This window comes from Camelus bactrianus, chromosome 15 (assembly GCF_048773025.1).
Source record: "Camelus bactrianus isolate YW-2024 breed Bactrian camel chromosome 15, ASM4877302v1, whole genome shotgun sequence".
Classification (NCBI taxonomy): domain Eukaryota; kingdom Metazoa; phylum Chordata; class Mammalia; order Artiodactyla; family Camelidae; genus Camelus; species Camelus bactrianus.
This window is the reverse complement of record NC_133553.1, coordinates 3,902,183-3,973,706: the sequence shown is the minus strand read 5'-3', so window position 1 is coordinate 3,973,706 and position 71,524 is coordinate 3,902,183. Positions and strand designations below refer to the sequence as shown.

General features: G+C 50.8%; 1 pseudogene; it reads right to left on the bottom strand.

The window, feature by feature from the left end:
• Nucleotides 1-25,083: 25,083 nt before the first annotated feature.
• On the bottom strand, nucleotides 25,084-55,502 carry LOC141573427 (otoferlin-like; annotated as a pseudogene).
• Between the last annotated feature and the right edge of the window lie 16,022 nt (nucleotides 55,503-71,524).

Genomic DNA, 71,524 nt, shown 5'->3' with positions numbered 1-71,524 from the left:
TAGGGGTAGTTGTGGGTACTGGCTGAGAAGGGACAGGATTCCAAAAAGGTTGAAGAGAAGCAACTGCCCATCAGAACAAACCAAGACTTTCTGGAAGAGATTGGCAGGCTGGCAGTGGAAGAGGACCAGCTGAAGAAGGAAATACAAGATGCAAAGGGTCAGAACGAGCTGCTAGGATGCCCGGTGCTAGAACTTGAAGGAAGAGGCCTTGTCTGCTATAAACTCTCAAATGGAGCACTGTCTTCAGCCCCAAACCGAAATTCAGGGAAAGTCTCAGATGCTTTCAAGCATGTGTAAGGGAACGTATAACACTTGCTTTCCTTTCTTTATAAAATTTGTATGTTCAGAATCATTTCACTGCCTTAATATCTTCTGGAGAGAATGCTCACCAAAGTCTTTGGACATGTACCAGGGCTAATATATTTATTTTCTATGGTTTGTTTTGCAGTTAACAAAATACTTTGTTTCTGGAAAAAAAAAGTTACACTTTTTAAGCATATCACCCTGAGATTTCATTGAAATCTTAGTACATACTTTATTTCTGTCCTGTGTGAAGATACTGGAAAAAGGAACATCTCCAGAGAACTTGAAAGGTGCTGTTTCAATGAACACTTCAGGAATTTGAGGTAAATGCCTCCAGTTGCAGCAGGATTTCCACTGTACACATTATCTTTCACAAGGAACAACAATCTCATGTCTTAGAAGATTAAATGTTGACATCTACTCAAATTATTTTTCTTGGGAATTTAGTCACCAATGAGAATGTTTTAAGTTGAAATTGCTCTTAATAAATCTCATGTCTGTGAAGCCACAGTGAAATCTGAAGAAATGCATGTGCAGGAGGACGTTCAGCTCAGCAGCAAGAAGAGAGTAAGGATTGTTACTCACCCCCAGAGATGCTTAACTCAGAGAACCGAGCATCACTGTGTCAGTGTTTAATTGTGCTGTAACGCACGGAAAGCAGATGGCCCATCTTAGCTGATTCCAAGCGTATGATTCCTCTCATGTTAAGTATGTTCACATTGCTGTGGATCAGTACTTCTTGAATGTCTTCTCATATCTATCTTACAGCCAGGTGTTTCGAAGACCAGATCTGAGGATTCAATGCAGCGAGCTGTGACAACTGGGGACTGCAGCCTGGAAGGTATGTTGCTTGTTGGGAATAAAACCTTATATACAGGATTCCTGGGAGATGTTGTGGCTTCAGTTCTAGACCCCTAGAATAAAATAAATATAATAAAGAGAGTCAAATAACATATTTTTGGGGGTTTTTTTTTTTTTTTTGGTTTTCCAGTGCAAATAACAGTTAAGTTTACACTATACTGTAGTATATTAAGTGAGCAATACCACTGTGTCTAAAAACCCCAATGTTCATAACTTAATGAAAATACTCTTTATTACTAAAAACTGCTAGCCATCATTGGAGCCTTTAGTGAGGTGTAATCTTTTTGTTGGTGGATGGTCTTTTTTTTTTAACTTTTTTTTTATTGAGTTACAGTCATTTTGGTGGATGGTCTTGAATTAATGTTGGTGGCTGCTGACTGGTCATTGTGGAAGTTGCTGAAGATCGGTGTGGCTTTTGCAATTTCTTAACATAAGACCACAATGAAGTTTGTGACAGGATTCTCTCTTCCTTTCAGGAACAAATCCTCTGTCGCAGGCAATTTGACACATTTTACACACAGTAGAAATTCTTTCCAAATTGGAGTCAGTCCTCTCAAACCCTGCGGTAATTTATCAGCTAAGTTCATACTCTCTTCTAAGTCCTTTGTTATTTCAACCTTCTTCACAGCTTCTTCACCAGTAGATTCCATCTCAAGAAACCAATTTCTTTGCTTGTCCATAAGAAGCAGCTCCTCATTCATGCACATTTTATCATGAGGTTGCAGCCAATCAGTCATATCTTCAGGGTCCACTTGTAACTCTAGTTCTCCTGCTATTTTCAGCACATCTGCAGCTCCTTCCTGCACTGAAGTCTTGAGCCCCTCAAAGTCACACATCAGGATTGGAACCAATTCCTTCCAAACCCCAGTTCATGTTGATATTTTGACTTCTTCCCATGAATCACGAATGTTCTTAATGGCATGTAAAATGGTGAATCCTTTCCAGAAAATTTTCCATCCATTTGCCCAGACCCATCATTGGTGTCACTGTCTATGGCAGCTAAAGCCTTCCAAAATGTATTTCTTAAATAATAAGACTTGAAAGTCATAATTACTCCTGATCCATGGGCTGCAGAATAGATGTCGTGTTAAACATGGAAACAGCATTCATCTCATGCATCTCCATCAGAGTTCCTGGATGACTTGTGCATTGTCCATGAGCAGTAATATTTTGAAAGAAAATTTTTTTTGTGTTTTGTTTTGTTTTCTGAGCAGTAGGTCTCAACAATGGGCTAAAATATTCATGCTGTAAATAGATGTGCTGTCATTCAGGCTTTGTTCTATTTATAGAGCACAGAGTAGATTTCACTTGATTCTCATGGGACATAGGATTTTCATAATGTTAAATGAATATTGGCTTCATTAGCCGCTAACGGGAAAATCAGCCTGTCCATTGAAGCCTTGATGCCAGGCGCTGACTTCTCTCCAGCTGTGATGGTGCTGGGTGGCCTCCCCTTGCAGTTCTCCTCATTGAAAGCCTGTTGTTTAGTGAAGCCACCTTCATTAGCTGCCTTAGCTTCATCTCCTGGAGCACTTGCAGCAGCCTCTGGGTCAGCTCTTCCTGCCTTACCTTGCACAAGTACACAGTGGAGATGGAATCTTGCCTTAAACTTCATGGGCCAACCCCTGCTGGCTTCACACTTTTCTTCTGAAGCCTCTTCACCTCTCTCCGGGTTTATAGAATTGCTGAGAACTAGGGACTTCCCCTGGATTAGGCTTTGCCTTAAAGGAATGTCATGCCTGTTTTAATTAAAATGATAAAGAACCAAATATTTCAGGAACTACCAAAATGTGACACAGAGATAAGAAATGAGCAAATGCTGCCAGAAAAAAATGTCACCAATGGAATTGCTGTATTCAGGGTTGTTACAAATCTTCAATTGTTTAAAAATATGCATTACCAGGGAGGGCAATAAAATGAAACATGCCTGTAATAGCAATGCATTTGCACTGGGAAGGTAAAAAGGGGATTCCTGCCTTCAGAATTCTCTCCTTTCTCCACTCCCCAGCACAGCCAAGCTCTTGAGTGCACACGTGCACACACAAAGCCAGTTGTTTTATGTTTATAGAGGGTAAGAAGAAAATGCAAGACCACCATGCTGCATCGGGATCTCTGAAAGAACGTGAGGAAGACGGTTTCCAAAGGCAGGTGAAGAAAGTACGCATCCTTGATGAAATCAGTGGACAGAGAACTATGGACACTGAAGGGTAAGACGTTCCCGTGTTAATTATGACAATGTGTGAATGAATGTGTGGAGTTATGTGGATATTGTAATATGTTTCAGAATACTTACCACCATATATTCTTTACCATATTCAATCAGTACAGATGTGCATTTATTTTTCGACCTTGATTTCAGTAATCTGTTGCTTCTGTTCATTCTAACTGGTTACTAGAGTCTTGTTTGTATTTAGTTTGAGATTTTAGCGGGTTCTTGGACCAGATTTAGTCACTTCATTATCTGGATCCCCCTAGGTCCATTTTTATTGTCCTTAGGTTTCAACCACATCAAAGTGTCATGACCTGCCATGTGTCTATCATTTTTAATAAACTCTAGACATTGGGTAGAAAATAGAGAAAATTTGAGGCCTCGTGTGAGGTTAACTTGCTGCAGAGAAGGTGGGCATTACAGCTGGCAGGTGGTCAGGGAGCCAGCAGCGCTACATCCTGTTAACCCGGTTAGCAGCTGAGATCAGTCAGTGCAGCCAGCTTTCGTTAGGCCCGTGTGTCTCCTGTCCACCTTTGTTTCTGGCATGTAGCTCTCGTGGATCCCAGCTAAGTCCTGTGGGTCTCTCTAGGGATCACCTTCGCTGATGGACCGTGAGCTCCAGCTGCCTGACTGCGGTGCCCGTGCATAGGGGGCACCGGCTGCCGGGCTGCTCTGCATCTCAGTGGTTTCCTCTGCAGTTACCGGGTGACCCCCGGGGAAGGTGGGCCCAGTCCTGGGCTTTCTTCTTCTCCATCTTGGCCTCATGTCCCTTTCTGGCTTGTTAGCAATTTGGTACATTCGATCATGGATTTCATAATTTGTCCAGAGTTTCCTGTCATTCTCAGGGAGAGGTCATGGACATCACACCCATTAACCCGCTTTCAAAAACAAACATTTCCTTATATTTCCTAAAGGATCAGGTTTTGCTCCAGGTTTTGACTGAAATCTGGGCTCTCTGTGGGAGAAATCAAACAAGTCATGAACGCTTGCTTTACCCTAATGTGTTTGGTTGTGATGACTTGGTCAGACCCTGATTCCCACGTTGAAACACAGTGAGCTCGCGCTGTCCCAGGCACAGGAGCCTGAGCCTGGAGGGGGGGGCGCAGAGCACACCTCACGTGGGCTTTTCCTGTGTGTTTATTTTATGCATAAATTATTAGGGGTGGGGACGCTGAAGGGAAGCCCAGATACCAAACACTTGCCAGAGGCCTGGGTGTAGTTTTTTCATATTTATTAGTGGGGGTACTTTAATTCTTTCCTGTGTATTTATCAGCCTGAGCATTTATGGGGAAGGGCGAAAGGAACATGGAATTCATCCCTTCCAGTTTCTGGGAGGGAAACTGGCAGAATTTCAGAGTTTCTTTCCCCTCTCAGGAAGGTGGACATGAACGGATGTGAGCTGGTGGGAAAGCAGCAGCTGTTGGCAGCAAAGGAGGAGGCAAAATTTGGCTGAAGAGGAGACAAGATGGTACAAGTGAGTTCAGCTCCTCTGCGCCTGCGGCTCTGAAAACACCTGTTGGATTTTTTGAAAACTTTTCTAAAATGTTTAGACACAATATCATAAACCGACCCAAACAAAAGACATTTGTATACATGGCTTCACACAGGAGGAAAAGTGTTAAGTTTTACACATGTTAAGTTAAACCTGGTCCTAGTGCTGGCCAGACTGAGAGGAGAGACGGTTCACAGAGATGTTTCTGAAGGTGCTGTAAACCGTTGTCACCCTGAGGATAGCAGTTTAGTGTAGCGTCGGTAGGACCAATACACATTCCCGTGCTGCTGGGGAGACCCTGGTGTAAGAAATAGGGTCAGGATGTAAGGAAAGGAAGAATCAAGCTTTGTGATGAAAGATGCTCAGCACAGGACACGTGAGGGAAATGCTGAGAACGGGAGGGGGAATTGTGTCAGCGCAGAACTGGGCAGGCGTTCAGTAACAGTGACGGAAGGAGTGGCTGCAGCGACAGCTTTGTGCTTCTGCAGCCGTGTGCAGTGTGTCTTCAGCGGTGAGATGATGTGTGTGAGTATGCAGTGCAGATAACGTGGACTGGGGCAGGGTATTTAACAGCATACCCAGCATTGTGTCTTCTCTGATGGAACAATTTGTAACTCATAGGATAAGACTTGAAGAATGTCACGAGCAAATGCGGGAAGCAGAGATCACTTGGAGACACCAGGTAACCTGCCTTCCTCCTGACACACCGAGTCCTCAGCACCTGATGCAGACAGTTATTGTGGCCCTGAGAACCCCTAGCCATGGGGTGTTTCTTGATGTGTTGACTTTTTCAGGTCACTCTTGCCGAGAAGAAGGCCCAAGACAGCTCGGTAAGAATTTGTTTCCTTCCTTCCCTTTGTGCACAGTCAGTCACAACTGAACGTGGATGTGTTTTTCTCCCACAGCTCAGGGCTCAGGAGCTGGAGAGGGAAATCTCTGAATTGAGAAGGGAAAACTCTGACCTGAGAAGGGAAAACTCTGACCTGAGAAGGGAAAACTCCTCTGAGCTGAGAAGGGAAGTTGCCCACCTGAAACAGAGGTACAGAATTTTGACACAATTTTACGGGTGTTTTGAGATTTTTAAGGACTGGTTGTTTTGTGCCTAGTAGAGGAATTGGTGGTGTAATTTGTATTGAAGCCATTCTTTATCTTTAAGATTGGATGCAATCTGCAGACGGAGGCAGGCAGAGGAATACATGAGGCAGGAGCCCACCCCAGGAGGACCGTACAGGCTGCACCCTCCCCTGAGAGGTAAGGAGCGCACTGTGAAGTGAGGCAGCTCCATTTCTGCAGCAGGAGCCACCCAGTGGGTTGCTTGTCCCCATGGGTAGTTGTCGGTTTCCTGGACACCACACCACACACTCAATGTGGGGAACAGGTTCACAGCTGGGTGACAAGATGCTGTTTTCTTTACATACCACCAGCCAGCAGGGCTCTGTCCCCTGTGAGAGGTGGAGCTCACGCCCCTCCAGGTACTGCGGGCCGCCCCCCAGTCTCTTGGTTGGCTGGCGTGGCTGGCATGGCTGGTTTCTGTGCGCTAGAAGACGTGAGCGTCAGCCCTCTCTTCCCGCCTGGACACGGTTTTGAAGGCTGAATTTTCTTCTCATTTCAGGAAAATAACATGGATGACGTTTTAGAATGAAGGCAGTATGTCATAACGAGAAAAACATTTTTCTTCATTTGCCTTGGTGGATAAATATTCTATTCAAGATCTGCTTTAAGGCAGCAGGCATTTCTTCACTAATTTTGCAGGTCCCTTCGTTCTTATAAAAAAGCTTGCACAGTGACTAAGAGTAGACAGTTAGTAAGTGACATGACTACGTAGCCTCCCTCTCCCAGAGTTAACGTGTAACTCTAAAGTCTCCCACCAGCTACTCCATGTAACTCACCATTCTTTTGCCGATTATTACAACATGAGTCATTGAGGCCACTTCTTTCATAAATGTTTACGTGACATCTGGTCACTTATACAAGACATGCGCTGTCAGAGAGAAGGCTTTTAACCGTCTACCAACAGGCTGAGGAGGAAGAGGTGGAGCTCACAGTCAGGGGTTGTTGATACTCTTCCTACGAAAGACCCTTCTTACTTTAATGTATAATCTGTATACAGACTGATTTGCCCTGAAGTGTGCTGTGAGTCCCCTGTGTCAGTGTTGGTTGCCAGGGATCTGAGTTCTGAGACCCCATCCAGGGTGATTAGCTACGAAAACACCTGAATCAAGGCCCTGTGGTGTCCTCGTCATGGGACAGGGGTCCAGTGTCCCCTCGTCCTGGGGGTCACCTGAGGTGTGAGGGAGACCTGCGGCCTCTGTGAAGAGACCGGGGCGCGGAAGGGAGTGAGAGCTCTTGGAGGAGGGAACGGAGGGCTCGGCTCGTGCTTCCCCCACACGGCATCTGTCAGATAGAATCCGCCTTCAGCTCTGCTCTCCCTTTACAGCTTCAGGGCCAGGTGGCACCCCTGTTAGGAATGGCATCGCCTTTCCGGCTCAGGAGGCACAGGAAACCAAAGTAAGTAATTTTTTTCAGTTGTATTCCAGTGGTCATTTTGTATTGAATAATCTCTGGAACTAGCATTTTCCTTTTGAACAAACCTTTCCTGGCTTTGCCTATGGATTGGGAATTAGGGGATAAGTATGCCCTGCCATCACAGTGAAGTTTGGTGAGACTGTTTTATCCCCAAAGCCTCCTGTGCAGCCCAGACTGCAGGAAGGCCCAGGGCTGATGGAGGGCATGCAGCGTAGATGCCAACTGGGCACCCAGTGCAGGGGAGGGTGCCCGGTGCCGACGAATGCTACTTTGGGTTTCGGAACTTGCCGGTGATGGCGCTTTTGTCTGTCACACAACCAAAATCTCCCTTCTGTCCCGCAGGACACCCCGTGGGACGGAGGGCCCCAAACTTTCCGAGGACCAGCCCGCGTGGCCTGCCCAGTGAGCGCCCCGTCGTCGGCCCGCTGGGCTCCGGCACCTGGTCCCCCTTGGTGCCCTGTGCAGCCTTGCCCCCCACCGCCAGCTGCTCCGCTCGGTAAGAGGAAAGCATAGTCCTCTGTTTCTTCCTTGAGTCACTGCAGAAGAAGGGCAGATGGCTCTCCGGGGCTTCCCCGTGCACGGGCGGCCGTGACTGGGCTCACGGCCGTGTCCCTCTGGTCCCTTAGCAGACGCACCTGATGGACCGCGTCTTCCCCGTCCTGCCCTGGGGAGGGACGTGTCTGTTGTAGAGGGAAAGAGGGTCCTCTGACGGAAGGCAGACGTGTCGGTTCTGCACACGGGCCTTCAACAGACACCACGTTCCGGGCTCCCTGGAGGACAAGCCCGCCCCTGTCACTGTCTGCAGCGAGTGGAGCCCTGACCTTCCACAGCCGATGATCGGTTATGGAAGAAACACCCGAACCCGGGGCCTGTGGTCTCTTCAGTCATGGGTCCTGAGACCTGTCTCCCACTCGGTCTGATGTGAGACTTAGTGTGATACGGGGAAGAAGGCCTCTAAGATCTTTTGTGCTTCAGCAAACTAACATGTTTTGTAAGGGAGTGAACGGTGAAAGGGTGTTTTGTGTTTTATTTTATCTATGCCGAGAAGCTAGTTGACTCGGGGAAGGATATAGGTTAGTGGTAAATAGAATGCTTGCTTAGCATGCCGAATTCCGTGTGCTCATTCCCGGTACCTCCATTTAAAAACAGAAGAAAAGAAAAAACAAAAACAAGAGCAAACTGCAAATGTTAGAAATACATAGTGCGCAAACCCAACTTCCATATCCATTCTTTTTACGTGTTTTCCTCTTACTACTTGGTTTGAAATATATCCCAACCGTGACTTAAGCATTTTTTTGCAGAAAATGCTCTAACTCTTTGAAAGTCTTCTCTGCCACTTTTGTTTTGACACATCCACGAACGGAGATAGACGCACATGGTGGTTTTAATTTACATTCGTGAATATTCTCATTAATGTACCTGTAACTACATTTTACAGATGGTGTGTCAGTGCGCCACTTTACAGAAGAGAGAGGAAGAGAATCTTCCTGGGATGAGGTACAGTCTCTTGTTGTTAATGTCCTTGTGTGACTATATAAGTACCAGGGGATTCTGAGACATAAACCGGGGGTTGATGTGAGTGTGCATTTTCACGTTTGCATCTGCTGATGAGAATTTTTGACATATTTTTAACTTACAATTTAGGATGTGATTCTGTGCTTAATGCCGTAGGACTGGATAATGCACTTGTGTTCATTTTCCAGACTCACCTAGTGAAACCAGTGTCTGTATGGGCATTCCTTTTTTCAGGGTCTTTCCCTTACAGTTTATTAGAGGATATTGAAAAGAAATTCATCCCTGGGAAAGTCAGGTGTATCTTGGAGTTGGTTCTTGTTTTAGCCGTCCTCACTTGAAATTAATCAAGTGATGTTTCATTTTCAAGGCAGCATGTTTTGTCTTCCCATTCCACCGCCAGTAACAGTGGTCTAGTTTCCTTAATTCCTTACGCTGTTTCCCACCTGCTCCTTTTACTCAGGCTGCCCTTCCCCAAAGCCCCTCCACATCCCCCTTCTGGGCTGGATCTCTCTTTTATGAAACAGTGCGGTCTTCCCAGCATTCCCTGAGCTATCCACGTGCAGCGGACTCTCCTGTACTTTGTGGCGTTACTGTACCCGTTCACCTCAGTTGTAGAGCTGTTGAAACTTTTCTGTGCTGATTTGTTTTCATGGATCCTGTGCCTCTGGCAGAACAGAGAGGAGAATCTGCCTTTTATTTGTACCGCCAGCTTCTCCCAGGATAGGGCTTATGTTCTGATAGCTTTGGTAAATAACTGTTGTCTACCTGACTGACTAAGCGTATGCACATGATCTGAAGTTCGGTTCCTGATTTATCTTGTTCTGTGTTCCTAGGAAGGGGCGACTAAGCCCGAAATTACAAAACCGGAATACGCTACTGGGACTGTAGAAATGGCTCCGCAGGAGCTGACGGATCATAAAACACTGACCTCTGTTGGTGGAGCACACGGAGCTTATTATACACTGGGTAAGTTAGTGAACGTGGCTGGCATTTCTTGTTCTCTGTGCCTAGAAAATAGTGTGCTCTGGGGGGAAGGGTATATATAGCTCAGCAGTAGAGAGAATGCGGGCTTAGCATGCAGGAGTTCCTGGGGTCAGTATCCAGTTCCTCCAAGAAACGAGTGTGATACAGGGAAGGAAGGAAGGAAGGCGCAAAGGTTTTGTTTCGCTTCAGCAGTGTCTTCGCAGGAAAGCCTAATCCTCCATCCTTTTCTGTGGTTTTTAGCCGACGCGGGACCTGGCGCGGCTCCGGTGTGGCCCGGCAGCGCCCGCCCACCTGCGGCGGCCCCGGAGGCCCAGGTAAGTGGGGTGGTCATGCTCTGTTGGACCTCGTCCTGGGAAAGGTGATCTTCCCGTTCTCCCGGCAGCCGTTCCTGGCCTCGTCTGCAGACTGTGTGTCCTGTGACGGGTCTGGCGTGGCGTGTCGCTGCCTTTTTCAGACTCAAAACTCTTGCCCAGGAGCCAGTGGGCTGCTTCTCCCGGGAGCCCCTCGCCTTGGCTGGTGCCTGCAGGAGCCATGAGGGAGTGCTTAGGAGCCGGGGCCCGCAGACTTTGACTGTGGGTTTCTAGAAACAGCGTGAGGAGGGTGAGCCCTCGCTCCACACTGACTTCTCCTGGCTCGGCTGACTCCTTCCTGACCTCCTGCACCTGGGGTTGCTCCTTGGTCACTGAGACGGGTTTCTGTGTCGTCGTTCTTTTGACTGGTTTCCCGGCTCAGGCCAGGTGATTCTCCTGTTTAGAATGTCCATTCAGATCCTGGTAACTGGAAAAGGGGCAAAGCCCTCCCTCCAGCTTTGTACGGTGTGCTTTGTGCAACTTTGAGTCTTCCTGGGTGTGGTAAACGTCACAGCCCGTCACTGTCTTTTCTCGGGAGGTAAGTGTGTCTTGGCCGCTGCCTCCAGTTGTATTCTGGGCAGAAAAGCCTGGCTCTCGGAGATTGTGCGTTTGTAGTAGGGAATAGAGGCTGGAAGGGAAAGAGCCCGCCGTGAAAATGCCTCCTTCCCTGCGGGGGAATTCCGATGCGCACCAGAGTGCGTACGTTGTGTTTTTCCCCCACACTGTGCCGGGTCGGGCCTGCCCTGGAAGCTGTCAGAGCTGCTCGTCGGTCTCATGGCACACCGTGGGGTTTTGCACACGAGCTGGTACAGTCCCTTTGGTGTCAAGTGTGGGGTTGAGACTCCCCACGTCACTCTCCCGTAGCACGCAGGTAGGGTGCGTTCCGTAGTGAACGTAAAATCCAGACGTCCCTGAGGATAGGGATGATTGTAGCGGAGCCTGACTCCCTTCTGAGGACAGCCTTGTCCCCTCAGGAGCCCTTGGCCAGCTCCGCCACAGGACTCCGGGATGCCCAGCTCCCAAGGGCTCTTTGCACCCAGGGGCAGCCCCTGCGGATCGGAGGAGGTCCCTTTGTGAGGAGGGGGCAGAGAGGGCCTGGCAGGGTCCTGCAGGCAGAGCCCTGCAGGCAGAGCCCTGTAGGCAGAGCAGTGACCCAGGTGCGGCTCTGCTTGCTCGTGTGGAGAATGAGCTCTTCACGTCCGTCCCGTCTCTGTGTTCCTGGTCCGCGCCGGGCAAGCTTGCGTGGAGCTGGGGAAGGTGGCGGGGAGGGCCGTCCCGCCCAGAGCCGCTGGCTGTTGGGAAGGCGCTAGTTTGCCCGTGCGCTGGAAGCTCTGTGTGCAGCCTCTCGGGCAGGAGGACCCTTGGCTTCCTCCACTTGGAGACAGCGGCGGCGACGTGCGGCGTCAGGGTCGTATCCCCGTGTCCCCCTGTGCGGCCCAGGCTGCAGGCAGGCCCCAGAGGGCTGGGCGGAGCGTGTGGCACCGTGCTGCTCTCTGGGCACCCGGTGGAGGGGAGGGTGCCCGGTGCCGACAGCTGCTGCGTTGGGTTTCGGCTCTTGTCGGTGTTGGCGCTTTTGTCTGTCATCCAACCCAGCCTTCCCTTCTGTCCTGCAGGTCACCCCGTGGGCCGGAGGGCCCCAACCTTTCCGAGGACCAGCCCGCGTGGCCTGCCCCGTGAGCGCCCCGTCATCGCCCAGCTGGGCTCCGGCACCTGGTCCCCCTTGGTGCCCTGTGCAGCCTTGCCCCCCACCGCCAGCTGCTCCGCTCGGTAAGAGGAAAGCATAGTCCTCTGTTTCTTCCTTGAGTCACTGCAGAAGAAGGGCAGATCGCTCTCCGGGGCTTCCCCGTGCACGGGCGGCCGTGACTGGGCTCACGGCCGTGTCCCTCTGGTCCCTTAGCAGACGCACCTGATGGACCGCGTCTTCCCCGTCCTGCCCTGGGGAGGGACGTGTCTGTTGTAGAGGGAAAGAGGGTCCTCTGATGGAAGGCAGACGTGTCGGTTCTGCACACGGGCCTTCAACAGACACCACGTTCCGGGCTCCCTGGAGGACAAGCCCGCCCCTGTCACTGTCTGCAGCGAGTGGAGCCCTGACCTTCCACAGCCGATGATCGGTTATGGAAGAAACACCCGAACCCGGGGCCTGTGGTCTCTTCAGTCATGGGTCCTGAGACCTGTCTCCCACTCGGTCTGATGTGAGACTTAGTGTGATACGGGGAAGAAGGCCTCTAAGATCTTTTGTGCTTCAGCAAACTAACATGTTTTGTAAGGGAGTGAACGGTGAAAGGGTGTTTTGTGTTTTATTTTATCTATGCCGAGAAGCTAGTTGACTCGGGGAAGGATATAGGTTAGTGGTAAATAGAATGCTTGCTTAGCATGCCGAATTCCGTGTGCTCATTCCCGGTACCTCCATTTAAAAACAGAAGAAAAGAAAAAACAAAAACAAGAGCAAACTGCAAATGTTAGAAATACATAGTGCGCAAACCCAACTTCCATATCCATTCTTTTTACGTGTTTTCCTCTTACTACTTGGTTTGAAATATATCCCAACCGTGACTTAAGCATTTTTTTGCAGAAAATGCTCTAACTCTTTGAAAGTCTTCTCTGCCACTTTTGTTTTGACACATCCACGAACGGAGATAGACGCACATGGTGGTTTTAATTTACATTCGTGAATATTCTCATTAATGTACCTGTAACTACATTTTACAGATGGTGTGTCAGTGCGCCACTTTACAGAAGAGAGAGGAAGAGAATCTTCCTGGGATGAGGTACAGTCTCTTGTTGTTAATGTCCTTGTGTGACTATATAAGTACCAGGGGATTCTGAGACATAAACCGGGGGTTGATGTGAGTGTGCATTTTCACGTTTGCATCTGCTGATGAGAATTTTTGACATATTTTTAACTTACAATTTAGGATGTGATTCTGTGCTTAATGCCGTAGGACTGGATAATGCACTTGTGTTCATTTTCCAGACTCACCTAGTGAAACCAGTGTCTGTATGGGCATTCCTTTTTTCAGGGTCTTTCCCTTACAGTTTATTAGAGGATATTGAAAAGAAATTCATCCCTGGGAAAGTCAGGTGTATCTTGGAGTTGGTTCTTGTTTTAGCCGTCCTCACTTGAAATTAATCAAGTGATGTTTCATTTTCAAGGCAGCATGTTTTGTCTTCCCATTCCACCGCCAGTAACAGTGGTCTAGTTTCCTTAATTCCTTACGCTGTTTCCCACCTGCTCCTTTTACTCAGGCTGCCCTTCCCCAAAGCCCCTCCACATCCCCCTTCTGGGCTGGATCTCTCTTTTATGAAACAGTGCGGTCTTCCCAGCATTCCCTGAGCTATCCACGTGCAGCGGACTCTCCTGTACTTTGTGGCGTTACTGTACCCGTTCACCTCAGTTGTAGAGCTGTTGAAACTTTTCTGTGCTGATTTGTTTTCATGGATCCTGTGCCTCTGGCAGAACAGAGAGGAGAATCTGCCTTTTATTTGTACCGCCAGCTTCTCCCAGGATAGGGCTTATGTTCTGATAGCTTTGGTAAATAACTGTTGTCTACCTGACTGACTAAGCGTATGCACATGATCTGAAGTTCGGTTCCTGATTTATCTTGTTCTGTGTTCCTAGGAAGGGGCGACTAAGCCCGAAATTACAAAACCGGAATACGCTACTGGGACTGTAGAAATGGCTCCGCAGGAGCTGACGGATCATAAAACACTGACCTCTGTTGGTGGAGCACACGGAGCTTATTATACACTGGGTAAGTTAGTGAACGTGGCTGGCATTTCTTGTTCTCTGTGCCTAGAAAATAGTGTGCTCTGGGGGGAAGGGTATATATAGCTCAGCAGTAGAGAGAATGCGGGCTTAGCATGCAGGAGTTCCTGGGGTCAGTATCCAGTTCCTCCAAGAAACGAGTGTGATACAGGGAAGGAAGGAAGGAAGGCGCAAAGGTTTTGTTTCGCTTCAGCAGTGTCTTCGCAGGAAAGCCTAATCCTCCATCCTTTTCTGTGGTTTTTAGCCGACGCGGGACCTGGCGCGGCTCCGGTGTGGCCCGGCAGCGCCCGCCCACCTGCGGCGGCCCCGGAGGCCCAGGTAAGTGGGGTGGTCATGCTCTGTTGGACCTCGTCCTGGGAAAGGTGATCTTCCCGTTCTCCCGGCAGCCGTTCCTGGCCTCGTCTGCAGACTGTGTGTCCTGTGACGGGTCTGGCGTGGCGTGTCGCTGCCTTTTTCAGACTCAAAACTCTTGCCCAGGAGCCAGTGGGCTGCTTCTCCCGGGAGCCCCTCGCCTTGGCTGGTGCCTGCAGGAGCCATGAGGGAGTGCTTAGGAGCCGGGGCCCGCAGACTTTGACTGTGGGTTTCTAGAAACAGCGTGAGGAGGGTGAGCCCTCGCTCCACACTGACTTCTCCTGGCTCGGCTGACTCCTTCCTGACCTCCTGCACCTGGGGTTGCTCCTTGGTCACTGAGACGGGTTTCTGTGTCGTCGTTCTTTTGACTGGTTTCCCGGCTCAGGCCAGGTGATTCTCCTGTTTAGAATGTCCATTCAGATCCTGGTAACTGGAAAAGGGGCAAAGCCCTCCCTCCAGCTTTGTACGGTGTGCTTTGTGCAACTTTGAGTCTTCCTGGGTGTGGTAAACGTCACAGCCCGTCACTGTCTTTTCTCGGGAGGTAAGTGTGTCTTGGCCGCTGCCTCCAGTTGTATTCTGGGCAGAAAAGCCTGGCTCTCGGAGATTGTGCGTTTGTAGTAGGGAATAGAGGCTGGAAGGGAAAGAGCCCGCCGTGAAAATGCCTCCTTCCCTGCGGGGGAATTCCGATGCGCACCAGAGTGCGTACGTTGTGTTTTTCCCCCACACTGTGCCGGGTCGGGCCTGCCCTGGAAGCTGTCAGAGCTGCTCGTCGGTCTCATGGCACACCGTGGGGTTTTGCACACGAGCTGGTACAGTCCCTTTGGTGTCAAGTGTGGGGTTGAGACTCCCCACGTCACTCTCCCGTAGCACGCAGGTAGGGTGCGTTCCGTAGTGAACGTAAAATCCAGACGTCCCTGAGGATAGGGATGATTGTAGCGGAGCCTGACTCCCTTCTGAGGACAGCCTTGTCCCCTCAGGAGCCCTTGGCCAGCTCCGCCACAGGACTCCGGGATGCCCAGCTCCCAAGGGCTCTTTGCACCCAGGGGCAGCCCCTGCGGATCGGAGGAGGTCCCTTTGTGAGGAGGGGGCAGAGAGGGCCTGGCAGGGTCCTGCAGGCAGAGCCCTGCAGGCAGAGCCCTGTAGGCAGAGCAGTGACCCAGGTGCGGCTCTGCTTGCTCGTGTGGAGAATGAGCTCTTCACGTCCGTCCCGTCTCTGTGTTCCTGGTCCGCGCCGGGCAAGCTTGCGTGGAGCTGGGGAAGGTGGCGGGGAGGGCCGTCCCGCCCAGAGCCGCTGGCTGTTGGGAAGGCGCTAGTTTGCCCGTGCGCTGGAAGCTCTGTGTGCAGCCTCTCGGGCAGGAGGACCCTTGGCTTCCTCCACTTGGAGACAGCGGCGGCGACGTGCGGCGTCAGGGTCGTATCCCCGTGTCCCCCTGTGCGGCCCAGGCTGCAGGCAGGCCCCAGAGGGCTGGGCGGAGCGTGTGGCACCGTGCTGCTCTCTGGGCACCCGGTGGAGGGGAGGGTGCCCGGTGCCGACAGCTGCTGCGTTGGGTTTCGGCTCTTGTCGGTGTTGGCGCTTTTGTCTGTCATCCAACCCAGCCTTCCCTTCTGTCCTGCAGGTCACCCCGTGGGCCGGAGGGCCCCAACCTTTCCGAGGACCAGCCCGCGTGGCCTGCCCCGTGAGCGCCCCGTCATCGCCCAGCTGGGCTCCGGCACCTGGTCCCCCTTGGTGCCCTGTGCAGCCTTGCCCCCCACCGCCAGCTGCTCCGCTCGGTAAGAGGAAAGCATAGTCCTCTGTTTCTTCCTTGAGTCACTGCAGAAGAAGGGCAGATCGCTCTCCGGGGCTTCCCCGTGCACGGGCGGCCGTGACTGGGCTCACGGCCGTGTCCCTCTGGTCCCTTAGCAGACGCACCTGATGGACCGCGTCTTCCCCGTCCTGCCCTGGGGAGGGACGTGTCTGTTGTAGAGGGAAAGAGGGTCCTCTGATGGAAGGCAGACGTGTCGGTTCTGCACACGGGCCTTCAACAGACACCACGTTCCGGGCTCCCTGGAGGACAAGCCCGCCCCTGTCACTGTCTGCAGCGAGTGGAGCCCTGACCTTCCACAGCCGATGATCGGTTATGGAAGAAACACCCGAACCCGGGGCCTGTGGTCTCTTCAGTCAAGTGTCCTGAGACCTGTCTCCTACTCGGTGTGATATGAGAGCGATTGTCATATGGGAATGAAGGCTCAAATTTTTGTCTTTGTGTAGTATAGTCTACTCTGAAAAGCATAATCCTCCATCCTTTCTGTGGTTTTTTTCCGATGCAGAACCTCGTGTGTCTCCGGTGTTCCCCGGTAGCTCCCGCCCTCCTGAGGCGACCACGGAGGCCCAGATAAATTGGGAGGTCTTGTTCGGTGGATGTCTTTCTGGAACATGTATTCTTTTTGTTTTTGCAGCAGCCTCTTTTGGCCTCGTCTGCAGACTGTGTGTTCTGTTATGATTCTGGCATGTCTTTTTGTTTTCAAATTCAAACTCTTGCCCAGGGTCCATTGGCTTTTCCTCTCCCCCTGTCACCTTGAGTTTTACTTGCAGAAGCCATCAGCGAGTGATTTCTTGAGGGCTGAGGACCTCAGGCTTTGACTGTGTTTTTCTTAAAATAGCATAAGTATGGTGAGCCCTTGCTCCATACTGACTTCTCCTGGCTCATCTAACTCCTTTTTTCCTCCTTCTCTTGGGATTGCTCCTGGGTCACTGAGACCGGTTCCTGTTGTCATTCTTTGAATGGTTTCCTGGCTCAGGCTGTGGGATTCTCCTTTGTAGAATGCCCATTCAATTCCTTGTAACTGAAAACTGAGCGAAGCCACCCCTCCAGCCTTACACCGTGGTGTTTGTGCAACTTTGAGTCTTCCTGTGTGTGGTAAATATCACAGGCCATCACTGTCTCTTCTGGGGAGGTAAAGGTGCCTTCCCCGCTGCCTCCATTTGTACTCTTGGGCAGAAAAACCTGACTCTCAGAGATGGTGCATTTGTAGTAGGGAATTGAGGCTAGAAGGGAAAGTGCCCGCCGTGAAAATGCCTACTTCCCTGCAGGACCAATTTGCACCACAGTACTGGCATCATGTTCTCCATCCCGCAGTGGGTCGGTTCTACCCTGGAAGCTGTCAGAGCTTCTTCTCTGTCTCATCACACACCGTGGGATTTTCCACATGAGCTAAAATCCCGTTGGTGTTATTTGCAGGATTGAGACTTCCCCCTTCCCTTTCCCATAGGACAAACGTAGTGTGCTTTTCCTAGCGAACTTAAAATCCAGACATCCCTGTGAATAAGGATGATTGTAGCGGAGACTGACTCCCTTCTGAGGACAGCCTTGTCCCCTCAGAAGCACTTTGCCAGCTCCCCCACAGGACTGCGGGATGCCCAGCTCCTCAGAGCTCATTGCGCCCAGGGGAAGCTCCTGCTGGCGGAGGAGGGCCCTTTGTGAGCAGGGAGTAGAGAGGGTCTGGCAGGGTCCTGCAGACAGAGCAAGTACCCAGGCGTGGCTCTGATTCTATGTGTGGAAAACCAGGACTTCACTTCCTTTCTTTCTCTGTGTTTCTGGTTCATGCAGACCATGCTTCTGTGGAGCTGGGGAAGGTGTCAGGGTGGGTTGTCCTGCACAGAGAGGATTCCTGTTTGGGAAGTCCTACTTTATCAATTTGCTGGAACCTCTGTACATCGTCTCAGGCAGGACTCTCGCCTTCCTCCACTTACAGACACCGGCGGTGTCGTGTGGCAACAGTGTTTTATCCCCAAGGTCGAGTGTGTGGCCCTGTGCTGCTGTCTTGGCACCCGGTGGAGGGGAGGGTGCCCGGTGCTGACAGCTGCTGCATTGGGTTTCAGGTTCTGTAGGTGTTGTTCCTTTTGTCTGTCATCCAACACAGCTCTCTCTTCTGTTCTGCAGGTCACTGTGGATTCCCGATGTCCCGGTACTTGTGCAGGACCACTTGGTGTGCCTCGCCCGATGGGACACCCAGCGTCACTTCTCAGAGGCTATTCATCACCGCCACCCACACCTCTGTTGTGGCCTATGCGGGCTCACCCACCGCCACCCCCACCACCACCAGTTACAGCACTCGGTAAGATGAGAGCATGTGCTTCTGCTCCCTTGTCGAGTCTTTGCAGAAGGGGAGATGGCACTCCAGGGCCTTGCAATGCCTGATGAAATCTGACTTGGGACATTGTGACGTCTGTCTAGCTTCCCAGCACACACATCTGATGGACTGTGTCATTTCCCTGTCCTGACCTGGGAAGCAGGTGTCTCTTGTATAGAACAGAAGAGACTTTTGACAGAATATCAAGTGAATTTGAAGTCCCAGTTTGGCAGATGTGCCTCTTGCATGGACCATGTGATGTGCTCTGTGAGGGGTGAAGCACAGCCCTAACTTCAGGGGCTCATGGGGTTGCCTCGAGGGGTAAGGGAGAGAGTGAGGGAGAGAGACATTCACAGCAGACAGCTTGTCACCATAGCAGATGTGCCCGTGCAGGGCCTCAGAGTGCAGAAGAGGGACACGTGAGCCACACAGGAGTGAATAAGAGTGTGTGGAGGGGAAGAAAGAAATTGAAGGGCTGCCCAGTGGGCGTTTGTTGGGTTCACTCAGATGGAGCTGTAAGGTCACTCCTGGCAGGTCGGGCAGCTCAGGCGGGCCATGTGAATGCAGCGTGAGGTCCACTCAGAGCCACGTGTGTGTGCAGGGGACTCAGCGCAGCCATGCACTTATCCCCTTCAGAACCCAGTGCCTCCAGAAAACCCTCAGTTCACAACCTCATAAAGATGATTGTTCTCTTGGGTTTCTGAAAGTTCTGGGTCTGGATGAAATCTCTGGATATCAGAGAAACTGAAATTTAGCTTGTTTTTTTCAGGGTATTTTGTGTGGCTGAAGTTTTCTTTTGCCCCAGTGATTTGAAAAGTGCAGGCAGGATTTAGATCAGCTGAGCAGGTGCCTTGCCCTTCAGCATGAGGCAGGTTCTTTGGGGGAAGTCAGGGGTGATCAGGAGACACCCTGTAGGACCCCTGTCCCTACACCCCTGCTCCCTCCTGTCACCATGCCCACTGTCAGTTTGGCATCTCCACATTTATGTCACAAGATCCAATTTCTGATTCTTTGAGTTCTTGCAGTTCATCCCCTAACACCAAGACTCAGTGGGGCCCCCACAGGGTCTCAGCGTTGTTGTCTGTGAGCCGGGGGGTAACGCTGGTCCCTGACGTCATTGTGAGGAGGGTTGGGTCAAGCACACACATTGTTTTGCAAAATGACTGGGACATATTTCTCACTCAGCATTCTCATAGTTTAAAAGAAATTGTCTGCTCACAGAATCATCAAAAGAGACCTTAGGAAGTACATTAAATTAAACTGAAGATATAAGAGCTCAGGCCCAGAGCTTACCATTCTCTGCTTTAAAGATAAGGCAAAAGGTCCCTTTCTTCTATTAAATATTAGGTCTTACTAGTTAAAGAAGGAAATATAATAATGAGAATGTGCACATTTTGAGATCTGTGTCTGAGATGTGAAAATAATTATTTTCATTCTGTATAGACACGGAGATGCACACACAGACTACAGTGTCCGTCAGAGGCCACACATACATTAGAGAAGACAAAATCAGGAAAAAATAAGATCCTATTAAAATAAATAACTCTTTTTGCCTTACAGCACAGTCCATTTGCCAACTGAAGGGGCCCCTCAGCTGTGGCAATGATGTGTTTAGAGAAGATGTCAGAGGTGCATTATGGCCCGAATGTTTCCCTGCTCCAACCTGCCCCCTCTGCTGTTCTCTCCTATTGTCACCCCTAATGAAATTGTCACAGTTCTCTCTGTGTCAGTGTCTGCTTCCTGGAGGACCAGTGGTCACACCCTCTTGAGGGCAAGCAGTGATTCACGGGCACACAACTCACAAACCAGCAGGAACTAAGATGACAGGGCAGATGCAAGGTTTCCCCTTCAGGGCAGCAGTGACCACAGGGGCCCCGGGGCTCCTCCTGGGTGGTAGGTACAGCCTGTGTCTAGATCTAGTGATGGCTGTGCTGCTTCAGTCTGTAAACACTCACTGGGCATGTGGGCCCTGCCAGTCACAGGGGTGTCTGGTCGTGAGCTAGATGACCAGAATGAAGTGGCCGTGTCTCATGGTGAGGAACGGATGAGGTGCAGGGGGGCCATGGGCATCCAGCGAGAGGCCCTGCACTGACCAGGCCCGTGCCCCCGCCGCACATCAGTTGCCCGGCAGCCCCGGCTCCAGGCAGACCCTGAGGGGGGCTGAGGGCGGCAGTGCTCTCAGTGGGCCCCATGAGCGCCATTCATCCTCCCACAGCCTCCTGACTCTGAGGTGGGCGGGGCAGGGTCAGTGGTTGGGGTGCCACCACTGCCAGGGAGAAGGTGTTGGGTATAAAAAGAGTCCACTCCACTCTGCGCCAGCTGTCCCTGGAGCCCACAGGGCCCTCCCTCCTTCCAGGTGGGGGAGGCAGCCAGCCCTGCAGCAGCTCTGGGGTCCAGGCTGGGCCACAAACAGGTCAAGGTGAGACTGCTGTGCTGCCCGGGAAGTGGGGGGATCAGCGATGCAGCAGCAAATGCCAGCAGGAGCAGCTCTGTAACCGGGCTCCTCCACTGTGAGCAGAGCTGGGGCTGGAACATCGCTGTGAGGGTGGGAGGGCTGGGAGAGATGTGGCCCTGTGGCTCTGTGGCCCTGGACAGGGCTAGACCTGAGCTCAGGGCCTGAGGGCCTGGGGGAGAGGCAGAGAAAGACACACGCAGGGAGAGACAGTGTGTGAGTGAGAGAGAGAAAGGTGGGGGTCAAGTCCTAGAGAGGGACAGGAGGTGACAAGAGAGGGACACCATGTGGGGGGAAGCAGAGACAAGAGGAGGCAGGAAGGAAAGAGGGAGCCAGCCCAGGGTGCGTGGTGGGGGACGATGGGCCAGGGTGACTGGGAAGGGGAGTTGGCCCATCCTTCACCAAGCCGTGTAGCTGCCACTGTCAGGGCCGCAGGGACCAGCAGCCCGCCCAGCTAGACAGGCACCATCGGCCCTCAGGAAGGGCCCTCCGGCCACTTCCAAGGTAAGGAGGACCAGGAGGGCTCTCCCCAGCACCACAGCAGCACCATCTCTAGCTTCACAGAGACCCTGTGAGCAGGCGCCGTTCCGTCCCCCGTTCCACAGAAGGGAAACTGAGGCTCGGCCAGCCAGCCAACTTAGCCCTGTCTGCAGGGTTATTCACTTTCCCGATGCTTATTTCCCAGGCAGGCCTGTGCCCCTGTCCTAAGAAGGGGGCCTGTGACAAGCCCGAAGGCCTGGGTACCACCCGACTGCCCTTCTGTGCTGGGTGACCTGGGCAGGTCTCTTCCCCTCCTTGGGCCTCGACTGTATGACCAGCGGCCCTTCTCCCCATCTTCCTGGGTAGTGGGACCCCAGCAGGGCCATCACTCCAGGCCTCCCAGGCTCCTGGGTGGGTGTGGGGTGAGCTCTGGCTCTCGGGGGAATTCCTTTCTGGGCGAGGTGATGGCTCACGTGCGCTCACCACTTTTTACGGGGTCACATCCTGCTATTTCCGTCTGGAATGAGACTTATCTACCATGGAGCCTGAAACTTGGTTTTCCACATTTTTCTAAATTGGCCCTTGTGCAGAAGAGTGGCTCCCTTGGCCGGGGTGACAAACTCAGTCCTGGTGAGGAGGCCCTTCTTACTCCCCTCACCTCACTGCTGCTGGTCACCCCCAAACTCCAGAGCCGTGCTCACCCCCTTGGATTACCTGCTCCCCCCTCCCCATGCCAAGCCCAGCCACCTCCTCCTGCCCCAGAGACCCCTCCTCCTGAGGGAAGTTGTGGGGCCCTTAGGGTCAGGACTCTAAGCCCTGTGTCACGGCAGGGAACACCCCAGCTGATTGGTGACAGGCCTGGAAGCAAGGGTGGGGCCCTGAGCCCCAAGACGGGCTGTGTGGCCTTGGTCAGGTCACAGCCTCTCAGCCCAGCATCACAGCCTCGCACACCCCTCCAGGCCCAGTTGCCTGAGATGTCACTCAGTCACACATGCAGGCTCCAGTCCCACTCCCCACCCACATGCAGGCACATGGAGGGCACACATGCACACACAGGGACATGTACACACATACAGGAACATACACACATGCACAGGGACACACAGACAGGCTCATCCCCCAGCCACCAGGATGCCACTTTTTCATTCTTACATGTTGCTGCTGCAATAAAATAATTAAAACATGAATATTCAAATGGTAAATGCTAGAGAGGGTGTGGAAAACAGTGAACCCTTGTACACTGTCGGTGGGAATGTAGTTTGGTACAGCAGTTATGGAAAATGGTATGGAGATTCCTCAAAAAACTAAAAATACACTTACTATATGATACAATAATCCCACTCCTGGGCATATATCCAAAGGGAGCCTTAATACAGAAAGACACCAGCACCCCAATGTTCATAGCACTATTTACAATAGCCAAGACATGGAGACAGCTTAAATGTCCACCAACAGATGACTGGATACAGAAGCCATGTCATGTATACAATGGAATACTACTCAGCCATAAAAAATAATATCATGCCATTTGCAGCAACATGGATGGCCCTGGAAAACATCATTCTAAGTGAAGTAAGCCAGAAAGAAAGAAAAACACCATATGACAACACTCATGTGGAATCTAAAATTAAACAGACATAGAAAACAAACTCATGGTTACCAGAGGGGAACAGGGTGGGAAGGGATACACTCGGAGTTCGAGATTTGCAGATAGTGACTGGTAAATATAAAATAAAATAGAGCAACAAGTTTATACTACACAGCACAGGGAACCATAGTCAGTATCTTGTAGTAGCTCATGGTGAGAAAGGACATGAAAATGAATATACGTATGTTCATGTATGACTGAATCATTGTGCTGTACACCAGAAATTGACACAACATTGTAAACTGACTATACTTCAATAAAATAAAAATTTAAAAACCTGAACATTTAAAACGACCCTTGAGAGAAATGGCCCCATCTCACCAAAGGCAGGAAAACGCTGAGACACTACGGGGAGGAGGAGGGGAGATGACGCTGAGAGGCCGGGGGAGCGGGAGGGCAGCTATAGAGGGGCACCAGGCAGGGGGCAAACGCGGAGAAGAGGGGACAGTTGCTCTAGCCCAAGGAACGCTTGCCAGCCAGATGTGTGACATGGCCCTGTGGCATTTGGACAGGCCAGGGTGGAGCAGGGCTGAAAATGGGCCACGGGCTGACCTGGGCCTCTTTCTGGCTTCCAGCTGGGCTGGGGATGGAGGGACACGTGTGACCCAGCCTCCCCTAGCCAGTGTGAGCTGCAGACCTCCCTGGGCACAGGCTCAGCCAGGAAGGTCTGAAGCTTGTCCCCTGCCTGGGTCAGCTGTGTGCTTTCTGAATGACTGCTGGACCTCTGGTCTACGTGCCACCCCACACTGACACACGTGCGTACACACACACACACACCCTCCCAGTAGAGTGCCTTGTAGGAGATGCTCCATTTGGGACCACCAGGTGACATAAGCTGGCATTTGGGAAGAGGTACACACAGTGTGTTTGTTCCATTTGTACTTTTTGTTTCTTTGGTCAGGTTGGATATATTATCATTTGTTATGCTCCTCTTCGTTTTTATGTACTGAAATTTATTTATTTTTTGAATAGAAAACATGACAATTAGGCAAGTTAAATGGCTGAGGGGTGACACACACACACCGGGGTGCATCATGAACCTCCTGGATCTTGGCTAATGATGGAAGTGGACACATGAAGGATTCCCTGGTGTGACAAGTGAATGTGAGCATCTTGAAGCCCAGTCATGTGTTGTTTCTACCTTAATGTTCTTTGAAATAAATGATTGCCTCCCCATGTTCCTGCTTTACTGAATTACCCACCGCGTTGGTGAGTCAGCCTCAGATACCAAAAGCTGCAAAGTAATATACCACATCATATGCTTTCACTCATGAAAAATAAATGCACTAGCTTCCTTTTTTTGAAGTAAATCATTTTAAATTTGCATCTTATATTTGGTTATCAAGAGGCACGCAGAACCCTCCGATTTTAATGAGAACAGTGCTTTTGTGTCTTTTTATCACATATCTGCTTAATGTTAGGTGTGGTGTTGCTAAGTCAGTTCCACAACTAGTTGGTTTTTTTTTTTCCAGCATAATAGGAAAATCCTGCTTCACATAGGTGCATGGTAGTAAACGAAGCAGTACACAACCTGCAAGCATTGCAACGCTTGTCTACTCCTGACTCAGGCTGCTCCAAAATTCATTTCATGAAAGTTCAGTGAAATTTTGCTTCACCTGGGAATCAGATGTTAAATCAATCAGGCTCTCATAGTCCCATGACACTAATGAGGTTGGGTTAGGTTACTGTAAATAAATTTCTAACCCAAACATTATTACCTTTTGTTACAGGAAAATATTAACAGAGTAGAATGCAAATCCCTGAGGTGCTGCACAGCGGCCCTGAAACTATCTCCATCAACCATAGGATTAATTTCAGTCAAGTCACTGAGTGTAGGAAAACAAAGTTTTCTTTTGATGACATTTTATCAAATACTGTAAAAACTCACATTTTCCCCTTGCATTGACAGATTAACCTCATTTAATTTAGTAAAAATATCTGCAAGATATAAAAGTCTTAGCAGCCACGATGAATTTGTTAAACAATCAGATCTTCAAAAAGCAGAATCCATGAAAACCAATCGTTCACGACGAAGCTCAAAAAGTCTTACAGGCTGCTCCAAGCTCATGTTGACGGAGTAGGGGGCAGGAAAGAAGCTGGACTGGAGGGCCTGATGGGGAGTTGGGGTCACCTCTTCCAGCCCGAGGCCTCAGCTCCTTCATGGTGTCAATGGCGCCGAAGCACGCGGACCGCCAGTCCTGCATGCTCTCACCCGGCTCCCCCTCTTCCGTCTCTTCTGAGATGCCCTTCTCCTTCTCCGTCTTCTCATCCTCATCAGCCTGAAGGGCTGGCCAAGTCCGGAGTCCTGCATACATCCCCGCACCCTGGTCATTCCCAGAGCCCTGGACCATCTGGGAGTCCCCCTTCCATTCTGACCATCTGCTCCCCGGAAGCCCTGGGCTCCAGGAGGCTCTGGGAGGACCCCAATGTCAAAGGGGCAGGGCCTTGATTTGTGGAAATGGATGCCACGGCCCACAGAGGGTCATGACCTGCCAGCATGAACCACCAGCCGAGGCAGATCCAGCACCCGGGGGCCCTGCTCCCCAAGCAGCTCTCTCCAGCTGCCTCTCCGGGGGTGCGTGCTGGCCGGAGCACCAGGGGCTGGGGGTGTCTCAGTCCCTGAAGCTGCTCCCCTTGGCCTGATACCTTGCATGGTGTAGGGTCTTCTCTCCCCAGAACCCCCTGTGGTCCCCACACTCACCACGTCCACCGTGATGGTCGCATCAGAAGTCTGCAGGGGGGAAGCAAGGAGATAGGGACAGGCCATAGCCACAGGGCTGGACATAGAGGCAACGGTCAAGCCAGGGAGGGAGGAGGAGAGGGAGCTGACGCAGGGACGCTCCCTGTGCGCTGCGAGCGCCTGTGCTCACACAGCCAGTTCTGAGGCCGTGAAGGCTCTGCCTCGCAGATGTTTCCTCAGACCTTCCAGGGCGGTGGCTGGCAACCCTGGCTGCACATTAGAATCACTGGGGGCTTTCAAAAGTGACCGGTTTCAGGGCTCCACCGAGTCTAATGGGGGTGCTGGGCCCCGGGATGGCTGCGCACGGCCAGGGGATCCCTGCAGCTCGCAGCCGCGTCAGAAGGGGAGGCTGACAAGGCACGTGGCCGGCGCTCAGTGATGTTGGCTATGGGGGGGTGCAAGGGCCTCAACAGGGAAGTGGATGCTCAGTGACACAGCTGAAGAGGATCCTGGTGACACGGACCCACAGGAGCCCAGGGCCTGTGGGATGATGGGGAAGCACGGGCCAGTGCCATCCTCTGTTCACTGATGGCCTGGACACCCTCAGAGGGAGGTCAGGAGGCTGGGAGCTGAGGGGGTCTTGGGGTCTCCAGGTGCAGCCCCAGAGCCCTAGCCGTGCCACCCGGGCCTGTGGGCCAGGCCTGGGCCTCAGCTGCTCCCCTTTCCCCAGATCCACACCCGCACTAACTCAGCTGGGACTCTCTGGGGACCAGGATAATGGGGGTAAGGGAAGGTCCTTTCAGACCCAGCTCAGGCTTCAGAAGCTAGGGGGCACCCCAGGCTGCATGAAGCACACGATGTGAGGAATGGGGTACAGAGCAAGTGATGGGGTGCTGGGGGAAGGCCCGAACTCTTTCCTCCACACTGTCTGGATTCAGGATGGCCTGTTCCAGGCCAGCCTCCATCCTGCCCTCCTTGGCAGAGGCCACCTCCACACCTGAATCCCCAGGTCTCCCTCTGGCAGATAAACAGCCCTAGTCCCAAAGGACGAATAAGGAGCTTCCACCTGGAAATTCGTCCCCAAGCCAGGCATGGGGAGGATCTTTTGTGAATGGCTGGGAAGGAACCCAGGGACCCTCTGGAAAGAACACTGGTATTCACACAAGGAATCCAGTGCTTATGGTGTTTGTTGGAATAAAAGTAATTGCAGGCTATGACTTCACATGGTCACTGTTCTCCCTGCCTCTCACACATGCGTACCATGCGTTCAGGCATGTGTCCCCAGATGCACACACACACACGCAGAATTGAGTCCTCCCTCCCAGGACAGTCTAGGACAGGGCTCTGTGCACATGCAGTCAGGGGAGGCCCTGTCCCAACACATGCTGAAGGGGAAGTGACTTAATGTACTGTCTCACAGGTGGACTGGCCTGGCTCTGGTAAAGTGTCACATGCAGGTGCACATCCACAGCCAGCGTGGGACTGACCCCAGGCACCTCACCGCGTCCAGCTTCACCATGGTCTCCAGCATCTTGACGGGCACCTCTGGCTCCATGTTCACCACGACCTCCCCTGCGGGGTGGGAGGAGGACCCCCCCATTGTACAGCACACGGCATCCCCGGGGAGTCTGCCTGGACAGAGAGGTGGACAGACAGACAGGGAAGAGCAGGAGTAATGGTGAGAGTCAGGGGTGGATGAAATGACCGAAGGTTAAAGCTGATTCTGGAGCTTTCTGAGGGGAGAGGGAGGGAGGCGACAGCTGAGGGAGAAAAGATGGGCACAGGCAGAGGACGAGGTGGCCAGAGAGGAAGGTGGGCTGCGGTGAGTGACACAGTGGAGGCTGGGAGGGCGCCTGGGTCTTCTCCAAGACCTGGCAGAGGAAGCCATCTGCCCTCGGGCATTCTAAGGACGCTGGCCCTGGCCCTTTCTGGCTCAAGAGTGAGGGGCAGCCCGGGGCAGCCTTCCTTGGCCCCTGGGTGGGTCCTCCCTCCTGGCCTCCCTGACTCTGACTAGGGGATGAGCGAAAGGAAGAAACCCTTGGAGCACCATCCGTGGGCCTTGGGGCACGGCCGTCCCTGCGCTATTCCAGTTGGGGGCCAGTGGTCTGGGGGCCGGGAGAGGAAGCACAGCAGGGAGCTGACGGCTGGGAGCGCCCCAGGTTGCAGCGGCCAAGGCCTGGCAGCCGCCACGCGGATGTCCGAGGGCGGCTGCAGGGGCTCATTCTCTGGGAGGTCCTGGGGGTGGGGGCCGGCGTGGCCTGGGCCCAGAGAAGGGCCAGAGGCACCCAGCTCTGCCCAGCGACCCCGGGGCCCAGATCTACCACTTCAGACAACTTGACGAGGGTGCTGAAGTTGGGGTTCTTCCTGTAATTGTGGATCAGGGATGACTGCACCCCCTTCCCTGCACACTCGATGTCCACCGTGGCCGGTCCACCTGGGCCAGGTTCATGTCCTTGAGGTCCCTCAGGCCCCAGAACAGCACTTGCGTGAATTGGAGGGAGGCGGGGGAAGAGGAGAGCCCCTCAGTCAAGGGCACCAGCTGTGGGTGCCAGGCCACCTGAGGAGGACTTGGCCCCTGGGTGGGCAGTGCGTGGGAGGGGGCCGGGGGCTGACAGCTGACGAGGGGCGGGTGTCCTGAAGGGGCTTCAGGGTGAGGGTGGGTGTTGGTGTCAGATGGAGGGCTGGGATAGGTCCTGGATGGCAGCAGTGTGACAGTGCAGAAGGGGCAGGTACTGGATGGGCAGCAGTCTGGGTCTGCTGCCGGGTCCTTGGTGTGACCTGGGGCCAGTCACTTCCCCTCCTTGGCCTTCATCACCCTTATCTGGAAAATGAGGCATGGCCTGAGGTTGCCGAAGACCACTGGAGTCTGATGCCAACCATATAATATGTGCACAGACCCTTGATAAGGAGAGAGCGAGGGGGCTGGGAAGCCAAGAACATCAGGGCCTGTTGCAGGCAAGGACGGGAAAGGTGTGCAGTCCTCACACACCTCGTCTTGTACTTGCTGAGCATGGACCAGATGCCAATGGGCACAGGCATGATGGGACCTTGGTCCATGTCCACTGGACCATTGATGGGCGGCAGGTCGGCCTTCCCTGCTGGTCCAATCTGGGAAATGGGGGACATAGTGTCCTAGCCTGGAGAGAGCTCCCTCTCCTCATGAGTTATTTGCCACATGACCTGGGGAGACAGGGAAAGCTGAACAGCCTGGGTTCCCGAGAACCACATCCTCAGCTTCCATCACAATGGGCCTCACAGCAGGATGGGGAGGAGACTGGCCCCCACTCAGTCCCCTCTTCCCTGCAGCCCCACCTGCCAGAGCTCGAAGGTGGCCAGCAGGTCCCCTGCAGTGGCGCTGCCCCGGTAGATCTGGTAGGACTCAAGCAGGGGCGGGAAGCAGGGTGGGCAGTATGCCTCACTGGCCAGCTTCACCACGGGCTTGGCAAAGTTCCGGCCCATGTAGTCGGCTTTGCCCTGACACGACAAACAGCCAGGGTAGCCTCTCAGTGCTTGAATTTACCAAGCATGTTGACATTCTGGATCACATTCAGTCCCCCTCAGCATCATGTAGCTGCAGGGGTGATCATCCCATTTTACAGATGGGGAAACCAAGTCTCAGGCTAGCTCAGGCCAGGTAGGTATTGAACGGCAGATGCAGTACTCAGACTAGAAACGGGTGCGCCTGCCTCTAGTCCAGAGCTCACTCGGGGCACCCCAGTCCTCCACTCCCCCACTCCAGCACTCCTGTGGAAAGCTGGGCAGCTGACTGTGGTAGGTGTGGGCAGAGGCCGGGGAGTCCCTGGGGTGGGGGAGGCAGGGGACAGCAGGCCTTAATGACACATCTCTTGAAGATTCTGGGCCTGAGTTTGGGCTGTCTGTGCTGGGAGGCGGGATGCCCTGGCCCATCTCCTCCCTGAGGCCCCAGAGTCCCCGAGCATCAGGAAGGAGTCAGACTGAAGTGACAGGCCAGGGGACACCTGAGGTGTCCTGGAGGGGCTGCCCAACCTTCCAGCTTCCCAGCAAGCACCTGGCCGAGTGGCTCAGGGCAGAGCGGGGGATGGGGCCACCAGTGCGGTTGTAGTGAGGGGCCGTTGGAATGGTCCCTGGTGCCGAAGCCCACCTACACCAGTGTCCTGGCCATAGATTTCAATGACAATGATGGGGGGGTCGTCCAGGAACTCGAGCTTCTCCATAGCACTCAAGGGTGTCGAACACCAGCACCTGGTCCCAGGTGGGGCACAGGGTCTCATTCAGCACCTGTAGCTCAGGGCGGGAAGGATGGGTAATCAATGGTGGTGGGTGGGCTGATACCCGAGCAGGAGTCACCCCCAGTCACTGTGGTCTCCAGGGGACTCGGGGGCAGGAGGGACATGTTCCCTGACTCTTCTGGGAATCTTAAAATGAAGGTTGATGTGAGGTCTGCTCCTGACCCTGTTCCCTCAGCCCCTGCCAGGTCTTCCCTGTCCTCCATGCAGAATGTAAGTGCATTAAAGCCTCCACCATGTGGCCCGGGTCCCCAGGTATCTGCCAGGCTTCCCTCTGAGGGTCTAGGGTGCTGGTTGATCTGTCTCCCCAGGCCCTAGAAGCTCACAGGCCTCCCCCAATGCCCGCAAAGCCAGTGCCACTCCCTCCTCCCCCAGCCCTCACTTCCATGCACTGACTCTGGTCGATAAAAAGACTCAGGTGAAGAGTCTGAGAGGCCACTGCAGTCAGCTGCACAGAGTCTCCGAGCCTGGTACCTGCGGGCAAGGGGCTGGAGGCCTGCTTCTCTGTGGGGTCACAGGCCGGGAGGCTGGGAACAGGTGGCCCTAGCGCTCTCCCAGGGTGAGGGCTGGAGCCAGGGGCTTCCCTGGGCCTGGCTGCAACCTGCCTCACTCACTGGTGCAGACCAGGCTCCTGGGCAGGAGGGAGTGCAGGCCCAAACCCAGGGCCGACTGGACTCCCTAGAGGCCGCAGTGCAGGCCCCACAGGAAGTCCCTGCACTTCCTGCTGTGGCCCAGCTGCAGGCAGGGCTCCAGCCTGGCTTGCACTGCCCAGCCCACCACGCCGAAGCCCCACTCCCAGGCAGCTGGGGGTGGGCACAGGGTCAGCTGCTGGAGCCTGTGGGGTGAGGAAGGGGCAAGGGGCTGCAGCAGGCAGTGGTCAGAGGGCCTCTGTCCCTTCGCAGCCATTCAACTGGGCTATGGGTTTGGGAACAGAGTGCCAAGGAGGATGGGTGGGATGGGACCCGCTGTCATTTCTGCTCTCTCCACCTCTTCTCTGAGCACCCCATCAGCTCAGGCCAGCCAGACCCGGGGTGGGCGCCTGCCCCCTCCAAGGGGAGACTGACCCCTTGAATGAAGCCCGGACCCCACCACCCTCTAATCTCGCTTCTCTTCTGGCACCTTGAGGAAGAGTGCCTTGATCTGGTGCGGTCCTCACCCAGCTCCTCCCATACGATGGAGAAGAGCAGGTCCTGGAGGGGCACCAGGCTGAGGCCATGTGCTTGTCATCGCTCATCATCCATATGAAGACATCGGGGATGCTGTGTGGGCCTGCGGTGGGCAGGTGGGGGCCCGTAAGGGAGAGGTCCTGCCCCTTGGCCAGCCCTGGACCCACGGAGGGAAGGAAACCTGATGCTGGGGTTTCCTTCTCCTCCCACGGATCCAGGGGGAAGAACACCCAACAGGGTGAAAGGCTTGGTCACCCCCGTCCCCTAGCGGCTGTCAGAGCAGGAGGGGCCTCCTGGGTGGTCTGGCTCAACGCCTCCTGTGCAGCCCCACTTCTGCCTCGGGTCACTTGTGTTTGGGGCTGGCATCCCCTCTGTGCATGCCTTCGGGGAGCACACCTTGTCTGCCAGGAAGCGCAGCTTCTGCAGGAAGTTCTGGCTTAGCCTCAGCTTGTCCCACACTGTGTGCCGCTTCACCTGTGCCCGCAGGGTCTTTGTCTGTTGCCCCATACTCTCCTGCGGGGTCATGGGGTGTATGTTGGGTTCAGTCCATGACTTGTGATGGAGGCTGGCCCTAGGGGCAGATGTCCCCCCACCTTGAGTTCCCTTTCCACCTCCAGACCCTGCCCTGTCCCCCATGTGGTCCAGCGGCATCCACACCAGCTCCCGCACGCGGGACTTGAGGCACTCTCCGTCTAGCCTGGTTTGGGACGAGGAGCCCTGGTGCTTGTCAGCCAGTGAGAGGAAACGGCTGGGACAGAAAGCGGGGAACAGGGCTTAGCGGAGCCCACCTGCCAGCAGGAGGCCTGCAAATGCCTCCTTCTCTGCCAGCCCCCTCTTCGGCATGCCGCGCCACCCCAGGCCCGTTCAGCAGCCCTGTGTCTCACCAGCAGCCACAGCTCGGCTCCTCCAGGATGCCCCGCTGTCGCTCAGGGTAGGACTTGTCCGTTTTGATCATCATCCAGGCCCTCTTCCTGTGAACCAGAAGTGTGAGCCCCAGCCTCCATCAGCTCCCCCAGATGTCTTGCCCCGTTCATCACGGGGACAAGGGGCTAGCGCCCTAGGACCTCCCATGAGCACTGTCCCTGGAGTGTCCCATCATCATAGGGAAACCACCAGTTTCTCTGATTTCAGAGCCTGGAGGCCTTCATGTTCACAGGTCTTCAGTTCCTGAAGAAGCCACTTCTGGCCTGAGTCTATGGTCTGGTGGACTCACAGGGGCTGGGCGGGACTCAGGTCTAGATGTGAGCAGTGGAAGGTGTGCAGGCCAGAGACAGAGGGATTGGCCAGCCGCCTCCAGGGATCACAGGGGCTGGGTGGCCCTCAGGCCCTCTTCCACTCTTAGGACTTGGGTGGGGACAGAAACTCCTGCTGGGGCTGTTCCTGCAGAACTTCACCCACCCGACAGCAAGCTGCTGGGCAGACAGGCCTCTTGTGTTGCGAGGGAAACTTCCAGGCTGAGGGAGGCCATCCGAAGCATCCCCCTCCCCAGCTTTCCCCTCCGTCCCCGGCCTGGCCACGACCAGCTTGTCTGTGATGTGTCCACGATGCTGGCTCTGCAGAGGCAGTGGCACTGTTCTGGCCATCAGCTTTTGATGCAGATGCAGGGCTTGCACTCCAAGTACGGCAGGTGGAAGTAGTTCCTGGGGGGTGGGGAGCAGTTGGGAGGTTGAGGCCTGGGAGCCCAGGGAGGTGGCAAGGGGAGCGGGCTATGAGAGGATGGGGGCAGCGGGTAGGGCCTCTCAGCACCCTCTGTCCCGCTGGCTCATCTGTCGGTGGTCTGGGGCCGCATGGGTGGGGTGGAGGAGACTGAGGCTAAGTCCCCAGCCTCGTCAGTCTTGTCATCACTTTTGTTCTGGATCAGATCAACCTCCTTCTTGTCCCCTGGATCCTTCCGAGGCCAAGGCCGCTGAGGGCGTGACAGGCCATCAGCTTCATTCCCATAGTTGCCTGGAGGCAGGGGAGGTCTTGCGAGTACCTAGGGTCCCCACCCTGCCCTCCAGTCCCAAGCTTTGTGGACGGGAAGAGGGAAAGTCAGGGAACGGGGAAGGTGCTGGGGTCAGAGCCAGCACAGACAGGACAGAGCACTAGCCAGAGAAAGAGACCTCCCTGGGGCCCCGATGAGCGCTGAACTCAAGGTCCCGCCAGGGAAGTGCCCCGGACTCCCACCCTCTCCTCGCCCACCCGGCAAGGCCTCGCTCCCTTCTGCAGGGGGCTTCTTTCCTGCCCGTGCCCCTCACACAGCCTAGCCCTAGGCGGAGCTAAGGTGCGCCCAGTGGGGCGTGTGTGCACTCAGGGACGGACGCTGTGTGCTGTGTGGGCCCCTGAGGACACACGAGGGAAGTGGTCAAAGTTCCCCTCCCCCCAGGGCTGCGGCGCGGGGCCTGGCAGTGACCACCCAGCACCCCCCCAGGCCTGAAGACCCCTCTGTGAGCCCAGCTCTCACCTATGGTGACCTCACAGGTGATGGGCTTGTCTCCATTTTCCCAATCCATCATTGAGGCCTCCAGAAAGTCTCCAAATAGAAAGAATTCTCCCACCTTCCACATGCAGCTCTGTGGAGAAGGTGGTTCAAAGCATCCTGAGAACTTAGCCGGGATGTTGGGACTGGGGCCAGGCCTCCTCCTACCATCTCACAGACAGGCCCTGGTGGCTAATGGTGGGGGATATGCTACCCAGCTGTGGAGCTGGGAGCCCAGGCACTGAAGGTCCAACTCCTTTTGCCTCCCAGCCTGGATGTCCCTGGGGGAAAGGCTGCTCTGTCCAACACGAGGACAGCCACCACCAGGAACAGGGCTGAGGCAGGGCTCCACCTCAGGACCTCCGGGCAGAGCAGTCGCAGGCAGTGGAAGGGGACACTGCTTCCTGGGCAGGGAGGTCTCATCCTGGGTTCCAGCCATCGAGGCAGGCAGGGTGGCCACAGGCTAAGCCCAGGCCCAGGCTGCTGGGGCAGGAAGGGGACTGAGCAGGGAGCTCCGGAGGACAGCACAGCACCCCCACCCCCCAGCAGGGGCCTCACCTCTGAGACAGGCGTGGCCTTCTCCCCCTGCACCTCCGAGGGGCCGGTGAGCTCAGGGTTGGAGGTATCCAGGACTTCCACTCCCGGGCCCCGCATGAGGCGGATGAGAAAGGACACGGCTTCCCCCAGGCCCTCGTTCTGGTCCTGGTGCTCGTCGGGCAGCATGTGGTTGCATATGGAGCTGCACACGCTCACCCAGGAGGGCCCGGCGTGGGCAGCACGCCTGCGGGCAGGCGCAGAGGGTGGAGGGGCTTGCTCGGGGTGGGGGGACCTCTTTGGGGGGCTCCCAGCCTGCACCTCCTGGTTGCTGAGCTGAGGACCTCATGCCTGGCTCAGGGAGTCACCCGAGGCCAGAGAGGGCCTGGGGGGCGGCTTGAGGCTCTCAAGGGGCTGCGGAGAGAGCTCGCTCGTGTCTGCTGTGCGCGGTGACGGGGTGGCTTTATCACACGCATGGGGCACTGTCATGTGTCACCTTATTCCCTGTGGGGCCTGAGCCAGCGGTGGCCCCCACGTACAACCACATCCACGTCTGTGCAGCGAAGTCGTGCTGCCCGCTGACTGGTGCCTGCTCCCGGGCCACCGAAAGCCACTTAAAGGACGGCTGTGTGCCACCACAGTCTCACCTGCTTCCGCAGACCCCTCCCCTCCTCTCCAAAGGTCCTTCCTCTCTGCCTCTGCCTGTTAAACGCTCTTCCCCCACGAAGCCCTCCCGTTTCCTAGTCCCAACTATTTTTCTCCTGTTGGGATTTGTCATGGCTCATGTGAAACTTGGATCCAATTCTGCTTTATGTCTTTTGTTTGGTTTTGTTCTGCCTAGTTTATAAAAAATTACAGCATTTTAAAATTTGAGATATACTTCATGTAATGTAAAATTCACCATTTTAAGTATGCATTTCAGTGTTTTTTAGTGTGTTCACTATGTTGTGCAACCATCCAGGACATTTCCATCCCCCTCAAAACAAACCCCGTAGCTTTAAGCAGGTCATCCTCACTCCCCTCCCCCCACCCCTGGGAAATCATGAGTCAATTTGCTGTCTCTATGGATTTGCTTATTCTGGATATTTCATGTAAACAGAATCGTACAATCTGTGTGGTCTTTTGTGCCTCGTGCCTCAGGTTTTGCACATTTAGTAGCACATCCATCTCCCTCAACCCCAATGAGCACTGTGAGGACAGGATGGATTCCTCCCTTGCTCTGTATCCTTTACCCAGCTCAGTGCCCAGGTCGTAGGAGGGGTGAGTCTTTCCAAGTCCCCACAAGTCTGCAGGTAGTTTCTAGGGGGGCAGTACGCATGTGTATGTGATGTGCATGTACATATGCACACATAGATAATTGTCATTATTTCATCATTTTACAGATGCGAAAACAGATACAAAGTTCACACAGCTTCTAACTGTCAGAGCAGCTGGGCTTCGAATCCAGGCAGCCTGGCTCAGACAGGCCCAGGCAGCTCTGTGCAGAGCTGAGTCATGAGTTTCCACCCTTCCCCTGAGGCAGAGGCTGCTGGTAAAAGCCCTGAGCAAGCCCACTGCCGCTCCAGCCGAGGTGCGGGATGGTGGAGGCGTGTGTGGGAGTCTCACTGACTCCGCCCCTTAAGCCCCACCCCCACCCCGGCCTCCTGCTACTCAGCTTTGTCTCCGTCATTGGAAACCTTGAGCAGGTCAGTGAAGTGGGCACCTATGGGCACGTCGTTGACCTTGTCCGAGTCCCGGATCTGTACTTTCGTGCACTTGCAGAGTTGGGGGACAGGTCTGTAAAGACCACCCGCTCATTCCACAGTGGCTCATAGCTGCTCTTCTGCACTGAGGTCCAGCCCTGGTGGGAGGGGTTGAGAGTTTGCATGTGTGTGAGCACGTGTGTCTGCGGGTGAGTGGGTATATATGTGTTATGTGTGGCACGTGGTGGCTGTGCCCGTGTGTATGTGTGTGTGTGTGCATGCTCCTCTCCTCACTCTTCCCCCCGACCAGCCTCTCAAACACTCCTCCCTCACAGTGTCCCCCCGTTCAGCTCTTGGTCTCTGTGACCTGGGGGCAGGGAGGAATCCCTAAGGCCCAGACTGGCCTGGCCCCCAGCCCCTCTGGGCTGGAGCTCCGCTCATATCTCCTCACTTCCAGAGGTGAACGCACCAAGGTTATCGAAGTCCAGTCTGGTGGCTTCTGATTCTGCCTCATGTCTGTCCCCAGGACCACTTGACCATCCCTCTGCACCCTGGTGCCTGTGACCCCATGCCCAACCTCCTTCTGCCTGTGCCCCAATCCCTTCTGGCCAGCAAAGATGACTTGCACATAGGGGTCAACCAGGTCCTTGTTCTCACCAGTGAAAGCCTTCACGTCAACCATGGGGCCTGTGTTCGTGTGGGGCAGCCCCTTTGCTCGGTAAATTTTCACGTAGAACCGGGCCCACTGGCGTTCAGGGGGCACCCCATCAGGGAGCAGCAAGTTCCTGCTGGCGCATACAGTTAGGACTGTGGTGGCCAGACCGGGCGCCCAGACTCCTGCCCCAGCATCTGCACACCCCTGGGGCCCAGGACAGCATGTGAAGGGTGGCTGAGAAGGACCACACCAGGACTGAAGATGCTCAAGTTGACGGTTTCTGGTCTCTCATGGGATCCTAGGCAAATCTCCCCAACTCTCTGAGCCTCAGCTTCCTCACCTGGAAGACAGGAATAACAGCCACCTCCCAGGAGTAGGATAAGGCTCCCTTCCAGGAGTGTGATAAACAGGTTAAAACACATGAGCACTTTGTAAATTGCAGAGGGGGAGATCCATCCTGGTAACACTGTCCCCTTTCCTAGCTGGGTGTCACATCTTTTGTCTCCCACACAGAAACCTCCCCCGTGGCCACCACGCTCCCTCCCCGGCCCGCCAAAGTCATGACTCACTGGATCCCAGCACTTTCTCCCACTGTGTTCAGATAAGGTCCCAGAATATTTCTCAACAGCCACTGTCAGCGGCTTAAAATTGGCACAGAAAACAAAATGGCTTTGCTCTCCTGGGTGTAGACTCAAGATCCAGCAGCTCTGGGAACCTGCCCCTTTTTTTCCCAAGTTTCTCACAGACAGAAGTCCAGATGTCAAATGACTGTCATTCCTGACTGTCCCCAGTGAACCCTGCCCGCCTGGCCTCAGACGTTTCTGTCCCATATGGAGAGTCCGTGGACACTGACGCTGGCTCCTTCCAGGGACAGCTGGGCCGTCTGAGTGTGTGGCTGAGGGAGACAGAGGGAGGGCACAGTCTCTGGGCCAGGTCCACCCTGGGAGCCCCCTTGTGCCCCTGGAAGGGCCAGGCCAGGTCGCCAGGGGCCGGGGGAGATGGGAGCCTCAGCCCTTGATGCCATCCTCGTCCATCTGGCTGGCCTCGTGGGGCGGCTTGGTGTCGGCCCCCTTGCCCACCACGGGGATGTCACACCTCCCGTGGCCCCTCGGCCCCGCGGGGACGTGCGCGGGGGCCGGCAGGACGGCTCACCCGCGGGGCAGCCGGGGCTCTGCTGCGGTGAGCGGGCCACGAGCCCGGGCCGCTCCCGCCCTCGGGGCCGCCGCCCAGCCCGGAGTGGAGCACAGTGTTGGTGCGTGGGGTCCAGGCTCTCAGGCCCAGCAGCCCTGGGGCCACAGCTCCGCCTGCCTCTGGGCCAGAGGACACATGTTCCCCGAGCCACGGCCCGGTCATGCCCCACAGGGTGTGGTGTGGTGGAACTGGTGCCTCAGGAGCAGGGGGCTGGGGCCTAGGCTGCTCCAGAGCGTCAGGGTCTTGCTGGAACAGATGATTGTGGCATGGATACAGGAACAGGTAGCCAGACGGCTGGGTGGGGAGACGGATACATGGTGGGGTGGGGGGCTGCCAGGCCAGTTGAAAATGTAGACGGATGGATGGGTGGATGGTAGATGGATAAATGGATAGAGGATGGATTAATATGTGGACAGGCGGGTGGGTGGATGAGTGGATACACGGGCAGGTGGACAGGTGTGCACATGGCTGGCTGAACTGGGGGACATTTGGCAAGAAAGGAGAATGAGACTCAGGAAGGACATAAAATCTGCCTTCAAAGGTAAAGGCTATTTGAAGAGGGAGTGGGTTTATTCTTTCAGTCCTTTCATAGAGAGATCAGACTAGGTGTTTTTAAGGTCTCTTGAAGTTTCCATGTTCTAAGGTTTTGTGATTTTTATGTGTATAATCTTGGGTTTTGAACTTCAGTTTCCTGGCCTGAATGATAGTTATAATGTGCACCAGCCAAGTGTCTGCTAGGGTGAACCTCAAGGAATCGCCAATTTCTTCAACCTAGTAGTTTAGTGGCACCTCCGAGACACAACTTCTCTTGGCCTCATTTACCTCTTCTGTAGAATGGGGAGGAACACTGATGCCTCCCTCACTGTTTGCTGTGGGTGAGATGTGATAGTCACACATTGTAGTGTCACTGTCAAAGGGCTAACGAGGTCCTTACTGTACCCCCAGTGACAAGTCCACTTGAGGGGCTTGGGTGGAGCCCAATGCCAGCTTGTGTGCCCGTGGTTCTCGGGCTGGCCGTGTGCTTAGCTGTTGTCTGTCAGGCCAAGGGCACTTTCTCTGCCTGGCCCAGCCATCATCACCAGCCCTCTGGGCCAACCCTCGGAGTTCCTTCACCGACCTCATGGAGGTTTGACCCCGGGTTACCATAGACACAGCCCCACATGGCTGTTCTCAGGTGGCCTGGGTCCCTTGATGGATGGTCAGTGGAAGTGTTTGAGGGCCCAGCGTCATTGCATCTGGTGCTGAGAACTTCACCACCGACCAACTGGGTGACTGGGGAAACCCGGGTGCTTCTCTAAGGTCCAGGCTCCCCAACTGTAAAAGGGGGCGATGCTGCCTACCTCGTGGGGCTCCTGTGAACCCCGCAGACTGGGTGCAGGTAGTCATTGTGTTTGTGTGCAGACAGGGCACCCCATTGCCCTGCACACCCAATGGCTGTGTGTACTTGTGGCCCCACCTGAGTTCACGGTCCTGGCCAGGCTGAGACCAGGGGCTGGCAGGGTGGGAAGGACAGCGAGCCCCAGGCTCCCAGAGCCGTGTGCACCCACACTGACCAGGCCATGAGACTACACACCAGGCTGGCAACACGTGGTTCCCACGTCCATCTTGAAGGACCCCACGAGGGTACCACTGCACAGCAGGTTCTTCGAGTGAGTCACCTTCCAGGCAGATCCACCAGCCGCCAGTCAGGAGGGATGGGGCTGAGGCTTTCCACGGGGCAAAGAGTTGACTCCCAGTGGTGCCACCTCACTCTTTCTGGGGACCTCAGCTTCATGGAAGCAGGAGGGCATCCGGCAGGGCAGGGGTGGCTCTCTGGGGCTTAGCATCAGGCCGTCCTGCCTTCTGTGTTTTGTGGGCTCCCAGGTACGGGTGAACAGGTTGTACACTCTCCAGAAGCATCTGGCTGAAGGAGTGAGTGGGGCCCAAATCCAGCCAGTGCTTGGCTTGCTCAGATGTGTGTCTGGGTGCAGGTCTGCTTTTCTGTGGCTGGCCCTCCCAGAGGGGGTGCCCTTTGCAAGTCTGCACAAAGGTGCAGTTGGAGCCCCACCTGCCAGGGACTGTGCGCCACTCACCGAGGTCTTGATGATCCTATCGAACATGCCATCAGGGGAGATGTGGAAGTCAGAGATGAAGCGCTGGAGGGGGAAGGCCCCAGACCTGGTGTCTCTGGGCCGGCAGAGGCTGAGTGCCAGTCCCCTCCCTCCTGGCAATGCCTGTCTGCATCCGGGCCAGGTCCCGTGAGCCCCAAAATGTGGATGAGCAGGAGGAGCAAGAACCCTGGTCCCTGCTGACCCTGATGCAGCTGAGAGCTGTGTGGCCCTGAGCAACACATCCTCTGAACCCCAGCTTCGTGAGCTGTCAAGTGGGGGTAATGACCCACCTTAGAGTCTCGTTACCGGGCTTGATGAGACACACGAGATGCTGGAAAGTATACTGTGGCTATCAGGGTCCCACAGACATCACCATTAAAGTACAATGCTGCCTGCACGCTGGGCCCCAACTTCAGAGGTGTTAACTTTTACAGTAAGCTGATCCTTAGAACTGAGATTGGATGAACTTACTCGGCTGTCAGTGTAAATGCTGTGGCTGTGACCCGTCCTCCCCAGCTGGGAGCTGCTACGCACAGGTGCAGCTCCCCCTGACTTCTTCTGACCTCAGCGTACCAGCGCTGGGAATAATGAGGGGGTGGGCAGTGAGCAGAGGGCCCACTGTTTTGGTGAACTTGTGGGCAGGAGAAGGAAGAAATATGGCCCAAGTACTTGGAATAAATGAGGAGAATCTTCTCCCAGCTGCTGGAGGCTCACGCTAGAGCATTGTGGGTAAAAATGCCAACTTTAGAGCCAAAAAGCCTGAGTTTTGGGGCCAACCACTTCTTTCCTGGGCCTCAGTTTACCCCTCTGTGACATGGGATTAATGATCCAGAGCCACCCTGGGGAAATGCTCCGGGGCACCATTCACGAGGTTGCTAGGAGGCGTGTTTATAAATCTAAATGAGATGACCCCAGTCAAGCATTCAGCCCAGGTCACGTCAGGGCACAGTGCATGCCAAGTGCTGTGCATAGCAGCTCTCTGCCCAGGTGGTGCTGACCACGGGGGCTGAAGCTCTGGAGAGGCGGGTGGTCCACGCATCTAGAAACACAGATGGTACCTGACCCCTTGGGGAGACACCCCAGGCGAGTAGATGGGAAATTAAGAAAGAAGGTGGCCCAGGAGAGGGCTCCAAGCAGCAGCAGCACTTGAGTAGTGGGCAGAGGGAGAAAGGCGGTGAGGACAGGAGCTGGCGAGACAGGGGAAAGCATGAGAGGGCAGGAGAGGTCCCCGGGGAGGGGCAGCGAGAGGATGGAAGGAACTGGGCAGTCAAGGGAGAGGGGACGATGGTGGACCCTGAACTTAGGAACAGCCAAGTCCGTGGTGAATTGGCTGTTCCTAGTTTCAGGAAAGCTGGGGGTGCAGCAGACGTGACTGCAGGGAGTAAAGCGAGGGAGGGGTGGTCACTAGGAGGTAAGGGGGACTGAGGAAAAGCACAGCTGGACGGACACACAGACACAGGTGGGCAGGTAGATGGACAGACAGATGAAAGGCTTCTAGCTCCTGTCCTCGAGCAGGACAGTTCTCCTCCCTGCGCTTAGACTCTGGAGTGAAAGGCCTTGCAGGCCAAGCAGGAGCCAGAAGCAGAGCAAAGGCAGAGCCGGTGACGCAGAGGGGAGGGTGTCATGCTAGATAATCTGGGACGTAGAGAGTGATTCCAGACAAAGGGGAGGGGGGTTCTAGGTAGAAGGAAGATGCTGGTGGGCAGGACTGGATGCACCCACGGAGAAGGGGTCTTGCTCTGGCCTGTGGACAGCCAGGTTGCTCGGGGAGAGTGATGGTTGTGAGCCTCCCTTCCCGAAAGACAGGTCTCCCTTCTCGACAGCCAGGCAGGAGGGTCAAGGCCAGACCGGGTGCCCCAGAGCTGTGCCGGCCCTGGCGGAGGGAGGGGCTCAGCTAGCACTCTGAGCCATCTGCTCTCATAGTTCTTGTATCTCTGGAGCTGATTTCCCTTTTGTAATTACCTACGTGATGTTGATTATTTTCACCTCCCTCTATCATGTTTAGGGTTGTCAAAGGCAGGTTCTCATCAACTCAGAGAATTAGCAGGAAGCAGTCCACCCCTGGGACCAGGGGGATATTATAACAGGAAGAGGAATTTAGCCCAGAAAGAGAAGAAAAGGGAAAGAAAATTCCAGCTTCGGGGCTGGAAAGAATCATGGGAAGATAGTTTAGAGTTCTGTTTCTCAGCTGGGGGCAATTTCAACCCCTAGGGTGCATCTGGAAACTTCTGGACACTTCTTGGCTGCTACCCCTGAGTGGAGGATTGCTATTGGTGACCAGCGGGTAGAACCAGGGATGCTGCTCAGCATCCTGTGATGCACAGTGCTGAGTGAGAGGATCTTGGGGTGAGAGGAAAGAGAAATTGAATAAATCTGTTACTTGGGTTTGTGAAAAGGAACAAAAATGTGATCAGGTATAAATTGAAGATAGTCCAAAGATGAGCAGAATAAACAGTCTTAGTGGATATAAATTTAGAGTTTGGAAAACAGATTCGAGGCTAGAACTAGGAGGTATCCTGTTTGCAGCCCCCGCATAGCCAGTCATGAGCCTGGTGCACAGCAGTTGCCCCGTGGATGTCTGTTTCTTCATTTGGGTAAGTATCCATTTGTCAGAGTGTCACCAAAGACCTCCAGGTACATGCCAGTCCCTGGGCTGGGCTAGAGCGATGCAGGAGGCCAAGAGCCTCCCAGTTTAAGACATGAAGGATCAACTGCAACTCAGCAATGTTACTGTCAGAGAGAGAGGAATGCCCTGATCTCTGACCTAGAGAGTGCATGGAAGGCTGCTCAGTGCAAAGACATTTGAGCTGGGCCCTGCAGGGTGAGTAGGAGTTTGCTGGGGAGCCACAGAGTGGGGAGAACAGCTCTGTGTCCTTGGAAAGGAGGAAGGCATTTGAATGAAACATGAGGTGTGTGGGTCCAGTGCAAGGTGAGCCCTCCAGTCACCCCAACATGGCCTCGCCACTATCAGATAACCACGGAAGGCTGTGGGCGCCCGTCTCCATAGCTGTTCAGGAAAATTAGACCTTATCGGGTCTGGAGGCTTTTCCAGTCAGGGATACTTCCTGACGTGAGGTCAGAGATGGGAGCCTGAGTTTCCTGGCTCCTGGGAAGGTTGCCACATGGGGCTGAGGGGCGTCCTGAACAGTGAGGTCCCAGTCCTGTGGGAAACCAGCTGTAGGAACAGGGCCCATCTGTGGTTGCTTAGGAGACTTCGGCCAGGCCCTGGCCGGAGCCCGGATCCCTGTGAAGGGCAGCTGCGTGCTTTCTTCCTGAAGGGGTGCAGATGGGGGCTCCCACAGCTGCCTAAGAGACGTCCTCTCACACGTGGCAGATGGTGCATTCTGCCCTCACCGCTCCTCAGGAGACGCTGAGGCACGGGACAAGGATGCCTCACGTGGGCCGGCCTGGCTCGCCTCACTGCCTGAAGCCGCCAGGAGAAGCAGGCGGGAAGCCCCTCCAGAAAAGGGAGGGCCAGGGCCCCCCTCCCAGTGACCTCTGTCTCAGTCTGAAGTGCGTCAGGCGTCTGCGGGGCTTCCCTCCCCAGAGCTGACTATGATGGGTCCCTCCCGGGAGCCGAGGCACAGTGCTGTCTGGGGTGGCCATCCAGGGTGGCAGGCAGAGAGCTGGGCAGAGGCCAGACGGCCCGGGCCCTCCTCTGTCTATAATGCTCTGCGATCGTGGCGCTTCCCAGATGGAGGCCTCAGTCTCCGCCCCGCAGAGAGAGGTTCAGGTACCCGTGACAACAGCGGGCAGGGAGTGCATGCACACAGAACTGACTCTGTCACTTAGCACCTGGGCCAGGTCCTTCTCCAGGAGCCTCAATGTCCCTTGTGTAAAATGGGCTTGATGGTGACAACTTCTGACAGTTGTGAGAATCAGAAGACATAACGCCCTTAGAAGAATTTAGGAGATGGCACAGCACATCTCAGGTGCTCGTTATGGTTCTGGGTCCACCATGGGCCGGGGCCACCATGGGCTGGGGCCCGGGCCTGGGAAGCAGCTGGAAGCAGGTCTCACAGGAGCAGGGCTCACTCACAGGCACTGCTGGGAACGGCGCAGGAGGGCCTGGGGCGGTGTTCCTTTCTCAAGGCGGCTCCTGCTCAGACCAGTGTCAGGCTGGGATCCAGACCAGGGGTTCAGAGGACAGGGCACTGCATATCAGTGTGCTGGGGGTTGGGCCAGGGCGGGCCGGGGTCACCCCAGCTGGTAGCCCTTTGTGCCCCATGACTCCCAGCTTCTCCTGTTGGGCACGATGAGCCGGTGCCCCGCCCCTGTCACCCTTTAGAGGCCCCTTCCCTGAGGGAAAGGGCACTGACCTCGTTGTAGGAGGGGCAGTTAGCACACTCCTTCATGGATGTGCACTTCTCATCGTCCCCACAGCCCCGCACTCCACGGGGTCCATTTTCAAGCTCACCAGCTGCTGGGCCTCAATCATGGTGACGCCGACCTGCGCAGGTGAGGGTGGGGGGTGAGAGGGAGAGCCGGTGAGGCTTGGATCTGTTCCCGTTGGAGTCGGGGGCTGGGGCAGAGGGCCAGAGGGGCAGGAAGCTAGCACTGGGCTTGGGTGCCAGTCTGAGCGCTGCCTCGAGCCTGCTGTGATCCTGGGCTCTTTTCCCGCTGAGCTCAGTGTCCTCATTTATAAACAAGGGGTGTGGGTGGATCACCTCTCAGTCAGGGTGCACTAGAATTACCAAGGGGGAGGGCGCAGCGGTGCTTGAAGACACCGAGGCAGCGATCACACTCCAGACCAACCCGATCCAATCTTGGTGGGTGGGGTAGGAGGCGTGGGGCCCAGCATCAAAATTTTTAAAGCGCCCAGCGGATTGTAACTGCTGTGAGTTCTCCCCCGGAATCGACGACCCGGCCTCACAGAGAAATGCAAACTTACGTCCCAGGTTTCACGCGCTCAGGAATGAAGCTTTCTACATTAACATGAATTTCATTTTCTGCTCCAGCATGTCCCATCTTTGTGTGTGTGTGTGTGTGAGGAAGTAATTAGGTTTATTTATTCATTCTTAGAAGAAGTACTGGCAATTGAACCCAGAACCTCCTGCATGCTAAGTATGCACACAACCACTTGAGCTACAGCCACCCCTCCAGCATTTCTCACCTTAACCCTACCGGCCTCCTTTTCATTCCTGGAATTTGGCCCCCTTTCCACATTCTTAGTTTCCCCTCTTTTGGAGAGTTGGTATTTTATTGTTTAAACTGCTAAATAAGATTTTACTACCTAGAATGTCTTTCCCTTTTACATAAAAAAGAATAACCATGAAAATCATCATCTGCTGTGTCCATCAAAGTCTCATAAATATTCTGAAGGCCAAGGAAAATCCATACATTAAAACTAATGATGCTTAAAAAAGAAAAAGAAACATCTATGTCTATAAGAACGTTGTCAAGCAAGTATATAGAACTGGAAACTGAATATGTACTAATTGAAGTAACCCTTGAGCTGTGAAAGCGAGCGTTTCTGTGTGGAACTTGGCATCCCAAAGGGCATGGAGCTGACCCAGCGCAGTCATCACTGCTCCGTCAGAGAGCTTAGAAGGAGACAGAGCCAGCTCGGAGGAGTTTATTGTGAAGAAAGTAAACAGACACTAGAAGTCCTTCCAGAATATGCTTAGCATAGTATGTGATAGAGTTTTAAACTCTATGAAACTTCTTATACCAAAAGTTTTTAAAAATCTTATTTTTCCCACAATGAACCCATCCACTCCTCTCCCTTAAAAATAATCAAAACCAAACAAACAAAAAAACTATTTGTAACTGAAGACTGGGAGGCAGACAGATACAGTTGGGCATTATAAGGTGCTAAAAATGTTCCATCAGGAGACTGACCTTCCCAATGTGAGTGGTTGGCTGGTTTTTATGTTTTTCATCCAAAGGCCTGGCCATAATGATAGGCTTTTTGCCTCCAGTCCTTTCCAGGACCCAGAGTTTCCACCTTTCTCCACTGAGCAGAGCCAACAATGGTGGACAACCTGGGCTGGAAGCCCTGAGAGCCAAAGGGTAGGAGGTAGAGAGGGGAGATGGCAGAGGGTTGAAAAGAGAAAAGGGTGGGGTGGGGTGAAGATGCTCCAGTGGGTGATCTTGGCTGGCAGAGAGGTGGCTCTGAGGGGACTCTTGAGGGTGCACACTGGAGGTTGCTGCATATTAGTTGGGGAGGGGAATGCCATTCCTGCCGCCCCCCCCACACCTGGGGTGCTATGGAGGGGAAACATATAACATGGACTAGAAATTTTTAAAAAATTCTGAGGAAGGGGATTAACCATCTTTTCCTTCCATTCTTCAGTCATCAGCAGAGGACTCGATCTCTCTAGGATGTAACATGAGGCAGCAAAGAGAGACACAAAGGGACCAAATGACCCACCGACCCAAGAAACTCTTTTGGTAATTGGCTATTCCATCCTCTCCTTCCAAGACACAAGGGACATAATCTCTAGGTGGCTTCATGAATGTCATCACAGGGAACAATGAGTATAAATCTATACCTCTGTCCTGGGAGAACCCAAGTCATGGTGCTCTGTGACCAGCCTCTGAGGGAGATGATCATGCTGCAGGGACATCTCTGGGAGCTGGAGATGAGGGATGGTGGACCAGATATTACTGCTCTTTGGAAACATCCTTTACCTTCCCCCATCTCCAGGTGACAGGGATAAGACATGCCCAGATTTTCATTTTGAAAAGGCCACTCCAGTGGTGGCATAGAGGATGACACAGAGGCAGCAGCATGAGGGCAGAGAGACCAGATAGGAAGTGGGTGCCATATTGCAGTTGAGTTGGGGTCTAGGGTCAGTGGTGGTGAGATGACATGGAAGTGAAAACTGGAGAGATGTTTGAAGGAAAAAAACAAATATGGTCTTGGTGCCAGGAAGAGAGGGTAGCGACTGGATTCAAGACTCCATGACCCATCAAGAACATCTCGGCCAAACACTAAGTTTGCCCATCTGATGTTGGAAACTGCATATTCATAGGAGGAAGCTGCGGCTTCTTTCTTTTAAAATGCCAGTAATCAGGAAAGCGTTTCCATATTACATGCATCCTAAACAGATGAAACAAAGGGTATAGGTACACCATGGTCTTTTCACTTCAGGACTTCTTTTCAGTGCCACCCAACCTGTAGGATGGTTCTGAGCTCCGAGGATCCTTCCCGGATCTGGGTGTAGCTAAATTTTCCTCCTTTCATGGGCTGAGGTCTTTCTAACTCAGCAGAGCCAAGTTCTCCAAGACAGTGAATTTCGTCTGATAGCTCTTCTTGCTTTATGCATTGTACTCATTGAAAGCAAGAAAGATTCCACATTTGCATCTGCAACAGTCTCTCTCCAAGTGTGTTAACATTCGCACTTGAGATATCTACCAACCTGTCAGGGAATATTGTGTTACCAGGTTAAATACAATCGTTTGGTTCAAATCAGAATGTTTACAAAGTCTTTGGAGGGAGACCATTCCAGTTCACTTAATAAAATTGAGGGTGTGGCCCTGCAAAGCTGAGGATCAGGTCCCAAGCTGGGGAGGCTGCACTGGGTCCTGTTGCCCTGGGTGGCCCTCTCCCAGCAGCAGCCAGCTGTGCTGGTGCCCGGTCCTGCCTGCACAGTGGCCACACTAACAATCTGACAGTTACAAGTCTCTCCTTTTCTCAGCCATTTGGTCTCCAGTTTTAGAAACACACAAATAAAAAAATTAAGTGTTAATTTTAGAAAATACAGTGGAACAAAAAGAAGAAAAAAAAAGCACCCACATTCTCATCATCTATAAGTAGCCAGGACTGACATTACATCCAACGTTAAAGTAATACAAAATGACAATTTAAAAAACACTCTAAAAATCTTCTTTTCAGAGGTACTTGTACTCTAACTGCTGAAACGTTTGTGTGTGTGTTCGTTGGCCTCTTTATAGATCCCCAGGTCCCTCCCACTGACGCCGCCCGTTGCTGGATGCAGCACCGTCAGGGGGCCTGTTCTCAGGCTTCTGGCTGGGGTTGTGCTTCTCTACTTACAACACTGCTTTGGGGCCTCCCAGGAGCAAGCTCACCATGAGAACTTGCATTCAGCGTGTGGTTCTCTGTGACGCCCAGATCCATGCTTCAACATCTAGCCATCACCCCCAACTAGAGCAGAGCTTCAAAGGCACAAGGCATCCAGTTGCCCCACCTAGCTGGTAATCCTTGGGCTGCCCAGCACTTGGCTCCATCTCAATGTGTGGCTTTTATCTAAGGAGGAGAATGTCCTGTCAGGCTGGGTGTAAGAGAACTGCTTCCAGGGGAGGAGGAGGGCACTGGCAGTGGTTAGACCCTGGAGAAGGACAGAAGGACAGAATCATGGTCATCAAATACTCCAGGACTGCCAAACAGAATGGGGATTAGTTGCTCTCAGAGTTTCCAACCAATGGCAGAAGTGACAGGGAGATAGACCTTAGGTCAACAGGTTCCAGTCTGGGCCTGGGCAGCTCTGTGATTTCCCTTTGCCTGGAGGTGTTCAATGATCTGGGAACAGGCCCCGGCCTTTGTAGGAAGAGAGATGAGAAAGACTTCCAGGAAAAGAAGAAAATGGCAGAGTTAGGCAGGCGCTGTCCACGGTGCCTGATTCCACCCCACACAAACTCCAGAAAGGGCAAGCTGGGTCCTGCCTGACTGGATGAAGGCAACTGCAGCTGGGGGGCTCCTGCCCTCTTGCCGCTGTTGAAAACGTTGGTGGTGAGAGCTGAGACGGCAGCTAGAGACACAGTCAGTATCCGGCCCATTCCAAGACAAATGGCAAGGCATTCAATGTCCTCCCTCTCCAGCACTGCTGGTTAATCTAGGGAAGAAGGAAGGTGGGTTAGGTGGGCTGGATGATGAAATAGTGACGGTCTCTCCCCGTTGGCTTTGGCATCCGGAAAGCTGAGAGTCAAATCCCAGGTTTAGTTGGCAGCATCCGCATAGAATGTTATGGCGTAGAAGACCATGGCTCTTATCTTCTTCATATCGATGGATTGTTCGGGCTTCATGTCAGCGTGTTGGCAGGAAGGCCAGCACCACCCTCTCGAGGCCTCCCTGAAGACACATAGAAGCATAGGACACAGTGCAGCCCATCTCTTTTGTTTTAAAACACCTTTATTGTGGTACGATTTCTGTGCGGTCAATTAGACACATCTAACGTGTAGTATTTCATGAATTTTCATAGATGTCTACACCCTGAAAACCATCACCACCATCAAGATAGCTACCATTTCCATCACTCCCCAAGAGGCAATTTTCCAATTCCCATATTTACCCCTTCCCACCCCCTTCCCTCCCTGGTAACCATAAGTTTGTTTCTCTATGTCTGTGGGTTTGTTCCTCTTTGGTCGTTGAGCTAATTTCTGTCTTTTTTTTAGATTCCACATGGAAGTGGTATCATATGGCATTTTTCTCTCTTCTAGCTCACTTACTTCACTCAGAATGACTCTGTGTCCATCCATGTTGCTGCAAATGGCATCGTTTCATCTTTTTCATGGCTGAGTAGTATTCCACGGCATAAAGAGACCACTACTTTTTATCCAGTCCCCAGGCGATGGACGTTTGGGTTGGTTCCACATCCTGGCTATTATAAATAGGGCTGCTGTGAGCATTGAGGTGCATCTGACATCTTGAATTAGAGGTTTCTCCTGCCATATCCCCAGGCGTGGGAAGGCTGAATCATAAGGTAAGTCCATTTGTAGTTTTTTAAGGAACCTCCGTCCTGTCTTCTCTAGAGGCAATGCAGCACGACTTACTGAAGCAGAGCCATGCTCAGAAAGTAAAGGGTATTTCTAGAGGTCAGACATGAAGTGCAGTGAGCTTGGCCTGTTCCAGAAGAAGAGGGCAGTCTGGCAGGGCTGGAGGAGAGTGGCCAGGGGAGTGTGGTACAGGAAGGATTCAGACCACGTGGGGATATGACAGGCTGGGATAAGGAGCCTGGGCTTCCAGTCATGCCTTGGTCACCGTGGGGCACTGGTTCCAGGACTCCCCACAGATGCCAACATCCATGGATGCTGACGCTTCTTGTAGAAAATGACATAGGACTTACATAGAATTACATATATCCTCCCGTGTACTTTATTTTTTACGTACAAACTTTTTTTGCTTTTTTTTCGAGTTATAGTCATTTTACAATGTTGTGTCGAATTCCAGTCTGGAGCACAATTTTTCCGTTATCCATGAACATACGCATACATTCATTGTCACATTCTCTTTCACTGTGTCCTCCTGTGTACTTAAATCATCTCTAGATGACGCACGGTGTGTAAGGCAACGTGAATGCTCTGTAAGCAGTTGCCGCTGTGCGGCAAGTTCAAGTGTTGCTTTTTGAAATTCCGTTTTTCCCGAATATTTTCAACCCACAGTTGGTTGAATCTGCTGGAGCGGGAGCCCCTAGACACGGAGAACCCCCAAGCCCTTCCCACCTCCGAAATTTCCACTGTAAGCCCTGCAGGGGACCAAAGAGGGAAGAAGAGTACCCTCTAGCGGCTGGAGACGCTGAGGCATCCCTTCAGCCTAGGCAGCGCGGGAGAGAAGGCTTTGGGCCGACTAGCCCAAAAGGAGGGCCCGCCTGGAAAGGAAGGGGGAAGGACAGCAGTGGAAGCCAACCCGCACCCTTCCTGGAGCTAGCTGATAGCAGCGAGGGACGCCGAGGAACTGGGGACACGTCGCGTGGGGGGCAATCCTGGCCGCCAGGTGCAGGGTTCACACAGCTGGCACCCAGTTTGCACGATCAGAATAATGAGGAGTGGGGCTGGGGGGAAGGGGCTGCCTCAGCACCGGGATCCTGACAAGGGCCAGAGCGCCACTACCTTAGCTATTGCGGCTCCCCTGGTAAGCCAGGAAAAGGAAACTCTGAGGCAACATATTGCAGATTGCACCGCAGCCACACGGACGGCTAGATCTCTATTCTGACAGAATGGAAGCATCGGAAAGAGGAATCTTCCCTTTTCTCTTCATTTTGACCTTTGGACAGGGAGCCACACATCTCTGACAGAAACCATCTTTACTCCTTTAGAGAGATCAATTTTTCAGGAATAATCATGGAGAAAAAGATGGTGATGATGCAGCAGTTCAAAGTGCAAGCCCGTCTGAGAAACAGTAAAAACATGTTTTTCAATGAAGCCGACTTATGTCAAAAAGCAGGAGGAAGGTTAAGGTAACCCCTCTTAATATCCATTCAGCAGACAAGACTAGCTAGTCCTTAAAGGCAGCATTTTAAATCAGGAAAGTTTTTTTGTTTTTGTTTGTTTGTTTGTTTGTTTTTGGATATGAAAAACAATGCCGTATTTTAAAACAGAGCTTGGGGCCCTAGATACGGAGTGTTGTAGAGTGTTTTAGAGTGTTGAGGCTGAGAGCTGTTGATGAAGAGAACATAAATCTGCATATAGACAGGTAAGGGTTCCAAGTCCACTGCTCGAAAAAAATTAGCCAATCATGTGTCCATTTGATTGGGAAAGAAGTAAGTAACTCAAAAATGGGAAAGACATGGGATTAAATAGCAGTAGTGAACAATTAAATCCAAGATGTTTATACCTATATTTTCATTGTGAATGTAACAAACTTTAAGCAACTGTCTAAAAAGCAGTAACTGTATCGCGCGCACGCGTGCACACACACACACACAATTGAGAACAGCAGAGAGGTAAAATATGGTAAATGTATCATGATTGAGAAACAAGATCTAAAAGATTATTTCGTTTTTGAGACTGTTATAGCAACACTGGTCCAATTACATATAAAGTTATGAACTTAGAGATGATTTATGAAAATTTAGAGCGAATTTTCATTGAAAGTCAATATAGCTTCCAAATGATTGAAGAGAAAATTAACCTCAAAAAAAATTAATCAATCCAGCTAAGATGGAGTAACGGAGACCATGGTTACCAACGTAGAATAAACCCCAAGATGGATAAAATATGTGAAGCAATTATTTGTAAGACATGTGAAAACGATCATCCACTAGGACCTCGTCCTGCCGCCTCCATACCAAGGCTGCGAGGCCTCCTACTGCCACTACCAAGGATGACAACCAGGCGGCGCCGTTTCCTTCCTCTGCTCCTGCTGCAGAGCCAGTTCCTGAGCAGTCCTGTTCCAGGTTTTGGCAGGCCGTTCCAAGAAGCGCTCTCATGGGCCTTGGTCCCAGTTAGCCACCAGCAAAGGGATCGAGGATGAGCAGTGAGCCTCTTTACTCCGCGAAGATCTAGGAAGCTATCTGATTTGTGAGCAGCACTTTACCGTCGTCTGCTGTCTGCTACTCTCCACCCGACTTGCAGAGTCTGTGGCTTGGGCAGCCTGCACGCTGGCCCCGGCCCATCAGAATCTGTTCCCCCGGCCAAGAGGCCACGTGCGGTCGTGAGCAGGGCTCCAGGCCTCTGGAGCCGTGCCGCTTGGACTGCGTCCTGGCCCTGGGCTCGCGAGTTCCATGCCCTTGGCTGAGTCACTTAAGTTCTCTAAGCTACTTTCCTCATCAGTACAATGAAGGCATAATCAATATGCGGGAGAAGATCAGAAACCGGGGGGGGGGGACTACATCTCTGGTGATTGAAGATTATTTTCATTTTGGATTATACAGTGAGGGACACCATACAATTTTTACTACTTCAAACTTCTAAAGGACAGCTTCTACTATTCTTAAAATTAATGCGTGCACGTACACCCAAACAAACGTGCCCACACCCTCTGCCCCACATACATCCCCACGCACACACACGTGGAGTCATGGACCACACTCACACCCATTAACATACACACAACCACACACATCCCCAGGTGCACGCGAGCGCACACGCACACACACGTCGCACACACCTTTGGCGTCATTCTAAACCAGCTTCCAATCGAGGGTTTCAGTGTCCATTGTTTCATCTGCTCAGAAGCTCTTGACTTCGGAGCATGAAGCAGGAGCCCCTCCTCTCTGGAGACGGTCTTTGCCTCTTGCAGTCTCAGCAGAGCCAACATAACTGCTCTGGACCTTTGGAAGTGCAGGGCCAGAGCATACCTGGGAGTTCCCATCCTATGTAGGTCAACATTTTAAGTGCAGTCAGCTCTAAACTCCTGCCTTTACAGCTACACATTCATTAGAAGGGGGAAGGCCAGGCTCAACTTTAGAATTCCCAGACTCAGGTGAGTCCCGCAAAGAAAGTGCCAGTGTGGGGAGAGCTGATTCCCAGTCTCTGACCACTAGCCTGACCCTTTTCTTCCCAATGCTGGGTCCATCCCCTGCTCCAGGGGACCTTGAATGTGCACAGGGGGACCCTCAGAACTCAAATCCGGGCTCTGCCCATACCCTCCATGCCAACAGCTGCCCGTTGGCCTCCCTGTGAGTCCTGGGAAGCAGAACTCCGGGGAGAGCCGGTGCAGAAACTACAAGTGGGTCAGGGGCTGCTGGGGCGGGGCATTCAGGCTCCTGGGTTTCCAGAGCACAGGGTGTAGCCAATGGGCGTGTCCCCTTGGCCCTGCTGACCCCACCCCGTGGAGGGCGTGGCCAGAGGGAGGGTCAGGGCCAGAGGGACCCTCTGGAGTGCAGGACCCAGGGCAGGGGTGGCGGCCCTTAAAGGTGTCTAAGGGCAGAAGCCCTAAGGAAGGGCCTGAGCAAGCTGTAAGGTATCCACATTCCCATCAATTAAAAGAACAAAAGCTCGCCAGAGGCGAGGGTGGGAAGGATTTTGTTAGAACAAGGGAAGGCTCTTGCCGAGGTCTGGCCAGAGAGGGCCGGGGGATTGCCAGGCTGATGAGGAACCTAGAGGCCATCAGCCTCTAAAGACCGCCTGAATTCCTCCGGGTGACACTGAAACGCAGTGAGACACGGAAAGCACGATAAACACAGGCCCCAAACTCAACAGCCTGTTGCTTGGTTCACTGTCCGTCTGGCGCCCCCTGTGGTAGGAGCCTTTAGCGCATCACCCAGGGCTGACCAGGCTCAGGATTCCAGCTGATTCTCCACAGGTGGCATCACTTACTGGTGACACGAAGCAGGCACGTTAGCCACCTCCCAAACACAGGATCCTCCTGGGAGGAGCCTGCGGGCCCCCAGTCCAGCCTCTGCGCCACCATGCTCCTTAGTGCCACTCCCGCTTTGCTGCCCTGGCCTCTAGCTCTGGCCGGAACCTCTCTGGATTGTCGATAATTGTCCCCCATGCACCACATCTAAGCTTGGGGTCCAGATGTGACCATGGCTCTAATCTTCTTCCCATCGATGGATCGTTCAGGCTTCATGTCTTCGTGTTGGCAGGAAGGCCAGCACCGCCCTCTTGAGGCCTCCCTGAAGACACATAGAAACTTAGGACACAATGAAGCCCATCTCTTCTTGTTAAAACACCTTTATTGTGGTACGATTTCTGTTCCGTCAATTAGACATATCTCACATGTATTATTTGATGAATTTTCATAGACGTCTACACCCTGAAAACCATCACCACCATCAAGATAGCTACCATTTCCATCACTCCCCAAGAGGGGCAATTTTCCTATTCCCATATTTACCCCTTCCCACCCCCTTCCCTCCCTGGTAACCATTAGTTTGTTTCTCTATGTCTTTGGGTTGTTCCTCCTTTGTCATTTAGATCCTTTCTGTCTTTTGTTTAGATTCCGCATGGAAGTGGTATCATATGGCATTTTTCTCTCTTCTGGCTTACTTCACTCAGCATGACTCTCTCTGTGTCCATCCGTGTGGCCGCAAATGGCATCGTTTTATCGTTTTTCATGGCTGAGTAGTATTCCATGGCATAAATTGACCACTTCTGCATTATCCAGTCACCAGGCGATGGACGTTTGGGTTGGTTCCAAGTCCTGGCTGTTATAAATAGGGCTGCTGTGAGCACTGAGGTGCATGTACCTTTTTGAATTAGCATTTTCTCCTGACATATCCCCAGGTGTGGGAAGGCTGGATCATATGGTAAGTGCATTTTTAATTTTTTTAAGGAACCTCCATCCTGTCTTCTGTCATGGCAATGCACCACGTGTTATTGATGCAGAGCCATGCTCAGAAAATAACGGGTATTTCTAGAGGTCAGATACGAAGTGCATTGAACTTGGTGTGTTCCAGAAGAAGAGGGCATTCTGGCAGGGCTGGAGGAGAGTGACCAGGGGAGTGTGGTACAGGCAGGATTCAGACCACATGGGGTCATGCCAGGCTAGGATCAGGAGCCTGGGCTTCCAGTCATCCCTTGGTAACCTTAGGGCTCTGGTTCCTTGACTTCCCCCTGATATCCCCATCCATGGATTCTGACACATCTTGTATAAAATTTTAGAGGAGTTGCACGGATTTTACGTGCTCCCACCCGTGTTCTTTAAATCCTCTCTAGATTACTCACAGTATCTGTGTCAACGTGAATGCTATGTAAGTAGTTATCATCCTGTGGCCAATTCAAGTGTTGCTTTTTTAAACTTTCCATTTTTTTCTGAATATTTTCCTTCCAAAGTTCATTCAATCTACCGGATAGGGGGCCCCTAGATATGAACAGTAGACGGTATTCTCAGTTTAATCTAAAATATACTACCCAAAGTAAAGCAAACCAAACCCAAATGAGCTGTTTTAATTAACAGCACTTATAGCACTGGTTCAGTGACTCAAGTCTCCGAGCTGACTATTTTGGTGAACAGTGTTCATCTACAGGAGCATGTTCCAGAACCATATATCACCTCAGGTGTCAGCTTCCGTTTATTCTGTTGCTTTCTTAAGCTGAACTGTATCATTACCCAGAAGCTCCTGGTTTTTAGCACACTGCTGTAATCTTTTCTGCAGGCCACTCATGTGTTTCTTCCAAAATTATTATTTCATATAATTTTTCACATATAAGATAAAGTAACTCAATAACCTGAATGTAATTTTTCAAAATATGGAAATAACTAAATTAAGATTTCACATGAAAACCAATGCCTATTTAATGAAAGCATCATGAAAAAATAAGGGGCAAAAACAGACAAACAATGGATGTAGCAAAGTTGTGCACAGTACAGTGTGTAGTAAAAGAAGGTTGTGTTCACAGTCTGAATCCTCAAAGTTTGTATGATTTTATTTAACACGACAAATACCTGATGGGAGCAATGATTATTACTGTATTTTGCAGAAGAGGAAAGTATATTTCTTACGAACAGGTTAGTGGATTTTTTTGTACGTATCTTACACTGAAGATCATAAAATCGCAGAGAAAAGAGCCTTCCTTTGGCAATAAGGACTCCTCTGATTGACCTTTCCGGCCCCGTGCCCTGCCCGCCTGCAGCCCAGGACAGGTGCGCTCAGTGACACGCCCACGAGACACAGCTGCGCGGCCTCCCTCCTCTCCTCCCGAGGCCCTCCACCTGCCAGGACCCAGCTCAAATGCTTCTCCTCCCTGATACCCTTACCAGGAACCTCCTGTTTATTTCTAAATTTTTTTAAATATTAAACTTTTCTGCATTCTTACCTTACTCCTCCTTTGTTTTCCCAGGTGGGGAACGCCATATTCACCCTCGTGTCTTCTACAAACACAGCACGGTGTTGTCTGTTCACCTGTCAAACACTTGAGAGCTTATGTTTCAGGCCCAGGGATAAAAAGGGAGTCCGGCCCTGGAAGGTCGCGGTCCAGCTGGGAGGACTGCAAACAGCTGCACACACAATGCACAAATTCAAAATAATTTTTTAGTTTCTTCAACTCTTGCAATTATTGTTGCTGAAACCAATCAAATGTACATACCTCTTAATAACTAATTTTCAAAAGTTTCTAAAATTACAATATACTTCTAGGAATAGCATTTTGCTTATATTAGTTGCTATAACTTACACTCAAGTTCAGCACAGTTACGAATATAAAGTACTCATCCCAGCTCATCGTGCTCCCTGTGGTGCGCGCACCTGCTCTCTGGCTTGGTCTCTCTCTTTCTTCGTTTTTCCCAAGTCTGCTTCAAGAGCTTGCTTGTCTTGCTTCAGTCTTTTGAGGTCTTCCAATAAGCCTGTTTTCTCTTTCTTGATATTCCTAGAAATACAAAAGCAACTTATTCCTAATCACGACAGATTGCGATATAGGCTCTCTTTTACCCAATTCGTCCTATTCTGCTGCTGGTCATCTTTCCTAAATTTCAGCTCTGATTTTACCCCGCCCCCTCCAAATGATGACGAGCTTCCCGGAGCCCGCCGGAGCCAGCTCTGAGCATGTGCCCAGCACAGCCGCAGGGCCCTCCCCACCGCTGCTCTCACTGCTCCCGGATGACGACGACCCCCTAACTAGCCCGCCTCTTCCACTCCCAGCACCTGCGGTCCACCTTCCACACAAGAAGAGGTGAATTGTTTTGAAGAGTCCATTAATAACACTCCTTCATCTGAAACTCTCTGGTGGCTCCCCTGTGTTAGGGTAAATCTGAAGTCCTTACTACCATGACCTTCAGTGTCGCAAAACCCAGTGTTGCCTGCTCCTCTGACGCATGTCCCACAAATCTTCCCCCTCCTGCTCCACTCGGGCTGCAGAGACCTCCTGGCTGGCTGGGAACACGCTCAGCACACTCCTACCCCAGGGTGTTTGCACTGACTGCTTCCCCTGCCTGCAGCTCTGCCTGCCAGAGCCGGGTGTCTCACTTCTGCACTGGCTCAGGATTTCTGCTCAGGTGTGGCCCCAGGAAGGCCTTCCCTGATCCCTCTTTCTAAAATGGCAGCCCCCAACCTGGCCCCCAGGTGTGCTGCTTTATTTTCTTCTCAAAACACTCATCAGCACCTGACACTGTATATATTTACTTAAAAGCAAAACTTGATTTTGCTCACCTTTGTATCACAAATGCAGTAAAAATAAAGGCTTGGCCCAACATTCCACACAACTCTCAATATCCTCATTCCTCTGCTTCACAGAGTCACACTTATCCTTCAAGACTGAGTTCAAGTGCGGCTCTTCCCGATAACCTCTCCCCACCCCACCCACGAACCTTCCATGTCCCTCCAGCACAGCACTCAGTGCTTTGTTTTCCATGACCCTGACGTGTGTGCAGGCCTTTTCTCTTTAACAAGCTGCAAGCTCTGTGGGGACCGAGACTGATGTCACCACCTGGTTACCTGATGGCACTAAGCAGAGGGCAGTTGCTCAGTAAAGGAATGTGGGACTCAACTCAGAACTGCTGAAGGAATTCTCGGATTCATGGCAGGACACTTGGTACAGTTCAGTTTCAAAATAAAAATTGTCAGAAATTTTGTATCACACTACCTTAAAATCCAGCCTTACCAAGAAAATAAATCCATCCATAAAGCCCTGTATTATCATGGGTTTTGGCTTCATCATTTCATTGTTGAATCTTCTGTGTGACCTTCTGTGGATGTCATTTCAGGAGAGTTACTGAGGTTCTTCAAGATTTTACTGTGAGACACACTCAGGGGCCTCTGGCCACCTCTCTGACCTGACCTTCCACCACTCTGGTCCTTACTCCTTTCAATACAAAATATTCAGTTCTTAAAAATTCAAAACTAACTCACAGTGGAACTCTGTGTCACTGAAGATAAAAAGTTTATTTTCTCTAAAGAGCAAAACACTAAGTGAGGAGTACACTCTAAGGGAAACGCTGATGTGGGATCTAATAGAACGCAAACCCTCAGAGTGTTGGCTTATTAGGAATATAAAAATACTTCCTGCCAATTCTCAGAGGAAAAAACAAATCAATGTCCCACAAAGATTTGCTGCATTTTCCTGTGGGGTCTGTGCCCCCTGTCATGTCATTCTAGACTCCCTTCTGAGAAGCACACATTGCCAGTCAGACACATGGAAACTAACCAACCAAATACAGTCCACTATCTGAACCTTAGAATCAATTTTTCTGTTTTTCCAGAGACATTATAAAAGGACATTAGGACTCCATATATGATCATCTAACCCCAATGTACTAAATAAATCATTTATTTCATTGTGAAAATTATTTAGAGCTCCAGTTTTGGACCCTGGAATAGATCTTCTCTTTTAAAAAAACAGGCAATATAAAATGTGAAATTTTGAAACACTTTACTGAAGCATTTGGGAAGAAAGCAGATGTAAATCATCATGCTTCAGAACTAGGCAGATTAGCCTTGGCCTAGGGAAAGGAGAATTTTCCCCCCTACTTACTCAAAAGTGCCCTCACTTGCCAACCTGTGTACTTTCTAGCTTTGTCTGTACAATGTGTCTTTTTCTATTTTGCATGAAAGATCAGTGTGAGCTAAAAGCAGCCCTGCCTCAATGCCCTAAGTTATCTTAGAGAAAAATGGAAGAAGTATGTGAATATGTGTAACATACATGACATTCACAGCCAAAGAAGTTTCTTCTGACAGCAGTCCTATTTGCATGTTTTGGTGAAATGGTTAATCACTTCTTAAAAGAAGCCAGGACCCTAGCTTGCCCACGGCTGTTGGTTCAGCTCCTTCACTTAACATGTTAAAGGTGGGAGTAGTAACATCCAAAATCCCTTACAGTGTGAGCTCTGCCAGCCCGCCACAGTGAGTGCTGGTTCTCACCACTGAGGCTCCCCTCCTCTGGAGAAACATCCTCACCAAATGGCAGCCCCTGCCCCCCAACCTAGAGATACCCCCACCCACTTCCTAGAGCACACTTCAGCCAGGGACTGACTGGCTGGGGGGCACAAATGGCTTTCCCCCACTTGCCTCATTTGGGGACCAACTCTGGGTTAAAGTCTGCTCTCCTGAGCTTCCTGGTGAGGGAAGAATGACGCCAGCCTCTGGCTGAGACCACGGTCTCACTTGCCCTCCCTCTCCCTGCCCACCCCCACCTTGCATCTCTCGCTCCCCTTCTCCTGAGAGTTATCCTGCAGGAAATCACCTCCACAAGGACCCCCAGCTCAGGCTCTACTTGTTCGGAACCCGACCTAAGACAGTAAATGATACTGTATTTTTATTTTACTATTATTACTAAAACCATCATTACTGAGATGCATTACATAAGTGTCCCAGGCTTAATGACGGATCAAGAGGGCTGTTCAGTTTCCTAAAACTGATGTCAAATTCAAATATGAATATGCTGAAAATACTGAAGTATGTATTAGTTGTCTAACGCCAAAAGAAAATCCACTGAAAACTAAAAACATGAAAGTTACAAAACTGAAAATCAATGTAAAATTTTTAAAATTTCCAAGTATAACTAAATGTATTGTTAATATAACAATAAAATGCTTAGAAAGAATCGATTTGATTTTAAGAATTTAAAAAGGACTTACTCTCAGGATGCTAATTTGCTGAATCAGCTCTGGTTTTCCTTGAACATTCACTCTTCATTTTTCTTGTTCATGGAGATCTTTCACTTGAGTATACAATTTTTCATTTTCCTTTTTATAAATAGAAAGTTACATTATAGTTAAGTCAGCAGGATCTATATAACATTAGCATATGTGCTCATGAAAGTTACATCCTTTAAATATTTTCAGTCTTTACATTTCTTCAGTTTTTGAGTAAGCTTTAAAACCTTTTTCAAACTTTCAATTTTCTCAGAAGACAATTTGCTAGCTGAAAACAACTGTTTCCAAAATGCTCCAAATTCTTAGTAAACAAAAAAGTTGCAGAACTTCCCAAAGCCAATGAGCCTGGCAGTATAATGTACTGTGTTTCACAGGGGTAAGCGGGCGAGTGACTGCAGGAAAAACCACTTTCTGATTTTGCACATCAGGGATGGAAAGTCCAGAGGGTCTGTTTGTGTGATAAAAAAGAACAAACCCAACTCCATATTAGATCTGTTCCTTTGACTTTAAACCTGTGCTCTGTTTTCTAGGCTCAGTCTTGCCAGCTCTGCACCTTTTGTGGAACAATGTTGCCAATAGCCTGAAATATAGAGGAGAGCCTGTTCCCAAGGCTCTGACTTTTAAGGACATTAACACATTTCCATTCACATAAAGATAACAAGTTGCAGAATACAAAATAACATTTCTTTTGTTGGAAGTTTACAGGGGCACCATGATCTGACCTACGTGGACAGCTGCAAGAACACAGCATTCCAAGAACAAAGAATTCTTCTGTCAAGAAGTTTGCAACAACCAAGCAAGTAGGAAAGGAGCCTGAATTCTGACTTGGGGAAGATGGTTCTCCAGGACGTTAATCTGCAATCTTCTTGGTCTGCCAGCTTTCTGAATGGCTTTCTAAATAAAGTAACTGTTCATTGTCCCAAGACCCTGTCTCCTAACTTACTGGCTTTTGTGCAGTGAGCAGAATGAGTTTGGACTTGGTGACATTTGTACCTTCTTTTTTTCTGTTTTTGGCCAATCTTTCTGCCGTGAGGAAACTGGATGGAGCCACAGTGGGTAGACAGGCTTGTTTATGGAACTCTCTGTAAGCAAGGGGGTAGAGACTAGGTGTTTCCAGGAGATCAGGATGAGGCAAAGCAAAGCCTAGACCCAGCTCAGCACCTGGCTTGAGCTAAAGAGGGACTCAGACAGTGAGATCAGTGGCAATCTGTGCTTAGATGCTCTAGTTTATTAACCTCTTTAAAATTAAGAGTCTGATGAAAACCAAGGACCTTTGTGAATCTAATGAAACTCTGAACTGTCTCACCACACCTTGCCTAATGCCTGGCAGATAGTCCGTGCTTAATTCTGCAGAATTCTTGAAACCCAGAAAAATATGTACATATGTTGATACACAAGTTTTGTGTTCTGTGTGTGTGTGAGGGGTGGCTGGCATACTCATGGGTCTGTTCCTTAAAATGCCATGCTCCGTGCGAGCTCAGAACTGCTGGCAGAGGGTCTGGATGGCTCTAAGTGCCTCTAGGGCCGTGTGTCCTGCGAAATCAGTACTATCTCATTTGCAGTAAATGCGGTCGCCTCTGATGCGGTAGCACTTTCTCTGGATGTACCTGGAGTGAAAGTGCTTCTTATTGGCCGGCTCAAGGCTTAGGCTACTACTGTCAAAGGGGAAAAAGTTAATGAGATGGAAGGGGGTGGGGTGGTGGGGAGGAAATGAAGGTGAAGCTCGTGCTGGAGATCACCAAACCTGTCCTGCCTGCCTGTCAGGTTAGCGTCACCAAGATGCATGACACAGAAAAAATGTCTAACTTCTACAGGACACGTACATTTTCTCCCAATTTTAAGTCAAATTTTTTTTCAATCTCAGGGCATTGGCAATTAATGTCCGATTAATATTTCTGAATATAATATCAAAACTAGCCAATATTATCTACTGAAAATCATCACAAAAAAATGAAAGAAAAATGGGTCAGTTTCTAAGGAAACATGGCTATAACATTAGTCATAGGCAACACGCATTAACTGGTTACTGTGTGGAGGGCACTCAGGTTGGCCTGAACTGTCTTTTTTATGATTTAAATATATATATTTCCTAATGTGGCTTTAATGTCACACAAGTGGCTTTTAAGTGTAAAGCAAGAGAAAACTGGTAGCCAAGGAAAGCCTGCCGGGCCTCTGTTCTCCGAGCCCATGGAAGACCCCGCCGGCCCATCCAAGCCCTGACTAGTGGGTTTAGCAGCAGCTGTGACAACGGCCCCTTGTCCCTCAGGGACAGCCAGGGCATAGGCCCTGCACTCAGAAGCCTGGTTTCCTACGGGGCCGTGGGCACCTCTGGGCCCCTGGTTAACTACACCAGTGAAAACTCCCTTAATCCGTAGTCTTTCAACTCTGAGTTGGGAAGGGCGGCTCCCCTGGCAGGCAGGCTGGGGGCAGAATCAGCCTGCCTCTGCTGCAGGGTTCCGGGAGATGAGGCGCTGTCTTATCTTAATTTCACAACCACTCTTATGAGACAGGTACTGTCAATCTAATTCCCATTTCACAGATGGGAAAACTGGCTCAGAGGGGGGATGTGACTTGCCTAAGGCTGCACAGTAGGTAGTGAAGCCAAGCCTAAAACCAGACTCTGAATCCAGAACCCATGCTCTTAACCACTTTAATTCTGCCCATGACAAATGTACAGACCAGTCAAATGATTACTTCCTCATATTGCCAGAATTCCCATTACCTGTTAAATGGACACAAATATTTTTAAATGCCTTATTTTCAAAACCAAAGGATCTCACAACAAACTCATTATGTGCTGAAGAACCCTACCTGTTGACGTCCCTGAACAAGTGTCTCTTGTTCCTATTTCTGTTTTTGATTTTATTTTTCCTCTGTGGCAGGAGCCGATGTTTCCTCAAAAGGCAAGTTACCTTTGTTTCTTGTTTGATTCTTCAATGCTACTTCACTAAGAAAATGCAGAAATTATTTTATTTGGGAAAGGAAATGATGAAGTGAGGAAGAATAAAAGAAAACACAAGGTGCACAGATCTAGAACTGTCTTACAACCACACTGGAATTAGTTTAACACCAGCGACAGTTAATTAATTACAGGATGTTTTGTGCTGCTGGCTCTGATGATGTAATTAACTCAGAAATGCTACACAGTGTCATTCTCTGAACTTAGCCCTTCTACAGCAATCTTTCTGAAACTCTGTCTTCCTTGAAGGTCACCACCGTGAACTAAGGGATTTATTTTCAAAAAGGACTGCTAACAAGAGAAGGATCAGTATGAGCCAGTTTAAATTCTGATTTTCCCCCAGGGGTTTGATTTAGGCTCTTCTGTTAGGAGGCACTCCTGGGAACCAAGTCACTGGCAGCAAACGCATCAAGTCAAAGAGCCACAGGGACAGAGGGTGACAGTGCATTTAGCAGGGAGTACTAGTTCTTTTTCCATAAATAAAAGGAAAAGTAGGACAATGTGTCTAGTACCTTGGCTCAAAAAATATAATTGTCTTGACTCAGTTGGAATAGTTCCTTCTCCTGCTGTCTCTGTAGTTCCTCCATCTTATCTTCCAAAGCTCTCGCTCTTTTTCTTAGAATGTGACTGTAATCTGCTGCCCGAGTGCCTGTGTCCCTCTGCATTTTCCCTCTGCTTCCTGAACTCTTTCAAACATAGTCAGTTTTGCTTCCTTGTTCCCACCACCGTAGCCTGAAGAATCCTTCTAAGGAAAAGCATTACTTTGGTATGTAGAGTTATATATTAGATTTGAACACAGTGGGTTAGGGAAAAAAACACAAATGAAAATGACACGGTTAACAATGTTCTACTACACAAGAAAATCAATAAATATTCAGTAAGAGTGAGTGAGTGCAGTATCACTCAGTGCAGAAGATATTTCATTATTTATAATTTAATTTTAACATATAATTATAGACCATACAACCATTATGAATATTACTGTGAAATTCAACACCTACATTCAGAAACTGAACACAGGCATCAGTTTCTGAGGGGTCCTCAGACTTCTCGGGGAGCCACGCAGCTTTCCCCATGGGAGGCTGGAGTTGCTGGCTTGGTGAGTCCTGCTGCAGATACTCCTAAATGTCATGAACAATGGATAAAAGCACCGCAAATACAAACTACGTTGAATGTGTATTCGGCAATTATGTAACAAGAATCACTAATACAACAGGAGCACTAAGACAAGTGAGGATCTCACAGCAGGCAGGTGCGTAACAAGTGCCCTCACACAGCTGTCCCCCTGCACGCAGGACCCTGCACGTGGGACCCCTGCCCGGAACTGGCTTCTACTCCATTTGACGCGGAGGCCAACTGACCCAAGGCTCATGTCCAATGACACATGGAGCTAAATAAATGTGAGGAGAATGTGGATGGGGATAATTTCAGGTTTTGTGACTTTTAAATAAATTACTCTTTTAAATGTTCACAGAAATAACTAAAAATATCTAAAAGAAGAATCAAAGAGCAGCTGATAACTTTATGAAGAAATTTAGTTCAGATTAAGTGGGATTTAAAGGACATTTTTCTATATAAATATATCAAGGTATAGTATCACTGGAATAATATAAATTGCATGGAAACTATAACAACAAGTTTAAGTTTGATTAAAGAAATGACTGATACTCCTGCTCTAATACTGTGATATAATTCATCACATTAGAAAAAATGTTATTCATGTATATTTTGGTCAAATTTTTGGCTTTTAAGGTACCTCATAAATCCCCAAACAGCAGAAATAGTTCTAAGGCCAATAATTATTCAGTTAGTAATACAAAAAGAAAGTTTCATGGAACTCCCTAGAAGAGATCTGGAGGCCCATACTCAAACCCTGCAGGTCCTGAACTGACCCTCAGTGAACATTTCCCTGACTGCCTTCAAGGTAAGTGAAGAATTAAAATTTTATATTTGTAATATAATTTCTTTAGGATGTTAACTTTTTAAATGTAAAGTTTACTTCTTTCATTAAAAGTGAAATAAGTCGTTCTTAAAGATTTGGAAACTACAGAAAAGTCAAAAGAAAAAACAAGTCCCCAAAATTACCTCACCCCAAGACTTCCTTCAAATCTTTTCCAGGTTTTTTCCTTATAGAGCAGTAATCACATTTAATTGGGCAGTTTGATGTAGAAGGTTTTCTGTAGAAACCTTTTAAAGCATTCATAAAGGATCTGTTTCAGTCAATGTAAAATCAGGCCATTAATCCCTCCAAGTCACTGGAGGACCATTAACGTGGCCGGTGAAGGGGTCAGACCCACCAGCACTGTGATTCTCCCCAGGACGGGGCGGCGGGAGTGTGGCAGGTGGTTCTTGCTCCAGCTGCGGTCAGCCAGTGCTTTCACACCAGAATTCTCCCTTCCTGAGTTCTTTATTTTGATTTCTCTAAGTTGTTATTTTTCAGTAATAGTACATGGACAGTATCTTTTCCTTTTATACAGGAAAGGAAAGTTGCTTAGATATGAAATTCAAACATGAAAACACTGCAGAATTTGGGACTTCTGAGCCCTTCTTAAAAAAACAATGGATTAAAAAAAATTCAGTCAAATTATAGGGCAATCAAAATAATTCCAGAATGGAGGAGCAATGGCTAATGGACTGGTGAAAAGCATTCTGGCTCTGTAATAACCAGAACCAAGATCCACTTTCAAACGCTTAAGGGAATTACAGCTGCTGGAGAGAATTTAATAAATATATTAATTGTAAATAATATAATCATACATAAATATATATAATGATATATGACACATACATTATATATAGTATATAAAATAAAGTTATAAATAATATACTTATTAAAAAAAAACCAACAAAAATGGGTAGGAGCCATGCGAGTGGGGGATGTAAGAGTTTTACTATGTATTTAATAGAAGGGAAAATTGATCGTGTATAAAATTGGAAAAAGCAGTTAAAAATAACAATACAGCTTTGGCAGTCTTTCAGGGGTTTTCATAATCTATGTTCTTGAAGGACCTTTTGGGATATAACATTTCTCAGGATGAAGTTTCTTTTTCTTCTTACAGATTTAAGTAAAATGAAACCTAATGTTTTAATGAAAAGAACTGATAAAGTGTGATCTGTTCCTATAAAATGCTTCATCCATTTTTATTTGTCCACGTGCCTGCCTGTCTCCTTCCTTCCAGCTCTCATCCCTGCTTCCTTCCATCTGCAGAAGGACACACACACGAGAGGCATGGAATGAGGCTCACCCACTATGACACCAGCTGTTTCTGGCTAAATTATTGCTTCCTTTTTACTTTTCTGTATTTTTGAATTTAAATAATGAGCAACTATTCATTTTGTGACAACAAACATACTAATCTAAAAATAAAAACACAAGAGTAGGCAGTCAAAGAAAATTAATTTAGAATCAAAAGGAAAATCACCACATGGCAGACACTGCTAGCTGCCAACCTCCTCTTCCTCCCCACTAAAATTCTGCCCCGGGCTGCAATGTGCCAGTTAAAAACACCCCTCTCCCTGGACTCCATGCACCCGGGGTGGGGTGGGGGGCAGGGGCACAGGATCAAAGTTCTGACCAGTAAGATGAAAGCAAAAATTTCCAACACCGGGCTTCCAGGGCAGCGACTACTTCTCTGATTAAGCTGCTGAGTTAATGGGTGTATACCTTTTAGCTTTCACCCTCTTCCTCCTGACAGGGCTGGAGGTTGTGCAGTCATCTTGTGACAAGGAAGACTGAAGTCACAGACTAGGGATTTTGCAGCAGGAAAGAAGGGGGGGGGTCTGGTTCCTTGCACAGGTGCACCGGCTCTGAATTAACTGGCCCAGGCTTCCTGGTTATGTGAAAGAGAAGACTTCGAAATGCATCAGCGCCAGTCATGAGGGGCTGCTCCCTGGGAACCAGGGCTGATGCCAAGAACAGTCTCTAGACTTTCTGTACATGCACTTTTGGCTCAGAGGCTGCTTCTCTGGCACCCAACCTGTGACAAGTAACAACCACCCCCAAGGAATTCCAGTTCTTTGGAATAAAACTAAAATCACTCTGGACAATTTTCCAACAAAAAGACAGATTTTTTTTAAAATCCTACTTAATAGAAACTCTAATGAGAAAAAGTAGATCAGTACAAAAACAGAAAATCACAGTTTGCCATTGTACTCAAATAAATGTGAATTTTAGTGATGTGTTTTTATTTTTTTTGGCAGTAGCAAACACTATGAAATTTTGAAATCAGGGAAAATGTTCATAAAAATATTGTTGCCTTCACCTATCAACCTCTATGCCATCCCCCTCATTTCCATCGACTGTGACCTGACGTCTGGCTTCACTCTTAGTAATTTCCAACTGCGCACCAGAGACCCTTCAACTCCCTCCTTGTGCATGTCTCTCCGCCCCAGCTGCTCTCTCCCACTGGTTTTTCTGGGTCTTCTTCTGTTACCAGTAATGCAACTGCGCCCAAATCTCAGTCTTAGGCATTTACCCTCTGGCAGTCCTACCCCAACCAGGCGTGCCCTCTGGCACCTGGATGCCCACAGCGCTTGGGCCCCCAGGACTCACTCTGTTGATCCTGTGTGTCTCATACTGTCTACACCCCTGATGTCTCTTCTTCCTTCATGACCCTGCTTACATCCCAGACACATGGGCACCTCCTTCCTGCTCCTCTCTCAGTCCACTGCACTCACTGGGTAAAAACCACTTCTCTTGGTAAATCCAACTACACAACTATCAACACCCGCAGTCATGCGGGAGATAGTGGCTGTACACTCATAGATGCACACACACACACACACACACCCCTCCTGCCTGCCTGCTCCCAGCTCACATTCACGGTCATCAACCTGTTGCAGACTTCCTGCTGCTGGGAGCCCAGCCCTCCAGGAGAGCCCCCCCACAACTGCTCCCCTCCAGCACCCTGGCCCCATCCTCACTGCCACCTCATCACAGCATGTTTTACTTCTCAGAGGAAGTGGAGGAAACCGGAGGAAATCACCCCATCTCTCACCATTTCTGCCCCTACCAGTACCCACACCCACCTCTCCCCTCCTCCTTTCTGCTTTTCCACAGGTGAACTGTCCACGTTGCCACCTGAAGCCAACCCTCCCACTGTGCCCTGGACCCCATTACAGCCCCTCCACTCGAGGACTCTGCTCTACGACTCCCCTCATCACGCACTTCTTCCCGGCTACTACATCTTTCCAAAAAGGGCAAACATTCTATTGTTCATTCGTACCATGATTTCTCTCATTAAATTCAAAACAAGGCAAGACAAAAGGCTTCCCCTGACTCCACCCTCCTGCCAGATACTGCCCCCCCACCTTTTACACCCTTTTCTCCAGGGGTGTCTATACCTTGAAGTAGCCATTTCCACTTCTCCTGTTCCCAGTCTGCCTTTCACAGCCACCTGCCCATGGAAACTGCTTGTCCAATGCCTACAGCCTCCTTCCTGCTAAACTCCAAGGTCAGCTGTCAGTCCTCATTCTCTCTTTCTCTCAGCAGCAGCGGACACAGCAGATCAACTCTTCTCTGTATACTCTCCTCACGTGGCTTCAGGAGTGCATATGCTCAGATTGCCTCAACCTTGCTCTGTCCTTGCAGGTTAGCCCTCTCCCTCCTGACCTCTTTAGGTCAGCAAGCCCCAGGCTCAGGCCTTGGTTTGCCTTTTCTCTCCAGATATGCTCCCTTGATAATCTTTGTCAAGTCTAGAAGAATATTATGTGTAATGAAGTAAGTCAGATGGAGAAAGACAAAAACTATATATCACTTACATGGGGAATCTCAAAAATAATACAAATGAACATATATGAAAACAGAAAGACTCACAGACAGAAAAGAAACTTGTGGTTAACAAGGGAAGGTGGGGGAAAGGAGAAATCAAGGGTATGTGATTAACGGATACAAACTACTGTACATAAAATAGTTCAGCAACAAGGATTTATTGTACAGCACAGGGAACTCTACCCAATGACTTGTAATAACCTATAACAGAATATAATCTGCAAAAAAAACTGATTCACTTTGCTGTACTCCTGAAACTAACACAATACTGTAAATTCATTATACTTCAATTAAGTAAAAAAAAAACCCATGTCTTCAAAAATATTCATTTTTAACAACACTTGATACCTACAGTCCACACCTCCCTCTCAACTTCAGACTCCTCCATCTAACTGCCTCCTTGCCATCTCCACTTGCACACAGAACAGGAATATCAAAATTAGCACCTCAGCAGCTCAACTCCTGGTCCTATCTCCACCCTCAAGCCCACTCTGCCTCCCCCTCCATCCCAGCTGGAGGGGAACTGCATTCTTCCAGCTGCTCAAGCCACAAACCCTACCATCATCCATGACACCTCTCTCACAACCCCGGACCAATATTTTAGACTTTTGGCTCTATCTCCTGAATACATCCCCATCCAACTGCTTCTCATTACCACCACTGCCACCACCCTGGATCTAGCCCCATCACTCCCAGCCCGGATTCCTCAAATCCCCTTCTAACTGGTCTCTGTGCTTCTTCTTGTGCCCCTATGGTGTGGGTCTATATCTGAATGCATTCAGTCAATGGCATCAGCCTGAGGAATCTGTCTAAAGGATGCATCAGTTGAAGTCACTGCCATGCTCACAACTTCCCAGGCGCTCACCTTTCCACATTGAGTGAAAGCCCACGGCTGCTTCATGCCCTAGAAAAGCCGACCACGCCTGTCCCTGTGATGCCCGACCTCACCTCCCCCAACCCTCTCTGCCCACCCTGCCCCAGCCATGTGGGCTTCTATGCTGATCCCCAAAATTCCAGGCATTCCTCCTTTGGGATTTTTGCACTGTTTCATTTTCTGGAATATGCTTCCCCTACACACCCACACAGCCAATTCCAATTCCTCCTACAATTCTTTGTTCAAAGGGCTCTCTCACCGAGGCCAACTCTATCTTCCTTTCCTCCCGCCAAAATGGATGACTCCACCAGGAAATAACTCAGAGAGGCACTGGGATGTACAAACACACACAAGTGATTAATAAAGCATCCAGACCCTCCAACACTAGACCAAACTCATATCCACATATTTTTCTCTGTATCCACCTTCATTTGTACATTGCCCTTTGCATTCTGCATTTATAGCTCTTTTCTGGCAAACATTTTAGATATTACAAAGCCAACCAGCTGAGGAGGGGTTTGACTCTCCTATCTTATATTCACCTCCCAAACTTTCTGGGTCTCATTCAGGAAAACCTAGAATTAATGATGACAAACCCCCTGAACTGAAGTGAACTGAATCTGTCTTTAAGAGACAGAATGTAGCACCTTAAGATTAAATTTTTTTCGGGAAATAAGGAAAGTTCTTAGAAGGAGAGAAGGAAACAGGGAAAGTAGAGAATAAGGAAAATGTACTGAATTTTATTATGAAAAGTGTGTACAATTACCTTTTTTCCTGGCTGGATTTGAGGCAGAGATGGATCTCAAGTTTTTGCTTTTCATAATGTCCTTTGAAGTTTTCAAGAATAGAAAATGTCTTGAATGGTGAACTGGGTTTGCCTTAGCCTGAGCTCCTAACTGATGCATATAATCCACCCTGGGGTTTTCTCTAAATAAAGGAGGGGTGCTTCTGGCCTTCCTGTGTGGTAGCTGTGTACCAGTCCCAGCTCCTGCTTCTCCGGAACTCAGCTGAGATCTAAAAGTCTGTGCACAAGTACAAATTCTTCAGTACTTAAACAAACATCAGTGACAGTTGTAAATACAATTTAACAGATCGCAAAACCATAGTGCTTACTGAAGAACACAGTTTGTAGAAGATGAGCCACGACATTCAAGTTCTCCAAGCCTAATTCATCAGGATTTTAGTATTCTGAAGCACATCTTCAAAGTCAGGAACAAAAATAGCAAAATAATAAAACAAAACAGGCTTGCCAGAAAGGAAATCATGTAATTACAAGAATGAACATGGAGGAGAGTGGGGAAGAACACAGTTGAAATGACTTAAAATCTTATCTTTTTTCCTCCAGATTTCTCAAGGTAAAAACTGCTTAGCACCCTGCCTTATTTCACAAGGAACTGGAGACAGTTTATGGCTAGTTTATGGTAAACATATAAATAAAAATCATAAAATAAAAATGGAATACTGTGGTCATAAGTCTATAAAACAGAATAAATCAAGAACACAGAAACAAGGAACAAAGATGTATAAGTTTCTCAACAGTCGCTAACAGCATTTATATGAAATGCCATCTTATCTCCTTTTGCACAGCACAGACTACGGATAAGATTGAATAAAAAGCACCAGAATAAACTTAATTTTCTTATGCTACTCAAATTCTGGACTATGTTTGTTTAAAAAATTTAAAATGTAAAAAATGGCTTCTAAAAGAAAGCTAATGCTACAGTGACATTTTAAAATCTGGGGATGACAGGGTGTTGTAACAGATAACTGCTCACAGATACCCAAGATCCATGTGGCGGTTAATCTGTAATCAGTCCCGCTGGCTCATGAAGTACATACATGTCAGCAGTATTTATGTAATTTCATTGATCACTATGTCCAATCAATATAAGCTATAAACACTTACCTTATGTATTTTGTCATCCTGGGGTAATAATCAAGGACCAACAGATACTGTTTTCTTCAAAATATCAAGGTACATTTTATCTATCTGTTCTT